Source organism: Terrapene carolina, unplaced genomic scaffold (assembly GCF_002925995.2).
Source record: "Terrapene carolina triunguis isolate 2854851 unplaced genomic scaffold, T_m_triunguis-2.0 Scaffold62, whole genome shotgun sequence".
Classification (NCBI taxonomy): Eukaryota; Metazoa; Chordata; order Testudines; family Emydidae; genus Terrapene; species Terrapene triunguis.
The window spans coordinates 8,152,358-8,223,112 of record NW_020664413.1 but is presented as its reverse complement, the minus strand read 5'-3'; the positions used below and the strand labels follow the sequence as shown (position 1 = coordinate 8,223,112).

Genomic DNA, 70,755 nt, shown 5'->3' with positions numbered 1-70,755 from the left:
CTGCCTGCCTCCTAACACCTGACCCTCGGTTCACCCTCTGGCCTGCCTTGGACTCTGAGCTTGCAGTATCAGAGTCCAAGGCAGGGCAACAAAAATGATTAGGGGTCTGGAGCAGATGACTTATGAGGAGAGGCTGAGGGAACTGGCATTGTTTAGTCTCCCGAAGAGAAGAATGAGGGGGGATTTGATAGCTGCTTTCAACTACCTGAGGGGGGGTTCCAAAGAGGATGGAGCTCGGCTGTTCTCAGTGGTGGCAGATGACAGAACAAGGAGCAATGGTCTCAAGTTGCAGTGGGGGAGGTCTAGGTTGGATATTAGGAAACACTATTTCACTAGGAGGGTGGTGAAGCACTAGAATGCGTTACCTAGGGAGGTGGTGGAGTCTCCTTCCTTGGAGGTTTTTAAGGCCCGGCTTGACAAAGCCCTGGCTAGGATGATTTAGTTGGGAATTGGTCCTGCTTTGAGCAGGGGGTTGGACTAGATGACCTCCTGAGGTCCCTTCCAACCCTGATATTCTATGATTCTATCTGACTTGGCCTGACTCCCAACTCCTGTTCCGACCTCTAGATCTGACTGCCCTCATCCCGGTCATGACAGGACCCCATCCTGAAAGTAATCTTTCCCAAACCCCCTCTTCTGGCCTTCAGACAACCCCCAACCTCTCCAAGCTCATCAGCAGAAGCAAGCTCCCCACAGGCCAGGACACACCAACTCAAAGCGGCACCAGATCCTGCCAGAACAACAGATGCAAAACCTGCAGACATATCTCCATTGCTACAATGATCAATACCCCCCACAACAACCTTTCAAGAGCCATGGGTCCCATACATACCTGTATTAACATGTGGTGTACCTCACCCAGTGCATTAAATGCCCCAATAACAACTATGTGGGTGAAACCAGATAATCCCTAAGCTCTCAAATGGACTCACACAGGAAAATGATAAAAGACAAAAACACCATATCACCCATGGGTGAATCCATTTCATAAAATGGTCACTCCATATCTGACCTCTCAGTCCTCATCCTCAAAGGAAACCCATGTGACACCTTCAAACGATGAGCCTGGGAGCTTAAATTGATAACTCTGCTAGACACCAAAAATCATGGACTCAATAGAGATTCATTACATGAATCTGTAACTCACTAACTCTCCTTTGTCCTATGACTGCAGAGGTATTAATTGCCCACATCATTTTGAATGGTTTCTTGCAACATGTGTTACCTCCATATATTTAACAATCGGTTCCACTTTGTATTCAGCTGTGACACTCTGATTATCTTTCCCAGACCTGAAGAAGAGCACTGTGGATCTTGAAAGCTTGTCTCTTTCACCAACAGAAGTTGGTCCAATAAAAGATATTACTTCCTCCACCTTGTGTCTCTCTCAAAATAAATCTACCTTTTAAAAATTGGTTGCTTTAGTTGTGCTGATTTTGAAGCTTGTTGTTAATATACGAGGCTTCTGTTGCCTGTTTGCATTTCAGAATTAGATTGCTCTGTGTGTTTGTTTCATGCAGATCTTTTTTGATGAAGAGTACATACACATTTTCAAAAACGAATTGAAACATTTGAAAGTACAAAGTGACACAGAGCAGGCACCAGCGACAGTGTTGACAGTACAAACTCAGAAACTTTCACCTCATCAATTTCCTCTAAGAACAAAAAGAAACCCATAGGATAGTGCTGGATTAGCTGCAGTAGCTGAACCTCATCTTCCATAATTAAAAAAACACCAGTGAGGCCCTACTGCTCTTTCATTATCTTAGGAGGAAAATCCATCAGAAATCTGACAATAAGTACAAGAAATATATCCGCAGCTACCTATCCCTACTCCGGTATCAAACTAGCTCTCACAGCTCGGCTCTGGCTAAGCAAATACAGTCAAGGCATCTCTATTTTTTGTTTACCTTTAACATGAAAAATAGAGATGCATGACATTTCCTCCCTGATATCTCTGGTTATCAACTAAGCAACCAAAACATACTTGACAGAAGAAGATTTCAGATGCACAAGAGCAATCCATGTTGACAGTGGAGCGACAGATAGTGCGGTCGGTAAGGGTATGTGTTGTCTCAGTTGCCACGGAACTCACTGTGACATAGCAGCTTGCTAAAATCCAATGTGCAGGTTTTTTTTAAAATGTGCTTTCCCTTTTATGCTAGCTGGTTAGATCTCTAGAAGGGATTGGGGAGCATCTGCAGGATGCACCTGGTGATGCCACAAGACACTCAATTTTCTGCTGAGCTTCTCAGTGATAGAAATTTGAGACAGAAAAGACCCATTAGCTCATTTCATCCTTCCTCTGGGGCTAGGGGAAGATGGCTCCTTGCAGTTTGTGCTCCAGCTCTTCCCTGCTGCCAGAACTTTCCACCACAGGTCAGTTTGGCTTTATGGCATGAGTCACGAGTTATTTTCTTCTTGGCTAATGGAGATGTATCAATCCCAAATGGAGAGCAGAAGATGTGCTCTGGAAGAGATGTTCCTTCCTCCTTCTGCACCCCAGGGGCAAGCGCCACTGAAGTAGGATCTCTCCGTTCAGAATAGCAGAGAGGTCTGTCATCCAAGGACATTCAAAAGCAGCTCTCCACAGGCTCACGGAACAAGCTTCCCCCCATGACGGGTCTATAAATCAAATCTCTTGAGGAGCCAACACCACTGATTCCCTTCCCCACTGGAGTGGAGCTAACCCCCCTGTTCTTCTTTGTCATGATTTGTTGCATCTTTTACTGACACCTCATAATGCGTACTTCCTCCCAGTCTCCACATCCCAGGAGCTCTTGGGCCTGCATTACTACATTACTGAGGCTACCCATAATGTTTTTCACCAGTGTCCAAATGTTTATTCCTGTGCTTGTCTGTTTTATCCTTTTGCCATTTTCTCTAATGCTCCTCTGGGAGGGTCAACTAGGCAGGATGGCTCTTATGTGTTTGGGAAGAAATAATTCATCCTTCAAGCCTTAATCCTCTAGAAATACATCATATGCTTCGGGAGGATTTTGCAGGAAAATGAAGGTTAACAGTGGGTCTCCGAGGTGACACATAACAGAATTTCATTGAAATAAAAGTTGATAAACTGAGTTGGATGATGCATAAAATGAGCCACGGCATCAGAATATGCCTTTAGTCTGATGGCCGGGTCCTATTACTCACGTATGGGCCTGAGGCTGATAATGACCAGGAGCTTTTTAATCCCTGAGGCAGGAAACTAGCGAACGTTGTGCAGACAACATGATCAAAGAGCAAAGATGTACTTAGTGTCACTCTGAGGCTCCTGCAGTCACCCTGACTGATCCAGTTCAGATGGAAGCGCTAAACTCTGTCATCGCTGGGGTGAAGCATTACAGAACTGCAGGCAGCCTAAAGCAAAAAGCTAGGGTGGGGGTGCCGCAGAGAGGCATATGGTACACTCTGGAAGTGCACAAGTCATGCAGTTAAAGTTTGTGCTTCTGTGATCAGGCCACTGAGCACAAGGACTGAGGCCAGGTCTACACTCAGGACTGGCTTCAGGGTTTTTGCCGCCCCAAGGGGGGGGGGGGGGGAAAAAAAAGAAGAAGCCGCGATCGCAATTGTGATCGGCGGCACCCCGGCGGCAGCTCCACCACGCCCAGGGCCGGCTCCAGGGTTTTGGCCGCCCCAAGCAGCCAAACAACAACAAAAAAGCCGCGATCGCGATCTGCGGCGGCAATTCGGTGGGAGGTCCTTCGCTCCGAGCGGAAGTGAGGGACCGTCTGCCGAATTGCCGCCGAATAGCTGGATGTGCCGTCCCTCTCCAAAGTGGCCGCCCCAAGCACCTGCTTGGTAAGCTGGTGCCTGGAGCCGGCCCTGACCACGCCGCTTTCTTCTTCGGCGGGAATTTGGCGGCAGGTGCTTCCCTCTGAGAGGGACCCATTGCCGAATTGCCGCGGAACAGCCCGACGTGCCGCCCCTTCCCCTTGGCCGCCCCAAGCACCTGCTTGCTGGGCTGGTGCCTGGAGCCGGCCCTGTCTACACTCCACACTTACTTCTGTATAACTACGTCACTCGGGGGGGTGAAAAACACACACCTTTGAGAGGCACAGTTATACCGACTGTAATCTCCCTCTCCACCCCCGTGTAGACAGTGAGCTTCCCCCGCCAACGTAGCTACCGCCTCTCAGGGAGGTGGAGTAACGAAGCCAATGGGAGAGCTCTCTCCTGTCGGCTTAGAGTGTCTTCATCAAAGCGCTACAGCGGCAAGGCTGTATCAGTGCAGCTGTGCCAGTGCAGCGTTTGTAGCGTAGACCTGCCCTGAGAGCAGAAGACTCCTGAGTCCGACTCCCAGCTCTGGCGAGAAGAATCGGAAAGAGCTGGGAGGCACCAGTAAGGAATCGGTTGTCTCAGGCGATCAGCCACGTGCTAAGAGAAGCGAAAGCAGAGTAATCAGAGAAACGTTTCCATTCCCCTTTAAATACTTTCCTGTGTAACAGAGAATTTGACAAAAGGGGACATCAAAGAAAGGGCAAGTCAGTGCTTGATTAAACAGGGAGAGAACAGGATGCACTGACAAATGGGCTCACTTAGGGAAGCACCTGCAATATGCTTGTTGGAGAGGTCGTAGTTATGACACTGGACTGGGACTCAGGAGAACTGGGTTGAGCTCCCAGCTCTGGCATCGACTCCCTCGGTCTATTTAGGTTGTAAGTAGCTCTTCAGTGCAGGGACTGTCTACTATTCAGGGCCGGCTCTGGCTTTTTCGCCGCCCCAGGCGAAAAAGCCTCCGGCCGCCCCCCCCCCCCGCGCGGGGGGGGCGGCCGGCGCCCCGGGGGGAGGGCAGCGAGCCCCGGCGGGGGCTCCGCTCTCCCCCCGGCGGCCGGGGGCAGGGCGCCGGGGGGGAGGGCGGCCGGAGCCCTGGGGGGAGGGCGGCGAGCCCTGGCTGGGGCTCGGCTCTCCCCCCCGGCGGCCAGAGCGCAGGGCAGCGAGCCCCGGCAGGGGCTCGCCGCTCTCCCCCCGGCGGCCGGGGGGAGGGCGGCCAGAGAGCTGGGGGGAGGGCGGCGAGCCCTGCTGTGGCCCCGCTCTCCCCGGGGGCCGGAGCGCCGCGCCGCCGCCCCCCTCCAGGTGCCGCCCCAAGCACCAGCTTGGGTGCCTGGTGCCTGGAGCCGGCCCTGCTACTATTCTGTGTGTTTGTACAGTGCCTGGCACAATGGGGCCTCGATCTTAGGTGGACCTTAGGCACGACAGTAATAAATGTAACAATCTTGGTGTTCATGGAATTACAAACCAGTGAATAAGAAAAGAATAAGCACACAGCAATGTGGTCTTCCCAACCCCCGCCTCTAGGGCGCCTCTCCAAATTCCCACAGTCCCTTATGAGGGAACGTCTCCAAAAACACAGTCTTTCATAAACATCTCTACAATAAACATTATTGATAATACTAAGCCAACAGACAGCTTCTGAAGGCACACTGAAAGACACAAAGGTATATTCTTTGGAGCAATCCTGCTTATTTACAGAGAAAGGACAAAGTCCTGTTCTCCCGAACACAACAGAAACAAACACCAGCAGGCCGTTTCCTTATTCACAATAGCCACATCTGTCCCTCCAGTCAGTTCTGTGCCCCAAGGAGCTCTGTTTCTGCTCCCTCTCCAGGCCATGCTCACAACTCCATCTCTCCCTGTCTGCTGGCTTTCTCCCACACACTCAGTTTGCCAAACAATCCCCTTGCCCCTGATCAGCAGTGCCATGCAAACCATTGTCCTGGGCCTTGGCTTCTGTTGTTTCTAGTTATCACTACATAAAGGAGTATAATTGCTCCTTCCATTGAGCCAGAAAGAAGGGCAGTTAGCAATACCCACGGGCTTTAACCATGTCTATGATTGTCTGTAGGGCAAGAATCCATTGCCTGGAGCCATTAACATCTTCCAGCATAACAGTACTTTCTCACAATACCTTGTGAGTCCGTTATCTCTGCTATTTCAAGATGAGGAGGCCTGTCCCCTACATGGCACTTATGTTGTGTTTTTCTCTCTCTTTCCTGGCAGAACAAATGACTATATAACCGTTGATCACAGAACACTCTGATCATCCTATTTCTCTGCTATTACCTGCGGGCTTCCCGAGAGAGAAACGTGGAGGAGGGACACCTGAAGAAAACAAGGAATTGCAGCACTGAGATGAGGAGACAGAGGGAGGATGGGGTGAGTGGACATGCTGGTTACTGGGGAAGCAGAGACACATTGTGAACGGTTTATGTAGTGGTTAGCATTCAGTATTGTATTGCACATTAATACACTTAGTAAACAGGGTGGCTGCAGTGATATTCTACATCCAGTAATGATCAGGTCATAAGTCACCTGAATAACAGGCCCCGATTCTGCCCTCACTTACCGGGATATCTGATAGGAATAATTCCATTCATGTCAGTGGAGCTGCACTAGCTTGTACCAGGATAAGTGACAGGAGAATCAGCCCACAGGTTTTAGAAACCAACTGACAGCAGCCCTACTGCTCCCGCCCACTTCAGTGGGGGTGTAGCAGAGACTTCACAACAGTTCACTGCCTCGGTTTCTCTCTCAGCTGGAAAACCACCAATGGCTCCCAGCATGATGGAGTCACTGAGGTGACTTAGCCCTCCTAGGTGCCCATCAGTCCCTTCACGCACCCTTGGTGGCTGGGATGGCTGTGTCACCTCACGAGTGGCAGCATAGAGGGAACCCAGGCCTACTCTCTACTACAGCCCTGGGACCTTAATCAATTGAACTGACTGCTCTGTACCTTAAACTGCCCTGTCTTTCCTTCCTAGGACACTCCCTATGCGCTAAGCCTGGCTCTTCCCTGGCTGTCCTGCTGCTCTTTAATGGAACCCCTCCCCCACTTTCTTGGAGTCTCTCCCAGTACTGAGCAGGCCCCATAACTCCTAACAGGTCTAGTTCCTCCCTCTCGCCATGGGACTCCTATACTCATTGTCCCAGTTCCTCAAAGGTATTTCGGTGCCTAACTCCCATTGACTTCAATAGAGGTTAAGTGCCTAAATACCTTTGAGGATCATAGAATCATAGAATATCAGGGTTGGAAGGGACCTCAGGAGGTCATCTAGTCCAACCCCCTGCTCAAAGCAGGACCTAATCCCCAACTAAATCATCCCAGCCAGGGCTTTGTCAAGCCTGACCTTAAAAACCTCTAAGGAAGGAGATTCCACCACCTTCCTAGGTAACCCATTCCAGTGCTTCACCACCCTCCTAGTGAAAAAGTTTTTCCTAATATCCAACCTAAACCTCCCACACTGCAACTTGAGACCATTACTCCTTGTTCTATCATCTGGTACCATTGAGAACAGTCTAGATCCATCCTCTTTGGAACCCCCCCTCGGGTAGTTGAAAGAAGCTATCAGATCCCCCCTCATTCTTCTCTTCTGCAGACTAAACAATCCCAGTTCCCTCAGCCTCTCCTCATAAGTCATGTGCTCCAGCCCCCTAATCATTTTTGTTGCCCTCTGCTGGACTCTTTCCAATTTTTCCACATCCTTCTTGTAGTGTGGGGCCCAAAACTGGACACAGTACTCCAGATGAGGCCTCACCAATGCCGAATAGAGGGGAATGACTACGTCCCTCGATCTGCTGGCAATGCTCCTACTTATACAAGCCAAAATGCTGTTAGCCTTCTTGGCAACAAGAGCACACTGTTGACTCATATCCAGCTTCTCGTCCACCGTAACCCCTAGGTCCTTTTCTGCAAAAAGGATCTGTACATTCCCTGTACCAGGGAGGCAGCTAAACCTGGTGCCAGTGAGGCTGAGGCCTAACCCCCTTATAGGGTCAGCCCGCCTGTGACAGGCTGGAAGGGAGCATGGGAAGAGCTCCTCCACTGCCTGCTCCCTTGGAGCGCCTCCTCCCTCACTCCATGGGGAGAAGGGAGTGGGATGGGGCAGGGGAGCAGCCCCTTAGGGCTCCCCCAGTCTCCAGGCAGATATCTGCACAGAACATTGATTCCTGCTTTATACCTGCAGCTCCCCGGGGGAGGGAGCTGCTTTGGCAGAGGAGCTCATGGCAGCCCATAGCCCTAAAGGGATGGGAAGAGGAGGCAGACCCCCACCCCAGGGCTAACGCTTCCTCTCCTCTTGGCTCTGCTCCCTCAAACCTGTGGTCCCTGCGAGGAGCATTAACCAGACACACTGGGAGATTCCTTGCACACTTTCCTGGGTCCTGCCTCCGCTGGCCGTGGAGGTTGCTACAGTCTGGCTCCGGGCAGTATGGTGCAGAGAGAGGGAGGGCGGGCACGTGGGCGAAGCGCTGAGCTGCCACTGGCACCTGTGTGACCACGGGCAAGTCACTGGGGCCCAGGTTTCTCAAGGTGTTTAGGTGTAGCTCTGCACCACGTTGCAGGGACTAGGCGGATTGGATGGCTGAATCCCTCTCACTGAGGCTTAGGCTCCTAAGTCACTTTTGAAAATGGGACTTAGCTGTCTAAATCACATAGGCCTTGCAATGCTGGGCGGTGTAATGCCTGAATACCTTTAAAAATATGGTCCTCTCTATGCCTCAGCTCCCATATGTACAACAGGGATAACAGCACTGCCCTGCCTCGGGGGGCTGAAAGGATAAATCCAGGAATGACTGTGAGGTGCTCAGATGCTACCATGAGGCAGGTCATAGAACCCAGACAGATAGGCCCAGATCCTCAAAGGGATTTAGGTGCCTAACTCCTATTGAAATCAGTGGGAGTTAGGCGCCTGAATCCCTTGGAGGATCTGGCCCATAGAGTTTGATTTCTGATCACTAGGACACACCCATCCCCACAGTGGGTCAATCAGAGCCTTAAGGAACCACACTAGCATGAGCTGCCTCATTTATACATCTCTCTCAGGTACAAAAAATGAAACCAAACAACCTTCTTCGTTCCCCTCTATACCTGTGCATGGACATTCTAAGAGACTGGAGAATCATATTGGCCATTCCCTTAGCCAGTACCTCCCGCTGTGGGCATTGCCTCCACTTGTTCTGGCCAATAAACCATTTGGGGCAGGGAATTTCTGTCTTGTAAAACACCAAACTCATCTATGATTAGGGCTTCTGATTTGTTGTTTTAACCCACAAACACTGATAAAACAGCCTGCGACAGAAGTTGAAATCAGTGTTCATCCAATAAACACTGGAAAACACTGGAAATGTCATCTACACAGAGCAGTAATGTGGTTATGGGTGTGTGATTCTAAAGCACACTAGCATGTTGCTCGTTAATTGGTCCACGCAGACCCTGCTGGTGCGTGCTAAAGGTTCCCTAGTGAGCTTTAATGTAGTACGTTAACGTGCACTAGGGAACATTACAAAGAGATTACTTGTTACAGTATATACAAAGAGAAAGCACACACACACCGCAATCACCGATTTTTGAACATCTACATAGAATTCACAAATTGCTAAAAATAACCCCCCCATAATCATAGAATCATTGAACTGGAGGGACCTCGAGAGGTCATCTAGTCCAGTCCCCTGCACTCATGGCAGGATTAAATATTATCTAGACCATTCCTGACAGGTCTTTGTCTAACCTGCTCTTAAAAATCTCCAATGATGGAGATTCCACAACTTCCCTAGGCAATTTATTCCAGAGCTTAACCACCCGGACAGTTAGGGAGTTTTTCCTAATGTCCAACCTAAACCTCCCTTGCTGCAATTTAAGCCCATTACTTCTTGTCCTATCCTCAGAGGTTAAGAAAAACAATTTTTCTTTCTCTCCTTGCAACAACCTTTTACATACTTGAAAACTGTTATGTCCCCTCTCAGTCTTCTCTTTTCGAGACTAAACAAACCCAATTTTTTCAATCTTCCCTCATAGGTCATGTTTTCTAGATCTTTAATCATTTTTGTTGCTCTTCTCTGGACTCTCTTCAATTTGTCTACATCCTTCCTGAAATGTGGCGCCCAGAACTGGACTCAATACTCCAGTTGAGGCTTAATCAGCGCAGAGTAGAGCGGAAGAATTACTTCTCGTGTCTTGCTTACAACACTCCTGCTAATTCATCCCAGAATGATGTTTGCTTTTTTTGCAACAGTGTTACACTGTTGACTCATATTTAGCTTGTGGTCCACTATGACCCCCAGATCCCTTTCTGTAGTACTCCTTCCTAGGCAGTCATTTCCCATTTTGTATGTGTGCAACTCATTGTTCCATCCTAAACGGAGTACTTTGTATTTGTCCTTATTGAATTTCATCCTATTTACTTCAGACCATTTCTCCAGTTTGTCCAGATCATTTTGAATTTTAATCCTATCCTCCAAAGCACTTGCAACCCCTCCCAGCTTGGTATTGTCCTCAAACTTTATAAGTGTACTCTCTATACCATTATCTAAATCATGTATGAAGATATTGAACAGAACCGGACCCAGAACTGATCTCCGTGGGACCCCGCTCATTGTGCCCTTCCAGCCTGACTGAACCACTGATAACTACTCTCTGGGAATGGTTTTCCAACCAGTTTCGCAGCCACCTTATAGTAGCTCCATCTAGGTTGCATTTCCCTAGTTTGTTTATGAGAAGGTAATGCAGGACAGTATCAAAAGCTTTACTAAAGTCAAGATATACCACATCTACCGCTTCCCCCCATCCACAAGGCTTGTTACCCTGTCAAAGAAAGCTATCAGGTTAGTTTGACACCATTTGTTTTTGACAAATCCATGCTGACTGTCACTTATCACCTTATTATCTTCTAGATGTTTGAAAACTGATTGCTTTATTATTTGCTCCATTATCTTTCTGGGTACAGAAGTTAAGCTGACTTATCTGTAATTTCCTGGGTTGTCCTTATTTCCCTTTTTATAGATGGGCACTATCTATTTGCCATTTTCCGGGGCAATGAAATTAATAATAATGCAATTATTGAACTCCAAAAAACAGAACCCTATCTATGATCTACAGTAACAGCAGGTATTTCTAAGATGTCTGTTGCCATGATATCTAAGCAACACTGTTGCGAGCACCCGCCATTGGATTCAGCAGGAAGGTGAAATAAACCTCTCCAAAACGCTCTAGTTGCAGCAGTCAGTGGACTAGCTAGAGATGGCATAGACCAATTAGACTATACAGTCCACCTCCCAGGGACACAGCTGTCTCCCTTCTGGTGTTTGTGACTTCTGGATGCCCTGGAGGTACAGCTGCTATTGCACTGTCAGTATCAGCACTGAGCCACTTCAGTAACTTGTCTCTCCTTATGTTAACAGGTTTCCCTCTGTGCCTGGGCATACAATGGCGATTCTACCAATGTGAGAGCTCTCTAATGTGAGTACCCAGCAGCAAGCTTCTGCTGTCTGTGGTCTGGACTTTGACTATCATCCAAGTGATCTGCCAGCTCCCCCCTCAGCTCCCCGTAAAGGCCAATGTGTTAGACCATCCATGTACATTTGCTATGACATACATCAGTGTTGATGAGAGACAGCAACACTGCCGGGTGATTTTGAGCTGCCAGAATAATCAGCTGTATGCACAACATGGCCTAAAGGATTTTTCAATTAGCAGCATGCATCCACTAAAGAACTTAGACACTCAGATTCTTGCTGGGGACTTCAACCCTGTAGACTCATGTCGCATAGACAAGACAACCTTCGCCAGTGCCGCAGAAACCCGGCTGTATCGGAGCGTGGAGAATCTACACTGGGCGACAGTTGCAGACTCCAGTCTGTATTCTCACTGCCGGAGCATGGACAATGAGCTCCTTTTCCACTATAAAGGTGCCAGTTACTGGTCCGAAGGCTCTGCAGAGAGAGCCCCAGCACAGAGCACTGCAGACGCTTGTGGGCACCTGGCCCTCCACCCCAAGCAAACGTCACCATCTGCGCGAAATGTTCCCCTTCCTCCTTTTGCCAAAGTGCCTCAGTGGCTTTTCCCTTCCACGGAGGAGAGAGCCCTACACGGGGATGCCAAAAAAGAACTGAAGGAGAAGCTGAGGATTCACAGCGCCAAGGCGGTGGCGGAACCCTGCAAGCCCGTGCGTCCCCAAGCGCCTTTGACTGACCAGGTGGCGAGGGAGTTCTCAGAATGCCGGACATGCCAGCAGTACAAAAACGGGTGCGCTGTACACTGCTGTGCGGTGTTTGTGGAACACGCTCCCCTCAGTCATGGCCCCGTAGCAACGCCGGGGAGACAGAGGCCATGTTTTGCGTGCAGGATAACCAGTCCGGAAGACATCAAGCAGGAAGCTCGGAGGAGGTTGCAGCTGAGAAGACAGAACAGCTCTCCCAGCCTGACTCTCCATCATGCCAGGGAAAGCCAAGAGATCGTCAAATCCAGAACCACTGGATCCCTGAAGGGTTGTGATGGGGAGACTGATGCCAAAGGGCCAGCAGAGCTGAGCAGAAAAGGATGCTGTAAAGGGAGGCTCTACATCCCTACCTTTGAGGAGTTCAAGAGAATGAGAAGCAAGGAGATGCGTTTATCTGTGGGTACCAATGGGCCAACAAAGTGCCTGAGTGAGGGGTCTCTGGCAAGCCAGACTCTGGAAAGGGAAAGCAATAAGAACATCTGCTCAGCTGTGCCACGAGAAGCCCTGGAGGCAAAACTCCCCAGCGATTCCACAGCAACAGCGGACGACTACGATGATGTGTTTCATGAAAGCCATATCGCTGCTGGCTCTGGCCATTATCGAGACATTCCAGCTGCGTGGGGCAGCTTCAGTTTGGTCAGCACAGCTGGGGCTAACCAGTGCCTCCTGAAAGACAGTACCTACCAGCTGTCAAGTGCAGATAAGTCCCTGGTCCCTATTTGCTCTAGCCCGATTCCAAGATCGCCTTTGCAGGCAATAGCAATCCACAGGGAGCGAGAGGAGGTCTGCAGTGATGAGCAGCAGGGATTAGACTCAAGACAACTGAGTGGAGTCCTTCACTTTGCTGGGCAGGCACTGGCTTCTGAAACCCATTCTTCTTGCTGTCCATCGCTGCTGTTAGAAGCCACAGACCTATCCAGCTATGGAGCTAAGCTACAAAAAATGAAGGATGAATTCATAGGCTCAGCACTGGATCTTATTAAGAAAAGGTAACATACTCTATTGGGACACTGGAAGCAGTCCTGGTTTGAGGGGTCTACGTCTTCCTCCCAATATGTACGTGTAACTCCCATTGGCATCGGTACTCTACAGTTATACAGAGCCTTTCAGCTTAGGATCAGAGTTACAAAACCTAACCAATAGAAATGGCTATTTATTAATTGTATTATCCCAGCACCTAGGAACCCTAGTCATGGATCGGACCCCCATGTTTCCACTATTTTTTTAATTCTAATGGAAGAAGGTGTTTGACACAAACATTCCCCTTTAGCGTTTGCAACCCAAACATTGCACCATCCTGTTAGTACCTGAGAACCTGGAGAGGAAATTGACTAGAAACTGGACTTGTCTATTTTGATCCTTCAAGCTGACTGAGGGAAGCGCAGAAAGCACAAAGAATGAATAGTAGATTGGAATTTTAAAAATATAAGGTGCTAACAAAACAAAGAGGAACTTATATTTAAAAAAAACCTGAGTTTTAAAGTGACGGGGATTCTTTTACTGGGATTTCTCCTGGGGAACCAACCTAGCCAAATACTACCAAGTAATAGTAGTAATGAATGGTAAAGGCTGTTGCTTAAACTGGATAGTGTTAGAAACATTTCCCTTTGGCTAGAACCAAGGAGTGCTGTTTAACTCCAATTTACAGCTTTGAGTGGAAATCACCAAAGTCCATATGATTTCCACTCAAATTGGCCTAAGATTTGTTACTAATTCAGCCCAAACTTCGCTCCAGAGGCTTGTGACTCTGTAGGAATCTAGCTGGAGTTTCAGGCTTGTAACAATACCCAAACTCACCACCATGGGCGGTGGGTGAAGCTTCCCCTGGGGGAGGGTAGCTCCCTGCCCCGCCTCTTCTGCCTGCGGCCCCGCCCACACTCCAGCCTCGCTCCGCCCCAGGGCCCACCCCTGCTCCACCCCCAGCCCTGCCCCCCTGCCACCGCTCGCAGCATCCCTCCTCACTCCCCCACCTGATGCAAGACGGGGCGGGAAGAGGCGGGGGCCACCACAGCCCAGGTGTCTGGCAGCGGGGTGGCGGCGGCATACCTGCTACCCATGCTCACCACTTTTATTTCCTCGTCACCTACGATGACACAATAGATACACTTGGGACATGCTCTTGCTCCCATTGAAGAGAGCGAGGCCCAGATGGCATTTAGGCTCCTAACATCCATTGAAATCAAAGTTAGGAGCTTAAATACCTCTGTGAATCTGGACTGTCCTTGGCTCCAACGGGAGCAGGAGTGGGCCTTTAATAAAGTTGTGCTGATGAACACATTGGTGAGAACAGTGCATCTCCTGGCTTTGTTAACTGCCCACAGTTACAGTTCTACCAAGCAATTTTGTTTTGTACCATTAATTCCCTCCCTGGTAACCCACAATTATTTACTTTATCTGATTTGTGACTTTGGGATGATGGAATCCTTTAAGTGCCTCATGAATCATTTAATCCATTTGGCTCACATAAGAGTCCCTGTTGGGAAGAGACACACTGGTCTACCAGCGGAAATCCAACATAGGCTTTTAAACATAAATTGCAGTTTCTGAGCTGTCTCAACGATGTGGGATCACTGTCCAGGACAAGGACACGTAAGGAGCCGGGGACTCTCATATTGTTCAGCTTTGAATTTGGGAGGATGAGAAGGAAATGAGGACATCTGTGTAATGAAATAGGAACTGATTGGACAGGCAAGGGCTTGTGGGGCAAGTGCTACTAAGGGAGATGGTTAAGGAGAAAGACACTCCAAGAGAAAAGGTTTTCTGGATGACATAAGGATGGTAGATGAAAGAGCTGTTGTCAAGGGCAAAGAAAACCAAGGCCAACAAGATTAGGGGAAGTGTGAAAAGATGAAAAGCAGGCAGAAAAGCCCATCCAGCTAGAAGAAGAGAGGAAGGGACATGGATGGCACACACGAGCTCGTACGAACCACACCCGTGTTGGGAAGGTGAATGGAGAAGACTCCGGGATCAAGAAAAGGATGGAAAGGACTGAGAGCTGCTGAGGAGGAGGATACAGCTATGGTGGTTTTGCAGAGGACTGAAGGAAGGCACTGTGCACAGATGCAGTCCTGGCTGTATAGAGCCAGATGGGGTGGGACTAGAGCATCTCTTTCTAGAAGTTTCAGGGAGAAGAGATGGCTCCACAGGTTCAGAGGAAAACAGCACACTCACATGGAACTGCTCACTCCCCTGCATAGTTCCCTGCCGGCCTGAAAACTTGGCGCGAAGGAGAAGCAATGTGTAACAAAAATCAACCCACCAAAACACCTTACACAATAAATAGCCCAAGAGATTTTACCCTGCAGGTGGAGGAGTGCCAGAGACGCCATTAAGTCCACTACTGCTATCAATTTGATGTGAAAGATGCTCAGACGCTATGGTGATGGATGGCAGGATAAAACCCTATGACTGAGAGACAGGCAGACAGTTCTGCTGCAGCTTCGTTGGGCCCTACTATATTTCTTCCCAGCTGAATTCTCTTGTGCTCTGGCCTGCAATGGAGTGTGGGAACTTCAAATCCCAAACCACCCAAGGCCAGGATGGGGAGAACTCCGGGCTCCAAGACTCACAACAGCTCAGCTAGGAAGTGTTGTACTGGAGTCCAGAACAGAGGCAGCCGGGTCCTAAGCTTGGTAATATGGTAGAAAGTGGGTGGTGCTGGGGAAAGGGCTCACAACATGTTGTCCAGTGTGGCACATACCGGATCCACCACAAACTGCACCGTCTTGCCTACAGTTCACCGGCGGGCCATGACTAACAGAGAGCATAGGCTATCTTAGAGAATACAGTGAACACCTGGCAGGAACAGTACTGAGGGAATACAGCTAGCGTATGGCTAGAGGAAGGAAAGTCAGATGGGGTTAGTATAAATGGGAAGATCTAATGGAGAAAGCTGAGCGGGAAGATGAATAACCCAGAAGATGCAAAAGGGAATGAAGTCCTGAGGCCTGGAGAAGAGAAAATAAACTAGGCATAGTGCTTTGTCTATGTGCCGAGCATGACAGCACTGATTTATACCTGTTACCCTAAGTTAAGGGGCTGGCAGAGAGCTTGGTGTCCTGGCAAGAGGGTCTTCAGAAGAGGAAACGACCATTGCACGGGACCCAGGTGAGAGCTAGAACGATGGAGGGAACTCTGGAATAACTGAAAGCACATTCAGTGAAAGGGAACAGGAAGGTCAGTGGAGTTGGTGGAGGGAAGAGTTCCACTATCGAGGAGATGTTGCGGCAGACTGCATGGTCTCTGGCCATGGTTAGGGTAGAGTCTGAATGAGGCAAGTGTGCGAGGAAGCCAGATTTTTAGATTCTGTGGGGAAGACCTGGTGAGAGAGGAAGGGAGGGCCCAGTGGAAGTGGTGGCAGGTGGGGCGAATGGAGAGAAAGATCACCTCAGAAGCATTGGCTAGAGATGGGCAGGGGCAAAACCCTCAACATAATATTCACCTGTATTAGTATTAAAATGAGCACACATAGACACCGATCTTCACCCCTAAGGAGCCCACGGCGTTCCTCTCTTTACAGAGGGAATCACTTCCCCCACCACTGAAATGCAGTCACCTCTGGTGTGAACAGGGCGGTCCTGTAACAGTCCACAGTGACACTGCACAGCAAATTAGAGCAAGAAGTGGAGAGCACTGCATGGAGTTGAGATTCCAGGGGGGCATTTTTAAAGAGGCGACGTGAATTAAGAGCAGGATCAGGTGACCACATCCCACCAGTGGCAGACTGATCCCGAAGCCTACAAGAGCTGTCCCGGTATGGAGCTCACAAAGGAACAGGATTTAGACAAAGACAAGCTACTGTGGATCCTTTTAGTGGATTTGAAGACAAACAGCGGAGCCCGTCTGCACTACTTATGGTGTCAGTTACATTATCCATCAGCTTCCCAGCCACAGCCTTATTTCAAACCATAATTGCTTTTAAGATGAAAAAAAATTAAGGCTGTCTATGCCATGGAAACATCACAGAGGTCAAATGTAAAGAGGCAAGAGGCCAGGCCCTGGGATGCCACTGCACAGCAACGAGGGCTGTACAGGCATGTGAGCGAGAGCAAAAATACCTTCCCCTTTGCACTCCCCTGATCCTGCTGCAAAGCTGGCTCCCCCTGCACAGGTTAGAGCCAAGGGGCCAAAATCTCAGCCCAGGAGGAATCCCAGCAGAGAGAGAGGGAACGGCATGAGAGCTCCTACTTCAGCTCTACGCTGCTGAAGGATCATCCTTGCACTGGGAAGAGCCTCCTTGGGCTGGGTAAACCAGCCAGATGACATCAGTGGTGCAGGACAAAGCGGTCGCAGTGGGGAAATCTGCATTAACTGTGGCATGTTGCACAGCCAGTATATTTTGTGATATAGATCTAACCCAAAACCAATAATCCAGGCTCTCTCAAACTAGGGTCTGCGGACCCCTGGGGGTCCACGAGTCTTGTCTGGGACAACCGGCCCTGTTGATCAACTCCTCCCCCTCCCTCCCGGTGCCTCCTGCATGCTGTGGATCAGCTGTTCAGCAGCATGCAGAAGGCGCTGGGAGGGAGGGGGAGGAGCGGGGATGGGGCGCACTCAGGGAGGGGGCGGACAGAGGCGGGGAAGTGGAGGGGCGGGGGTGGGAAGAGGAGGGGCAGGGTGGGGCTTTGGGGGAAAGGGTGGAGTGGGGGCAGGGCCTGGGGCTGAGCAGGGGGTCCATGAAAATGTTTAAATCAAAATGGGGGTCCTCGGATCGCTAAAGTTTGAGAACCACTGCAATAATCTATTTAGCACGTGAAGCAGGTCTAAAGAAAGCTCCATTCATACAGCCTGGACACTGCTGTAGGAATCCTAGCTGTCACCTTCCTTACCTGTAACTGACCAACCCTAGTGCAGATTTAATTTCTTGACTCTAAAATAGTCTATTTTTTCCACTCTTTCCTTTTCAAAACCACCTGGACACAACTGGCTCCCATTTCCCAGGGAGGGTTGCCTTTGGAAAAGTTTAGGAGTGTCAACAAAATATATAAAAGTCACAAAAACTAACACTGTGAGTGAGCTCCCCAGACATCATTCCCAGAGAAGTGCTTCCACATCTTCACTTTGAGTAATAACTCTCTGCTCTTAGAGAGATAGCACATGTCATGAGAAAAGCTCAAAGCACTAGACAAACATAAACGAATGATCACTTCCTTGCAAATTAGGTCTGTACGGTCTTGTGCCTAAGGCACTGCACGGGAAATCAGCAGACGTGGGTTCTATTCCTGGTTCTGCTGCTGTGTGCCCTTGGCCAAGTCACTTCACCACCTTGGGCCTCAGTTTCCCCTCCCACTCTTTGTATATTTAGATTGAGGCAGGGACAGTCTCTTACTTCACGTTTATGCAGTTCCTAGCACAGTGGGTCCCTGGTCTGTGTAGTGGATTCTAGATGTCACTGTAACATAAACAGCAGTCAAAATTTTGTTATTCCCATTCTACAGAGGAGACAATGGAGGCATAAAGAGTGAAGTGGCATAACAAGACCCACATAGCAGGGCACTAGAAGAGCCAGAAATAGAACCCAGGGGGTCCTGATTCCCAGCCTTCTGCTAGCATTGCACGGTGACACTGGCATTGTCAATCAGACTCTACTTGTGCAAATCCTCTGCTAGTCCCAGCTGGGATCTAGAAGCACAGAAGTGTGTGAAAATGAAAATATTCATTTGAAAAGTTAACCAACTTTTTCAGGCCTAATAACAGATTCAGTCTGAGTTTGGGAGGAAGATTTGGGTCTGTTCTCACTTTATTCAGTTTGGGGTCTGTGCTCATTCACTTTAGCTGAGCCAGTTCACCCACCCCTAGTTATAAAGGGAGTATCTATATACCTCGATATGTGACAGTACTGGGAGCGACAGTTTAACAGCTGTCAGGCATCAGTGGTAGCCTAGGAGTAAAAAGCTATGTAAAGAAGAAGCAGTCATTATAATAGGTATTGGTTAGTCAGAAACTCTGATTATATTCCAGTCCCGTGTCTCTCTGGTCAGTTACACCAAGGTCACCTGTATACAGTCCTGACAGCCCTTCTTAAAGGAATTTGAACCAAGGGAAATGAAACTTTCTCTTAACAGAGTGCCTTGTGATATAAACCCAAAGCAGAAGGCGAGTCAGTATCCTCATGATCATTTCTCTCTTATTCTTCACCCATTGATTGACTAATCTATCAATATTGCACCAAATCCTGTTCCCATCTTCCCTGGAAATAACTTGTTTTATTAGAGACGCGGGCCATTTAAATTGAGTATGCTTTTTAAAAATTAGTTCAAAGCAGTGCCAGACACTACAGTATCCCTCTGGGCCAGTTTTTATGGCTTTATAGCCACTTTTCCCTATTTTAAAAGTCCCTTGTGGCCGAGTGATTCCTACAAAGAGGGGGGAACTGACTACAGTGAAACGGATCATTCCCCAATGTGACAGGCACAGAATGAAAACGGTGGTCTATGGGGATTCTTTAAATGCTATCAAAGGGCCTGATCCAAAGTCCACTGCCATCAGTGCAAGTCTTTCCAATGACTTCAACGGGTTTTGGATCAGGCCCGTATTAAACAAGCTGGAAAAAAAATAAGAGTAAAATATTTTCCTCTAATCTGTTTAATTTATAGCAATTTTAGGGGTTGCTTGTCCCAATAGAAGGTAACATTTTTCAGGTTCAGACTATGATTTCTATGTTGACAGTCCCTTTGAGTAACAGCTACTTAAAAAGATGTTTTCTGGTCTGCATTGGGGATATTTTGTAATTTATAAACAAAAGATGTACCATGAGCATACGAGACTTGAATAGTTACTCTGCATTTGCACTGCTGTAACTGAGATCACCAGGTCTGAGCTGATTTTAGATTCCTTAAACCACACACAAGTGTATTATTGAAACAAGGAATGGACCAAAACCTTCCAGTCTGGATCCTTCTCTGAACGGATGGGTGCTGCTCAGACATGGGGACCCTGCCCAAACCCATCTCTGTCAAGAATTTCAGGTTACCTCCTAACTCCTAGTGATGGCTGCACCTTTGCACATATATGATGTTGATTGGCTTCTGCTCCTTCCCTTGCAGCTGCAGTGCTGAGACTGCCGCGGAGTCCCCATCCATGGGATCATGTGACCCTAGGAAAGCTGATCTCTCGTCTCCAGAGGAGGACAGTGATCAATGTACAGTCATTCCCATGGCAACACGGACCTGGAAGAACAAGACAAATAATGAGACACCTAGTGACACTCAACCTGCAGGAAACGTAAGGAAAAATTCCCATTTCACCCCAGGCAGGTGGCTTTTGCCAGGCGCTAGCCACCATTAGCGTTTAATTAGTTAAAGTGTTTGGAAAGATCAGGGGGATATGAATGAGTCTGATTTTTGACCCCGGAAATGGATGTAGAAAGGAAATCTGTGAATCAATTCAGTTTTGTTAAATGAAGTTTTTCTGTTGCATTATTTTTAATTCAATGGTTTTTTTCCTGGAAAGTTTTAGTGTAATAGGGGCTAGTTCTTCCCTCACCCCTGTACAGGCCACCCCTGGCTTGCTGGGATTAGAGCACCACTTTGGTGTGTGTGTAACCTCCAAAATAACCCCCAAGAACCCCATAAGGACTTCATTCCACCCACCCCTACCCAGACAGCAAATGTGAAAAATCGGGACAGGAGGTTGGGGGTAATATGAACCTATATAAGAAAAAGACCCCAAAATTGGGACTGTCCCTATAAAATCGGGACATCTGGTCACCCTACCTACCCAGCACAGACACTCGCTGATCGTATATTCGCGCTCTTTTCAACAGTTAGGTTTCGTTTTTAAAAAAGTGGCTGAAACTACAACATTGAACTATGACTGGTGATGCTGATCCCTCTGAGACTGGAAGAGACAATGGGCTCAGTCTGACTTCTCTTGATGCTGTTTTACAGTAGTGCCTAGATCAGGACCCCATTGTACAAGCCCAGAGAAAGAGATAGCCCCTGCCCCAGAGAGCAGAAGAGGAACAGAGGTGAAGTGATCTGCCCACGACCCCACAACAGAGCTGGGTTTAGAACCCAGCACTCCTGACTCCCATGCAGTTGCCCTAGCCCCAGAGCACACAGCCTGCCCTCAGGAGTGGGAGTTTTGCCATTGACTTCAGTGGCAGCAGGATCGGACTCTGTCATTGCACCCAGCAGAGCCCCGGCTGGCTCCATCGCTGCTTTCAGTTCTGACAGAGCTTTTAACTACCTCCCGGCCCCCACTCTAACACCACTTGCCTTTGTTGCAGAATTCCAGCCCGAGCTGTCGCAGATCCAGCTCTGACATCGCCCAGGAGACTGCGGACTGTGTCAAGGCCCAGCGGGAGTGCCGTCTGCGGCCTCATTTCAGTGACCCGATGCCAACAGACGCTGTGAAGAGAAAACAGCTGGAGCTGAAGATTGCGGCAGCAGCCCGGCAACACGCGCAGAAGCGACGGCAGGAGAGAGACCCTGGTACCTGCACCGATTCCTGCATGGGCCTGGATGGACTGTCCGTGTCCTTCCTTAGTTTAATTGTAACCGGAGATTCTGCTCCCTCGACAAGGGCAGTTTAGACTTCAGAGTGGCGATGAACCAGATCCTGATCTCAGTTAGACTGGTGGAAATCTAGAGTAACACCACTGACTTCAGAGGAGTTGTTCTGGGCTTACACTGGTGTAAAGGAATTCAGAATCTGGCCCAGGGGCTTGTATCAATGTAGTTTGATTGGTTACACTGGTGTAATCTGGGCTAACCCCAGAGCGGTGGGAGGAGGCCCTAGCAACCATGGGAACTGACAGCCATTTCTGCACCACCCCCACAGGATCCCCTCATGCAGGGGGCATGCTGGGAGTACTCCAAGGGGGAGGGGGACACGGCCAGGCTTTCCTATGCCCTGGCTATTCCCCAAGGGCCAAGAGCGGCTGCAGGCCGCTGGGCTCAGGTTAGGGCAACCCCTGCTCTAATCCCCAGAAGGGACCAGACTGGCTCCTGGCAGCCCCCCGCATGTGGGAGGCACAAAGCTGGCATAAAGTGACTGTGCCCGAGTCCAGCTGTGGCACAGGGATGGATTGGCCCCACTGGCGTAAGCGAGAGGAGATTCAGCCCAAAGTCCCTGAGTTATAACGCCTGGAACTGAAGAGAGGGTGGGGGGCACGGATAAGATGAGCTAATTGGTGTGTAGCCGCACGCCCTCCTGCCTGCCCATTTATGCCAGGGCACAGTAGTGGCTCTGCCTCTGCTCCCCTCCTAGGCTTCTGCTGCTCCCTCCAGCACCTTCCAGGCTGAGGTGACTCAGCCCTCCCCGGCTAGGCCCCTACCAGTTCTGGGCCCCCGAACTCCGCAATAAACACAAAGAAATGAACTCTTCCCTTCCCTCGGGGAGGCCCTGACAGGGGCTGTCCCCAGCCATCCTACCCGCCCACAGCAAGAGCCCCAGGTCTGTGAGCTGGGCTCTCCCTTTTTAGCCCCTCCCACAAAGCCTGACACCTGCTTCCCGTGTCACAAGGTAGGGTGGATGGAGCCCCCAGCAGCCCATTAACCCTTCCCTGCCTCCTGTGGGGTTTACACTCCCCCTCACAAGATGTTTTCTGTCATTCATAACAGATAGAGGGGTTCCTGCACGCAAAGGTTCGTCTGGCAACTGTCTCCCTCTAGGTCTATGGTCTAAATAACCCCATCCCCCACCACTGCCGGGTTTATTTTTTAGCCATACCAGACTATGGCCTTGAAACATCAATCCCTGGGGGCAGAAGGATGTATTATTTGCCTGGCACGAGGCTTCATACTGAGCACTGCAGAATAAATGGTAGGGAGAGAGAACAAGCCATTTCACGTAACAACACAAAGTGCAGCACTGTCTGTGCTCCAGTTCCCAGGTCGAATCCCTGGGGGAGAGAGGATTTTTTTCATCGTAAGGGTCAGATCCCCAGCTGGTGTACATGGGAGTGGCTGCGTCGACTGCTGAGTTGCACCCACTGAGGATCTGGTCTGAGTTCGAGAAGTTGCAGAGTCTGAAGTCAGAGCTGACTTGCACACAAGGCAAGCGAGCGGTGGATCGGGGCTGTGTGTTTTCAGAGTCCACTGACACGGGCACTCACAGGCTGGCTCAAGCCCCCTTAGCAGTGGGACTGGTGGAGGGGCTCCCCCCTGGCTTCTCCATCCAGCAGCAGAAGAAGGGTGGGAGACAACGTGCAGCCCTGTCTTCCCCTAGTCCTTTCCCTTAGGCTCCTAGCTCCCAAGGCTGCCCCAGCTCGGAGGCTGTTGAGTGAGCTCTTCCCAGTCAGCAGTGCACGTCCTGAGCTTCGTTCGTGTCTGTGCTTTGCTCAGGTCCGGTGGTGGCTAAAGCCAACATCCCCCACGGCTGCAGCTTTGACGAGAACACGCGTTCCCTGCGCAGCTCCCTGCAATCCAGGCACCGCTGGAGCAACGTCAGCAGCCTGAGCGCGGACAGCGGCATTGTCGGCGTAACCGACGAGAGGGACGATGCCGAGGCCGGTGGCGCGATCAGAACCAGATCGGCGGAGGTGGAGAGGGCAGACAGCGGCATCGGCCAAGCATTGGCCAGGAAATGGAAAAACAGGGCCTCTGAAACGCTGACTTCCTTGCAGGTCTGGGAGGCGCACCGGCCCTGCACGGACTGCGGTGAGAGAGATTTCCCAGTGGAGACAGACGCACAGAACCAGAACAAGAGAAGAGCCAACCTGTGTGCGAAGTGCCAGAAGCGCAGGACGGAGCGAAAGGAGTCGATCCTGGAGTTCGTCAACACGGAAGCCAGCTATGGCGAGGACCTGCGGATCATCAAGGAGGAGTTCTACCTCCCGATGCAGGCGGCTGGGCTGCTGGTGCAGGAACAGCTGCTGGTGGTGTTCAGCAATATCCAGGAGCTGATTGACCTCAATGAAAATTTTCTGGAGTATCTCCAAGAAGAAATTGACCAGGCCTTTGATCAGGTACGGTCCCTGCACTCAGCTTCGCTTTCTGCCCAGAGCAGCAGTGGCTGGGTCAGTCCCAGGGCCACATCATAGCACCCATTGAGAGGCAGCATTGTCTAGTGGTTAGGGCAGGGGGGCTGCGAATAGGGCTCCTGGGTTCTGTTCCCCAGTTCTCAGCCTCTTACCAGTCAGCACTCTGTCCAAAAGTCTCTCTCCCTTAGCTTTTTCTCAGGGTCATGCTACAAGTGCTTCTCTGGCTGTCTCTGGGGCTTCCTTGATGCCGCCTCTGGCTGCTTCTGTGGTGTTTCTCCTGCTTCTCTCGCTCACGCACACGGCTCCATCAAAGGATACCAAACCTCCTGCTTTTGCATCCAGCCCCCAGTCAAACCCCTCCACTCACATAGCTCAGATTCCTGACCAGCCCTGTACGTGGCCTGTGTTTTGGGTGGTGGCTCCTACTTTTACAATTGTCTGTTCCATCAAGGAGCTGAATTGCTTCTTACATTTATCCTGAATGAAGGGCAGCTGATACACCAACCAGCTTCAGTGAGGTTTCACCTAACCACCCGCATAACATTACCTTGTAAACAAGCAGCAACCTCAAATGGTGAGAACAGTCACATTGGAAGTAGCATGCAATACAGAAATTATATGAGAGAATGGGGCCACCAGGAGTGTAGCCAGATGTGGGAGGATCACCCGAGCATAGGAGGACCCTCCAGAGCTGGCATAACGTGCGTAGGTCCCACAATGTCCAACTCCAATCAAACCACTCACTCCCACTAGGGTATGAAGCCCCAACATGTAGAAAGCTGGCAATAATCCATGAGCATAGAAATCAGCTGGAGCACAGGACCAGTGTTTGGGGGGGTCAGGTACGTGCCGTGTTTTCAATATGTCACGTGCTTTGGCAAGGTGTCTCAAATGAAAACAATTAAACCTTTGCAAAACCACATCGTGTTTGAAAACCAACACATCTTCCTGACCAACTAAAGACTGGCTCCAGCGGGGTTCTGCAGCCAGTGTCACTTTATCAGCCGAATTCAAGATGGGGCAGGGCCGTATAAATGAGTCTGGGATCAGAAAGGAGAAAAGGGGCATGTGAAAATGTGGTTCTGCGCTCAAAGGGGGCTGTAAAACTGACATCATGGGGCACCATCTTTATTGTCTCTCGATCACAGGTGTTCAGTTTACACGTAAAAAGATGTTCCTTGTAAATTGTCAGCTCTGCAAACTAAGGGCTGGTCCACACTAACCCCCCAGTTCGAACTAAGATACGCAACTTCAGCTACGTGAATAACGTAGCTGAAGTTGAAGTACCTTAGTTCGAACTACAAGGTACTTACCGCGGGTCCACACACGGCAGGCAGGCTCCCCCATCGACTCCGCGTACTCCTCTCATGGAGCAGGAGTACCGGCATCGATGGCGAGCACTTCCGGGATCGATTTATCGCGTCTAGACAAGACGTGATAAATCGATCCCAGAAGATCGATTGCTTACCGCCGAACCCGGAGGTAAGTATAGACGTACCCTCAGCCTTGAATCAGGGAGTCAAAGTGGGATTTTTCCTTCTCCTAGACCATCACCAATCAAGATTCTTCAAGCCAGATTATACTCTTATCTATGCATGTGCGACCCCATTAGTAGAGCTGGTGGAAAACAGAATTTCTGTCCTGCGGAAAAATACTCCATTTCAATTCCAATCATTTGACATTTTTTCCACTGAAAATTTCCTGCAAAACATTTTGACTTCTACAAAACACCCTTTTCCAGTGGAAAACTGTCCATGACAAATGTTTTGACCAGCTCTCTCCATTAGCCGCACAGAGAAACTGATCAGAATTTGGTACACAGATGCACCAGAAGGAACAGACTCCAGCTGATTCGCCCTTAGCCATGTTGGCCCTGGCGGGCTAACAGTAAAAAACACTCCAAAAAAATTGCAGAGATGACACCGAAATCCCAGGAGAAGATCTGTTAAGTCAGAAGGTGCCATTTTTACATAGTCATTTTTCAGTAGAGAACCCCACTTGAAACCAGCCAGGCCAGATTCGGATCAGTTACGCAACTGCAAATCTGGAATACCAAAAGATGTGGGGTTAAACCCAGATTTACATCAGTGTATCTGAGAATCAAAGCTGGCCCCATGATGTGCCGAGTTCCCCTTTTAGCCTGGCTGCCGGGGGCTTTCAGCAAACATTGCTTACAGCTGAGGGCATTTTGTAAAAACAATTTGCCGGTCACCTTTAATGTGCAGCATCGTATGACAACCACCTCATCTGACTATGACCCACAGCATTGCACAATGCAATCACGACCACATGGCTGCAGGGGTACTTTCCCAAGATACCCATCCCAATGATACAGAGATTCTGTGCCAGGGCAAAACATAAGCCTAGGCCAGCAGGAGTATACGGGTGAGAAGCTCAGACTTCCCACTTTCTTCGAAGGGAACACAATTCATTAGCTGCAATATAAGTTCAAGCCAGAAGTTTTTGTACTTTGGACGGACACACACCCCACCAGACCATGACACATGCATGTCTTTGATTGCAATGACCTTGACAACATAGCAGTCCTGGCATCAGCGTCCTAGTGTCTTGCACAGGAAGGACAGACGTGTGCCAAGGTCAGAATTGCCCTTCAACAATTTCTCAAGCAGATGAACACTGAAAGCAGCTGTTGTTTGTTTTGCCGGTCCCTCTCCCTCTAACTGCCTCTGTCTTCAACCCTCTTTGCAACCACATTGTATTCCTGCACTAAAAGGCACCGGAGCACTAACTCCAGGCTGCTTGTTATGCAAACCCCTAAGCAAAGCCAGTGGCCTTACCTGGCACCGTATTCTTATTTTATTTTATTACACGCATGGAAAGAAAACAGGAATTTACCATGAAATTTATTTTTACAAAGCATCACAGAGTCCTGTCTAGCCCAAAGGAGAGCCATTAAAGGCACCTTGGCGCACCAGCCAGCCCCGATAGCTCAGAACAGAGACAAGGCAATCCCTAATCTGTAGCTGAGTTACACTTCACCCCCGCCCATTTTTCTCGAACGCTGCCTGGGTCATTTATGAGCCCTGGTGTCAGGCCTCCCTGGCAATTCTTTGTGGCAGACCGGCTGGCAATAACAACTCTGGATCACTCCGCTGGGGAGAACGCTCAGAGCCGAGCTTTTGCGGTCTAGGCCAGTGGTGGTAGTGCAGTGCCACCAGCCCGTGGCAGGAGGAGAGGGTGCTTTGCATGGCTCCACAGTAACCTCTGTTGCATTGATAGCCCTACATGCTGAAGATTCCTGTTTGTCCACAGACCAGTGCAGTCATGCAAGCTTGCCTTCACCATCCCCACACTCCACCTCACCCTAACCTGCAGGGGTGTAATCCACATCGGCCAGCCAATTCCATCATTGGTCTCCACTGGCGCTGACCTGTTTAAGTGATACCCTGGGGAGGAGACCAAGATCAGCTCTTCATTTCCTATAGGTCACCTAGCTGCTTTCAGATGGGGACGGCTTTCACTTGAGCTGCATTCGAGCCAACCACCTAGAGGGGGAAAGTTCCATGACAGAACAGGGAGCAATGGTCTCAAGTTGCAGTGCGGGAGGTCTAGGCTGGATATTAGGAAACACTATTTCACTAGGAGGGTGGTGAAGCACTGGAATGGGTTACCTAGGGAGGTGGTGGAATCTCCATCCTGAGAGGTTTTTAAAGCCCAGCTTGACAAAGCCCTGGCTGGGATGATTTAGTTGGGGATTGGTCCTGCTTTGAGCAGGGGGTTGGACTAGAACCTCCTGGGGTCTCTTCCAACCCTGATAGTCTATGATTCTATGTTCCACTGCCAGCCCCTGGAAGCAGACAGGTCGCCCTAAGACAGGGATGGGGATGGGCTCTAGAAGGAGCCCTGAATGGAGACTCTTCAGCCAGAAAAGGATAACCGTGGCACAGAGCATAAAGGGGGATAGAGTGGGGGGAATCCCGTCACAAGAAGAGAGGATTGGGCAAGTTTCCAAGAAATATGGGGATGAGTTCCCTTGCAGGTAGATTCGGACCTCCAGCGAGTTCATGAACAGGTTTCAGGGGTCATGACTTGCCTGCCCTTCGGAGGGGGGGATCCAAGCTAGATGGGAGGGAGCTCCTGATGGGCCACTGCCCTGGCAAAAAAAAGTCCATTAAGTTGACAAATTCTGGCAAATCCAAAGAACCTAACAAACAGTCCGGCAGCTCTGCAGGCTGCTCTCTATCACCTACGTTGAAGATGCTGTCAGCCGTAATTGGAGGAAAGCAGTTCAGCCTAGGGAGCAGCACCAGAGGAGATCAGAGTGCCATTCTCAGCTCTAAAACAACAAGGAGTCCGGTGGCACCTTAAAGACTAACCGATTTATTTGGGCATAAGCTTTCATGGGTAAAACACCTCACTTCTTCAGATGCATGGAGTGAAAGTTACAGATGCAGGCATTATATACTGACAAGAGAAGGGAGTTACCTCACAAGTGGAGAACCAGTGTTGACAGGGCCAATTCGATCAGGGTGGATGTGGGCCACTCCCAATAATAGATGAGGAGGTGTCAATTCCAGGAGAGGCAAAGCTGTTTTTGTAATGAGCCAGCCACTCCCAGTCCCTATTCAAGCCCAGATTAATGGTGTTAAATTTGCAAATGAATTTTAGTTCTGCTGTTTCTCTCTGAAGTCTGTTTCTGAAGTTTTTTTGTTCAAGAACAGTTACTTTTAAATCTGTTATAGAATGTCCAGGGAGATTGAAATGTTCACCTACTGGCTTTTGTATGTTACCATTCCTGATGTCCGATTTGTCTCCATTTATTATTTTACATAGGGACATGCCACTGACATGCTGTGTGACCTTGGGTGAGTCACTTAGGCCCAGATCAGCAAAGGTAGTTTGGCACCTAACTCCCATTGACATCAATGGGAGTTAGGAGTCTAAATGCCTTTGAGGATCTGGACCTTAGCCTTTGCAGCTCAGTTTCCCTGTCTCTGAAAACGGGGACATTAATACCCATTTGTAAAGCGCATTGAGTCCTTGAATGAAAAGGTGGGAAGGATGGTTTGGATTACATAAGCCCTGGGTGCTCCTTGCTGGCTTGAACAATGCAACTTCGCCCCCTTTCGTTCATAGGGCCAAGCCCTGTGGTCAGGCAGAACTCCCATGAAGGCAATGTAGTCCTGTCATTGAGTTCAGCGAGTGCAGATCAGGCTGGATTTGGGCCCGAGTGCATTGATGTGAAGTTGGGGCGGGGTGTGTGTGTCCTGAGGTTTCTTTTCCTGCTTGGGGTGCTGTGTAGTTGAGAGAAGTGGGGCTAGGTTTTCAAGCTCCCAACATCCAATGGGGTAGGTTCAACCGCCGGTGAGCTGAGCTCCTTTGAAAATCTGGTCCACAGACACTTTTCATGCAGACACTACCAGGCCTGAACACAGTGGGATTGCTTAGCGTAGCAAGTGCTCTGCCCAGCAGGAAGCATTCCCAGGATTGGGCCCGTGGTTTGGGATCTCCGTGACTGACTGCAGTGGCTACCGGGTTGTGTGTTTGCAGGACGACGAGGACCTGATGACTGTGTGCATTGGCGAGATCTTTTTGGAGTTTGTCAATATGCTGCCGGCCTTTCAGACCTACTGTCTTCAGCAGTCCTCTTCAGTGAACATGCTCAATGCCCTGGAGAAGGAGAAAGAGCTACTCAGGTAAGATGGGCTGAGTGTGTCTGTCGTGGGCTATGGGAACCGGAGAGATCCAGAAAAGCACCAGCCCTGGAGCCTAGAAACTGAAGCCATGTATGTGGGAAAGGGGCAGTTCAGGCTTCCCAGGGTGTGTCTATCCTGGCCTGATGAGACCCCCTCTAGGAGTGAGAGGGTAATTCACCCTCCTTAGCCCATTAGGTCTTTGGCCTTTCTGCTGGGGTAGCCCACAGGGATTTTGTGATACCAATGCTTGTCCATTTGGAACTGGACTGAGACCCACCAAACTCATTTCATACGGGTCATCAAACAGTCCACAGATGAGAACTCTCAGTCACTGCTGACCTGTGCCAGATTTTCCACTGCAAGGGTGGACTCCTCAGGAGGAGGCAGTGTGGCCTTGTATGCGGAGCACGGGCGTGGGACTCAGGAGCCCTGGGTTCTATTCCCAGGTCTGCTGCTGGGTGACCTTCAGTAAGTCACTTCACTGCTCTGTGCCTCAGTTTCCCCATCTGTAAAATGGGGATAATGATACTGCCCTCGTTTGCAAAGCGCTTTGCGATCTACTGATGAACAGCACTGTATAAGAGCTAGGTAGTAGTAGTAGAGGGTCCTGTATACCTAATCCTGCCTCGGCAGTGCAGGGTGATGGTCTAGATGATCTCTTGAGGTCCTTTCCAGCCCTGCATTTCTGTAATTATTATCTGATGTAAATCGGTGTCGCTGTATGGAAGCCAGTAAGGCTAGACCAGTTCACTCCAGCTGAGGATCTAGCCCTAAATGCTTTAAAATCCCTTGGTGGAGAACTGTAATAAAATGAACAGGAGTACTTGTGGCACCTTAGAGACTAATAAAATGGTGTGATCCGTCCCATAATGTGGTGCATTCCTTGGGTGCTGGTAACAAGCCTGATCTTAGGAAATGCCGAGCACCTGAAGCCTGTGAAAGCCAATGGGAATCACGGGTGTTCAGCTCCTCTCAGCATCACGCCTTTGTAATGCCCAGTGGGCTAGGGGCAGTCCAGAGCAGTAGCTAGGTGTGCACGGGTGGTCGGAGTAATCTGTATTGGAGGCAGCCTAGGGCAAAGGTTAGAGTTCTTGCAGGGGTCAGTAGCTGGAAGATCCGATGCAAGGGGCCGGATCAATGGGTTGAGGAAGGGCGAGGTGGCAAGGCAGGGTTGGGCGAGGCAGTGGTCTGTTGCTCAGAAAGCTTCCTCTTCCTCTTGGGGCCTTTGTGTAGTCAAAGTACCCAATGAGGGTGCTGCCAGATCATCCAATCAGGGGCCTGGGCGTGCTGCTGTGGGCTTGTAGGCCTTTAGCACTTTGGCCATCAGACTAGGCTGGTGGTTCGCAGTGACACATTGGCTAAGGATGCTGCCTAAGGAGCTGGGTTCAATACCAGCATCCTGAAAGCCCTTCATTTGCATTTTATTTTCATTGTCTGCTAGCAGAATAACCAACCCGGAGTTTATTCCCTTTTTAAATCCCCGCAGAATATTCCTCAACGTTTCCCAGAACGACAACACGGTGCTTCGGCGCATGAATCTAAGATCCTTCCTGATGGCCCCCTTGCAGAGAGTCACCAAGTACCCACTTCTACTCAGCAGGATCATCAAAGCCACCATTGAGTACCACCCAGATCATGGCAGCCTGCGGGAAGCCAAGAGCCGCATCGAGTCCCACCTGGAGCACATCAACATGAAAACCAAGCAGGAGGGGAATTCGTGGACGCTGCGCTCCTTCCGCCAAGACAGCAAGAAGAACAGGGAAGTCATCAACATTGAGATGAGGGAAACCGCCATCAAAACCATGGGCTGGCTGCGGGAGGAGACACGCTTTGTGATGGAAGGGCTCCTGCAGCTCGCCCAGCCGCCCGATGGCCAGTGGGTGAAGAAGGGCAGCAAGACCTTGAAATTTCAGAACATGCAGGTGCTGCTCATGGTCAACATAAAGCGAGTGTCTGAGTCTAGCCTCGAGGCTGCTGAGCCAGGACCCGTGAAAGATGCAGTCCTGGTGTTGATCAGGGACAAAAACAATGGGAAGTTCAGTTTGCTCAGGGAGCCCCTGAGGCTGAGTAACTGCGTCGTCTCCGCAGACCCCGACTGCAGTGATACTTTTGAACTCATGGAGATCAGGCGGGAGGCGTTCGTGTTCCGGGATAGCGACAGGGCACGGACTCACCACTGGTTCCGGCAGATCAGGAGGTACTCGAGGGAGCTGGGCTCTTGGAAGAAGCGGCGGAACGCTCTGCCCAACATCATGATAAGCACATCCCATAACAGGTCTTGAAATCTAGGGAGAGGATCATGTTGGAAAAGACTGGGCTAAGCCAGTGAGACCAGCACAGAACCATCACTAGACTCAATGGGTTGAATTCACCACTGGCGTAACTCCATCAACAACTGTGCAGTTACACCAGGAATGAGTCTGGCCCAATGAGGGGGATAATTTACTGGCAGCGTTGCAACCAGCTGTTGCAGCCTCACTTTGGATTTCAGCAGGAAGGACTTACATCCTATTTGTGACTCACTTACCTATGATGATTAGGGTTCTTCTGAGGAGCAGGTCTCTGGAAAGAAAATGATGAGCTTCAGTTGTTACTATTGCACTGAGGGCTAATGGTGTCAGGCTCGATATTACACGGCTGTGATGAAGAGCTGATCTTGATTGGGAGTGAGGTGTCATTGTTGCACATATTTCATCAGCGTTAAAGCCAAGGTCAAAGCTAGGTGCAGTATTACCAAATGAAGGAGGAAGTTTGGACAGGATAAGTCTCTCGTTTGACTGGTTTCCATCCTCTCTCCCAAGAAATATATTTCATTATCTGATTCCTGATAAGTTCAATGAAATATGTTGTTGGGGGTTAGGGGAGAATCAATCTTTCACCTTTAAACCAAACAAAGTAGATGCAGATTTGCTCAGATTTAATCAGCGTTGTATGCATGTAACAAACCCAAAAAGCAGAAGAAATGTACACAGCATTCTCTCTCTCCCCAAAATACCTGTAGAACACTGTGGAAGAGCAATATCCCCTACATTTAAAATCATCAGGTTTTTAACCGGCTTAAAGACATGCCAGAAGACTGGAAAATAATGATACATCTGAAATATTTCAGAACTGTGGGCCTGTAAATAAGGGTCTGTTACCACTTCTAGTGAACTTTAAAGTCTGTGATTATTTAAAGATGTAATCTAGTGTATTTCAAAAGTTTAAAAAAGAAACAGTTTACATTGTACTGTAGTTTAACAACATAAAATGTTTTAATAATTATGTTTCAATGACTCTAGATGGGTGTTTTGTTTATTTTTGGGTCCACTTGTTTTCTAGGGTTAGAATTTCATTGATTGCAGATAGCATGAAGGTGAACAGGGAAGCACACAACGCTGTTGTTTGTGCTCACTGAACAAAATTTAGAGGCGAGTCCAAGTGGGTTTATGGGAAATGTAGTTGGTGTAACACACAACTTCTTCTGGGCTCAGTAGCCATGTTCCCCTAATCCTTACGAGACAACCTGACATCAGTGTAGACTCTGACACTGGGGAAGGACTATTTTAGATTGATTCTGACTAATAGGGAGGAACTGATTGAGAATATGAAGGTAGAAGGCAGCTTTGGTGAAAATGACCACAAAATGATAGAGTTCATAATTCTAAAGAAAGGAAAGGAAAGAGAGAGCAGCAAAATACAGAAAATGGACATAAAAAAAAGCAGATTTCCTCAAACTCAGAGAATTGATAGGTATGGTCCCACTGGAAGGATCTCTAAAGGAAAAAGGAGTTGAGGACAGCTGGCAATTTCTAAAAGAGACAATATTAAAGGCACAACTGCCAATTATCCCAACATAGAGGAAAGAAAGGAAGAATAGTAAGAAACTAACATGGCTCCATCAGGAACTCTTTAATGACCTGAAAATCAAAAAAGAATCATACAAAAAGTGGAAATCAGGACAAATTGCTAAGGATGAGTATAAAAGAATAGCGCAAGCTGGTAGGGACAAAATGAGAAAGGCTAAGGCACAAAATGAGGTACACCTAGCAAGGGACATAAAAGGCAAAGAGGTTCAATAAACACATTAGAAGTAAGAGAAAGCTGAAGGTAAGCGTCGGTCCATTAGTTAATGGGGAAGAAGACCAAATAAAGGACACATGACAGACCCAGACCAGTGGGGTACAGGAGTCTGGTAGAGGGCAAATATACTGGTCACTGGATGAGTAGTTTTCTGTTCCCTGAGTGACCAGAGCAGGGGCTGCACTAGAGTAATCAGGAACCTGCTAGAACCAGTTAAGGCAGGCAGGCTAATTAGGACACCTGGAGCCAATTAGGAAGAAGCTGCTAGAATCAATTAAGGCCGGCTAATCAGGGCACCTGGGTTTTAAAAGGAGCTCACTTCAGTTTGTGGTGCGAGTGTGAGGAGCTGGGAGCAAGAGGTGCAAGGAGCTGAGAGTGAGAGGGTGTGCTGCTGGAGGACTGAGGAGCATAAGTGTTATCAGACACCAGGAGGAAGGTCCTGTGGTGAGAATAAGGAAGGTGTTTGGAGGAGGCCATGGGGAAGTAGCCCAGGGAGTTGTAGCTGTCATGCGGCTGTTACAGGAGGCACTATAGACAGCTGCAGTCCACAGGGCCCTGGGCTGGAACCCGAAGTAGAGGGCGGGCCCGGGTTCCCCCCAAACCTCCCAATTGACCTGGACTGTGGGTTCTTCCAGAGGGGAAGGCCTCTGGGCTGTTCCCCAACCCGCATGGTGAATCTCTGAGGCAAGAAAATCCGCCAATAAGCGCAGGACCCACCAAGACAGAGGAGGAACTTTGTCACAGATGACACATAGAAAGAAGGCTGAAATGTTTATTGGTTTTTTTGCTTCAGTTGTCAATAAAAATGTTAATTGTAACCAGATGATTAACACAATTAAAATAAACAACAAGGAAGAAAGATCTCCAGGTAGAATAGGGAAAAGAACAGGCTAAAGAATATTTAGATAAGATAGATGTATTCAAGTTGGCAGGGCCTGCTGAAATTCACCCGAGTATTAAGGAACTGAAGCAATCTCTGAACCATTAGCGATTATCTTTGAGAACTCATGGATGACAGATGAAACCTCATAGGACTAGAGAAGAGCAAACATAGCACCTATTTTTTAAAAGGGGGGAAAGGAGGACACGGTGAATTATAGACCAGTCAGCCTAACTTCAATGCCTGGAAAGATACTGGACAAATTATTAAACAATCAGTTTGTTCAAACCTGGAGAATAATAGGGTGATAAATAACAGCCAACATGGATTTGTCAAGAACAAAACTTACCAGACCAATCTAATGTCCTTCTTTGATGGGGTTACTGGCCTACTGGGGAGGGGGAAACGACGTACGTCTGGACTTTTGTAAGGCTTTTGACACTGTCCCACGTGACATTCTCAAAAGCAAACTGGGGACACGTGGTCTAGATGAAATTACAATCAGGTAGGTGTACAACTGTTTGAAAAACTGTATTCAGAGAATCATCATCAATGGTTCACTGTCAAACTGGGAGGATGTATCTAGTAGGACCCTGCAGCAGTCTGTCCTGGTACTATTCAATATTTTCATTAGCAACTTGAATAATGGAGTGGAGTGTATGTTATAAAGTGTGTGGATGACATCTAGCTGGGAGGGATTGCAAGCACTTTGAGCACATCCAACAAGATATTACTGTTAATTCATCCAAGAAGGTCCATGCCCAAGAAAATACACTTGTGTATTTATCCTTTGATCAATTATGTAAATACATATGCAGATTAAGGTACCCCTCAAGGTCCCGAGAAGTTGCTAGTGCAGCCTTCAGTCTTACAAAGTCTGGTTACTGCTGAGCTAAATGATTCTGCAGAACCAGTGATTATCCAGCTCTGAGGATTTCTACAGCAGCTGCTGAGATGTTACTTTGCACCCTGAAAACTGATCCGGAGAGCAACAGCTGAAATATTTGTCTACAGGACAGTATCTTTTGTTGACCCACACACATTTCTCTGAGTTGCCTGTGCCCTCCAAGAATTGCTTTCACGGTTCATTTTGTTTGGGGGGCGAGGGGAATTTCCTGAGACCTCCTCACACATGCCAAACACATGCCCCAGGATAGGTGGACACATCTTCCACTTTCAGTGCTTCTTATTCTCTTGTGGACCCAATGTAGCTCTGCTGGTGCTCACAATAGAGCAGAAACATTTTCTCCATTCTTTCCTCACCCCAACTATTAAGCTTTAAAGTTTCTTGTTTTAGTGCTGCTATTAATTTCACATTAAGAAAGATACAATTGCATTGGACAGTCCTATACAGAAGAAATGATCTAGAGAACATAGCTCCTAGTAGCATTAACACTTTATAATTGACCAGACAGCTCTGTCTAACCCCGAGTTTCCATATATTCTGCAGTCAGGTTGGCTTGATTTTGAGGTGATAGAAGACAGAATGTTTCCAGATGACAGGATAGTGATTTCCAGTAATTCATTAAAAACCCAAGGCTATGCTCTGGGACCCTCTGCTCTTTTGCCACTATGGGACAAAGCTTTAGATGCTGATAGCATTGAAGGTGGCTTCAGCTCCGACGACGATTGTGCACATACCTCTCAATTTAAGCGCTAGAGGCTTGCTCTGGGTTCTGTCCTTGCAGGTGACAAGGTATCTGTACATGAGTGCCTGTGGCCCTTGGAAATGCCAGTGCCCCCTTCTTCACCAAGACTAGTCAATGCAATAGCTTGAGTCAGGGCTGCAATGTGAAGGAAAAGGCCCTGTCTGTCTAACAGAATTTGCTAGCGTCCTATTCTCAAACACCATCCTTAACTCCTTTCCTTCTCATTTTGCAGAAAGGATGATTTGCATCTCGCTCCTTCAGCTGGAAAGCAGCAGGGAGTAGACTGAACCGGTGCTGCTGATGCAAATTATAGTATTGTGACGATGGATATTGGGCAGAATGCCCCTTGCTCCTCTTCAATGGTAGCCTGATCCTTTCCATTATTTAAAGTTCAGTTAGGCAATAATTTGTATGTTCCCAAAGGCACCGGCAAAATGTTTGGTGAATCGCTCAGTGCTTTTCTTTCATGTGTTTCTTGATGGGGGTGTTTTTTAACAAATAAATTGGCAGCCTGAGCCCACCATGTGCTGGTTAAAGATTTTTCTGAAGTGCCAAGAACTCTCAATAGAGCCACAACGACATCAGTCTGAAACTGTCAGACCCCATACACAGGAGAAAGCAACAGGATGCTGGCAGGTTCATCTTCTCTCCAGACTCTTCCTTCATTTCATTGCCTCCAGTGGCAGTTCTCTTAAGAAAAGACATGAGTTTAGTGATCCGAATAGCGCCCGACTGTCCAATACTTGATTTCACTATAAACAAATCTAACAGCTTTGACTTCCACTGTTGGAAAAAGCTCTACACCCTGTAAGACTTTAAGAGTTTTTTCTGATCTGATCATTTTGCTCCACAGCAAACTGGAAATCAAACCCAACAGGGACGGCGTCCCTAGCCTTTGTTTGGCAGAAGCTGGGAATGGGTGATGGGATGGATCACTTGATGATCACCTGCTCTGTTCATTCCCTCTGAAGCACCTGGCATTGGCCACTGTCGGAAGACTGGATACTGGACCATTGGCTGACCCAGCATGGCCGTTCTTATGTTCTTAATAGTGGCTGTTTGAATAACTGGGTGTCTTTAAATTGAGACGTCTCAGTTCTCCGAGACTGAGAGAACGAACCATTTCAGAAGAGGCTTTCACCTTAACTAGACAAAGCCTGCCAGCTAGTGCAAGTCCTGTTGATCTTACTCTGTGCAACTGCTTCGATATCAACATTTGTCAGATTCCAGATATTTCTAGATTTCATGGGAAAAGTCCATTCTGCCCAGTTCTTAGTAAAACAGGCACATTCCCTCTAGACAAGACAAATGGAGGCTCCCGTTAAGAAGCCCAATAACAGATCATGGGTATATTATTATTTACTGAGCAGAAACAATGCACTGTAGACTCATATGGATATTATTTTTTGAGCAGAAACAATGTGCTCGGTACTGTACAACCATATAAGGACTGAATCACTATACTAAAAAGCTTATAGTCATGGAGCTACATGTCTTTGTCTAGGACAGTCTGCAACAACCAACAGCTCAATTGTGGAGCCTGTCTAACTTGACAGGGTCTCGTTATGTTTTAAACATTATTTGCCTTTAATGGATCCTCTGTATACTCAGCTGCTCATCTGCTTTTAATTTACAGCTGTTGAAAGGGAATCTCCGTATGGACTAATTTCCAGGGTATTGAATGTTTCAATTCTATGTAGCGAGTACACAAAGCAAGGAAGATGAAAGACTCATCACAATTAACAAGGCAGTAGATTTTCCATTCTTGCTAGACACTTTATAAAGCCAAATCTGGACCATCCATCTGCAGGGACGTATGAACTAATTCAGCATCATGTGCAGTGTGACTTACTCAACAGCCTTGGAGATTACAGATATGGGGAAAATATAGCACAAGTATTTCAGAAACCTGGACAAAAAGCTATTATAAGCATTAGGGAGCAGGATGAATACAAGTCAATCGTGCAGATAACGTGTGTTCCAAGCTTCTCAAGCCCTTTAAACAACTTCTCAGAGGTGTGACAATCTGCATAGCAACATTCAGGATATTGTCTGTTCTTTCAGAAATGGACCATTCTTAGCAGTGTCATTTGCTCTTTTAAAAGGGAGGATGCTGCTATTTTATTCAGTCAGAAATCTTGCTTCAGGAAATAACACAGCAACAAGTCTCCTAGCAAACCCCCAGTGCAAGAGTTTTAATTGTCCTTAATAAGCAGAGAGAACCAAATGAGAGGCAAGGGAACCTGCAATTACAGACACTGTCCTCAATTAATTAGTGCCTGGTCCTGAACACAAGCTAGGGGAGATATTAGACAGCACAATAGGCTCATTGCTTCAAAAAACCACACACCTGCCCACAGCCATAAATCCAGCCCAACAAGCTGCTCTGGTCTCCAGACAACTCTTCTTTTAGCTCTCTATTAAGCCCCAGTATCTAGCTGCAGGCAGCACCTTAATGAAAGGAAATGGAATACGTTGGTGCCTTAAGAGTCAAAGTCTGGGCGAATGTCCTGGGGATCTGATGCAGTTACTTTCCATCCCTGCTAACGTACCTAGCCCATAGTCACTCTCCCAGCTGAAAGGGCCTGTGTGTTACCCTTCTGTGCAGAACCATCTTTTAGCAGCATGGGCAAGGCAAGTTATTTGTCCACACAGGGAACTCAGGGCAAGTCTATCAGAAGTGAGATCAGTGGGGGGAAAAGTTACAATTGTCTAACTTTCCAGCAGCTTCACTTGAAATCTACTAGCTGCAACAGATGGAGTTGAAACTAACCAAGACAGCCCTTCTGGCTTCCATAGCCACTGCACCCCCCCGTGCTCCTGTTCACCCTATTTCCTGAAAGCTTTTAACAACAGCTGGAAGCCTTGGCTCTTAGGCCAGCACTTTCACTCTCCCCGAGGACTGAGTCACTGCTTGTTTTTCTACTGCACACAATCAACTTGAACGGCCCTTTATACTGAGGCAAGGGAGAGGCGGAGGAGCGACCTTAGGAAGAGGAGGGCAAAACACAAAGCATGGAAAGGTTACCCTGGAGACCTCTCTCTGGAATATGAACTCTGGCATATGCTTCAGAAAATACCTTTGGTGGCTGTTGAGTCAGCCTCTATTCTGACTCACTGCCCCTTTCAGCTGACAGTGTGTAGTGGGGAGGGTATTCAAGACCAAATAAGAATTATTACTTTCATTACAGATTTGTTTGAAGGTTCATCATGAATCAGATCATCAAAAACACACTTGACCTTGCTATATTTTTGCAGGCTTCAGGGAAGAACTGCCTCTCACCATGCTCCTGGGCTAAGTGGCTTCCGCATACCAACATGATCTTTGGAGCAGAGACCATCAGTTACAGGCCACTCCCTCCCCCAAACTGAGTCTTTCAGGGGAATTTTATTTCCCCTGTTCCTAAGCCAGTGGCAGCTGGCAAGACAACACATGCAGCTCTGGGGCAGAAACATACCCTTTTCTTTGGCACCAAATGCTAGGGAAGAGAAGCCCAAGGTTTTTTTGCATGCAGCTACAACTCCAGAGGTTTCCTTGTTACTGCTCTAAAGCTTATGGGGCTTTTCTGCCCCCGGGATCTTTCAAGAAGCTGCTGCAGCAGGAACATTTTCCTCTGTGCTCCCTGCTGCAGGCTGCTGAGTAAACTGTGCTGCTTCCTACACCCTATCCACTCACCAAGACAAGCATTTAGAATGAAGAATGCAGCCCATACTTGGTGGCCTAGAATGATCTTGCTAGGGGAGAGAGAGGCTACCCAGTGTTCCCCTTCCTGCTCCCCAGACACCTGGAGACCCAGGGGAGGGTTATTAGTTATCTAGCCCCAGGAGCACCACATTGGAAAGATCCCTCCTGAAGACAGAGAATGTTGGTGGGATGGGTGTGGTCAAGAGAGGGAGTTGAACTTCTGCTGCTTGCGGCAGCTTTGAGAGGAAGCATGGTCCAGTGGTTAGGGTGCTACTGGCAAAGTAAGGAGACCTGGTTTCAATTCCCCACTCCCCCAGGCTTATTGTGTGATCTTAGGCAAGTGACAATCTCTGTACCTCAGTTTCCCAGCTATAAAATGGCAGTAATATCAGTTCCCTATCTCATATGAGGATAAATACATTAAAGATTGTGAGGCACTCAGGTACCACAATAACAGAGGCCACATAAGTACCGAAGACAGAACCTCAGTGTTCAAGTCCCCACACAACAGAATCCCAAACACACATTCTGGGTAGGTTCTATATGTTCACAGTTTAATCTTCACTCCTCCTTGATCCCAGGTGGCCGATCCAGTTTCCCAGCTAATGCACTGGAATCGTATGTTAATCAACCAATTTTAAAGTGGCAGGGTGAATTTGTATTAAAAACTCCTCAGGCTGGACTGCAGGATGAAAAGCGGTGACATTAACAAACATCAGGCAAGAGACAGAATTACCAGATGGACACGAAGTCAAAGAACAGCTTTTATTGGTCAAGATAACAAAGAAACTTGTTTCTCCCAATGATTTTTTTAAAACAAGCTTTAACAGCTAACTACAAAAACTTTTACAAACTAAAAGATTCACAGGAATTTCAACAACTGCTTGTAATTTTGCTTGTTTATATTCAACAAGTGGTATTTGTATCCTTTGAAAACAGTTCTTATCCTAGACAAATTATATTTAAAGAAGAAAAACTAGGACATTACACAAAATGGTAAAAAAAGTTTGTAAAATTCAAATACATGCCTTTAGGAAAGGGGTATAAACACGCTGTGTGATGTGTGAATCTGCATGTTGACATAATGAAAAAAACAGGTTTTTGGGGTATAAAAATCTCATATGCAAACTAGACGAAGTTAATTTTTCCCTTTTCTTAAGATACAAACATTTTATTACATGAACTAACTACCTGGGATCTTAAAAAAAAAAAACAGAACTTTTGGCCTATTCAGGAACAAAGTACTCAGAACCCAAAAGATGCCTGCATTTTATCAGGTGTTCCTTAGCATGCATGTGCTAGAAAGTCTGATAGTTGGAAAGGTAATTATGTAGAGTGCTCAAAATAAAATGATTCACTTTAAAATTCAACATTGTTTACCCACAGTAACGAACAATACCAACAAGCGAAAGCAGACATTTCTGAGAAACAGCCGGCTGTCCTTCTGGTAACAAAAATCTCGTCATTTAAAAAATAATACTGAGATGCCTGGGCATGATATGCCAAAGTTATATGGAAAAGACTGATTCCCAGTGATATGTCTACATGAGCTGCTTAGCCTAATTTTGCAGTTTAGTGTTTTTGATATGCTGTAACCAGTAAACTGCTATACAAGTCTCTGCTAGTCAAGTTACTAAAGTGGGTGGAAATTACAAAAAAAAATTGTCAATGAAGATCAGTGTTTTTTTAAAAAAGGAACTAATAGCTACACACTGTCTCTCAAAATGCCATGTCATATTTGCGTTAAGCTGCATCCCACGCACACACCTTTGAGGATGTGTGGGCACAGAAAGCTGAAGCACGTCACTGCCAGAACAATACAGCGGTGGAGCTGAAGTGACTCCACGGAACTAAGCGGGAATTTCAGCTGCAGGAAGCTCTTGACAGCTATTGCTATGGTACACAGAACAGTGATGTGTGTTTATGACAGAATAACTTCACTGGAAACAGAAAGCCTGCTGCCCTTCCCTAGACATGATTTTACAAAACGTTTTGCGTTCTAACACCCGTACTACACATTTGGTAAGAAAATAGAGAGCATTTTTCAGCTTGTGGTTCTTCTAAACTACGGCAGGAGGGCTTTGCTAACACACCTCCCTCACTGGCAACCATCTGAGGTAATCCGTGATGCTGCTAGAACAGCAGCTTCTATTTCTCTCCCCCAGCATCACTCGCTGCTTCCTTATTGAGTCCTCGGATTGACAAGTCATAAACCACTTCCTCAATTTTCTTGACGTCGTACTTCAAGCCATCATAGCGCTTCCTCAAGGAGTCATTTTTCAGATTGAGGAGACGGAAGCCAGAATCCAGCTCGTTAATGAAGGTGGAGATGCGAAGAGGACGAGAATAGTCACCTGCGGTGACACTGTTCACTGCCAGCCTAGACTGCGGGGGAAACAAGTCAGATGGTATGGAAGAAGGTTGACTACACATGCAACTGCCAAGTCAGATCTCTCAAATCCTTCTGAAGACAGAGGTCACCTACCTTAATCTGTCTCTACAGCCAAACATGCTTTTCCTGTCAGTTTACTGAATGAAGAAGCATCAATGTATGGTAATCAGACTAATTATACTCATCATATAGAATGGTTTCTTGTGTAACGAGAATCCTCGCTTTCAATCAAGGCACTGATTTGAATCTGGACAGGATTAAGTTGAAGTAGGCACTTAGTTCTTCCCTTTCTGAGGTTCATTCCTAGTTGCTACCTTAGCATTTCATAGTAGCTGGAAAGTCCAGTTAGCTAAGAGTTCAACACCAGGGCATTATGCAATGTAACTTCTACCCTCCCCAAATGCAGGGTCTGGAAAACAAGCTACTGGCCATTCATTTTTGGTTGGTTTCACACTAGCTATCCATTTGTGTCAATATCTTTTACTTACCAACTCACTGGCAAGAGTCAGAATCCCAGAGAGGTAGTCTTCAATGTCCAGGTGAAAACCTCTCTCTCGATCAGCCTCAACTAAGGTGAAAAACAGAGTTGCAATCTGAATCAATATCATACCTGAATACAAGCAACAAGTTAGAAATGTCTTTATTTCAAGTCAGCTACAGAAGACATTTCAAACATAAGAAATCCGATGGCAATATAGAAGTCAGTTGTTTCCCCACATATAACGTAATTACTGCTCTTTTCCAGCCTTTTGACTTGGCTCCCATGTTGGTTTAATATCGGACATGTCCCCTACCTATGAGACAATACCCTACACTTGATCCAACAGGATCACAGAAGTACGAGAGTTTTCTGTTGTAAAACTTTTAGGCTCCTGAATTTTTTTTTTTTTTAAACATCCTCTGCTCTGTGCAGAGTTATAGCTCCAAAACATTAACTATGCTAACTTCTTATTTAACATTTAAAACAAAAGTAGTGGGAGGGAAAAAACAGACAAACAAAGACAACATCCTAGGCAAATTTAATTTCACATGGTTTTGTCAAGTATCCTTAGGAGTAAACAATTTCCTAAACTGCCACATTAAGCAAGAGAGTCTTTATTTTTCCCAGATTAAAACTTTTCGTAGTCTGGTTTGCATCTTTATGAAGATAAATTTCTGCTGGTATTTAATCTGTTCATTCCATAGGAAATTAAATCTAACTCTGCTGACCAATCTGGCATTTTGCACCTTGCCATGTCTCTGCAAACCACTAAATTTAAGAACTTCACAACTTTATCCAGTTTAATTAATATGAACTTACTTCCAAGTATTTCTGTAACCGCTTCTCGAGTCACTAATGTTTCTGTCTCCAAGTAGACAACAAATGCTGCCAGAAACACCAAGCGCTGTAGCACAAACCTCCAGTGTTCGTGAAATCTATATTAAAACACACAATGAGGTGAAAAAATTCATTCAAGACATTTTTACAACTTACATTAGAAAGGACTGAAAATTAAAGACTGAAAGTATTAAATATCTAGTCTACCTTATCCTATGTGTGCTGCATGTTTACTTTCAGCAGTGCTCTTCAGTTGGACACACTGCCAAGATTGACAGAACTGAAGTTTCACAGTTACCGATCCAAAAGTTATATTTTGATACAAACAATGGCTTCCTTGACAATGAAAAGAATTCCACCCCACAAATATGGGTTTAGTGTGTCAGTCTGAGCTTGTGGGTTTGGCAACCTGAACAACTCAAGGTGCTCAGTGCGAGATGATCAACAGAGATGTACAAGATGCAAGATAACCTGTTGGAGGGTTCACCTCCTCTCTCTAATCCTTTGTAATGGCTAACCTCATGTGAGCTGGCAATGGATTTAACTGACAAGATTCCTACTCTGAGAAGAGTACTTCAGAGAAGTCCCCTACTGGCAGGGAAAGCAAACAAGAGCCAAAGAGGACTGCCTCATTTGGGAATAATTCCCAATATCAGATGTATGTTTCATGACAGATTTGGAGCTTAGTTTTCAGAAATGCAACAGTACTAACAACTAATTGAAGTGAATGGAGGTGTGAGTGCTCAACGCCTCTGAAAATCAGGCCCTTAATTAGAGCTACTCAAAGCAAAGCCCAATTATTTCTGTCAGAAAGTCTTCAAAAAAATAGAAAATGAAAATTTTCAACTTTCAAAAAATGATTCTAGTAAGGAAAAAACATTTTTTTTTTTGAAAGCTGAACAATTTTACCAAAAAGTTTGGTCAAATAGCCATTTTTGATTCATGAAAAAAGTGTCAACCAATGCTACCCTTAATTTGTAGGGTAGAAAAAAAATGTTGGGGCCTATCACACCTTCACAGAATCCTTTTAACTTAAAGTGTGTAAAACCCATTTAGAATATCAAAACTGTCATCAGTATGGTTATTTGCAATCTTACAGACCTGTAGTACTGATCAGCTGGAAACTTGGTCTTCAGAGATGCTAGCTGTGTTTTGACTGCACCAAAGTGTTCCCGGGCCTTCTGACACTTCTTTGGTACTGAAAAAAAGAAACAGTGCAACATTTAGGAAGTGTCTAAACTAATTTTTGCAAAAGAATCCTGTGAATGTACATAACGCTACTTAAAGTTCTCCAATCAGCACACTCATGTTTACACATCAGTGCAGCAAACAGGCTAAGCGACTTGAACAAGGTCACACCAGGAGTCAGTGGCAGAGCAATGAAGAGAACTCAGGAGGTCTGGCTCTCAGACCTGAACTCCAACCACTAGTCCACAGTTCCAAGTTACATGAAAATAGTCACTCCATATTTATTTAGGAATCACTGGTCATCATTAAGTCTCAGTCACATCACAGACCCAGATCAGCAATAGCATGCAAATTAATTGACTATTCAACGATGAGAGATCTACTTTTCTTTCTGTTCCAAATCCAATAACTCACTACTAGATAAAAAGAAATATTATTACAATGCATAATAGCTGGGGTTGGATCTATGTTTTCCAGTAGCCCCTTCTGTTTTATATACATCTGAATGAATTATGTTTCAAACCATCGTTACCTATAAGATTACCACTCACAATCAGCAGGATTTTAAGCCCCTATTTAGAAAAGTAAGGTTTCAGGCTCATTTATCCACTAACCACTGCCACCTATAGATATCAAATACACCTTAACAGAAAACCATACAGCAATGTTTTGTTTTGCTACAACCAATGTAACAGTCTTATTTCAGCTTTTCTTATACATAATAATAAAAAAATATAATAACAAAAAAAAAAAAAAAAAAAAAAAAAAAAAGAGGTCCTCAAAAAGTTTGGGTTTTTTTACATGCTGAAAAACAGCAAAAGTGATGACAGACTATAGTGGCTATGAGGCAGGGAGAGATGAAAGTGTAACAATCTCCCCTTTAGGGGAAATGCACATTACACGAATACCTTTTTCACCACAGTCCCATAATTAAGAGCTTGTACTGGATTTTACATGACCGTGCAATCAATCTGAAGAGAGCATGCAGTGCCCACAGAGAAGGAAAAGAATTAACAGCAGGACAAAGGAAGAAGAGAAAGTGGGGTGATTGACAGAGCATGCAATAATGAAGAGCACATAAAGCAGAAGACAGACATGATCAACAATAAACCTCTGTATCAAGGAATGAAGACGCTGGTTCAGATTTTCAAATCCTTGGGACCAGAGCCACACAACTCCCTTTGAAGTTAATGGTTAAAATCTCTTCTTTACCTTTGAAAAACCTCAATCTCTATGCTTTTAAATTGTTCAAATCCAAGTCTTTTGTATGCCACCCTTTCTACGGCTGCCCAAAGTTCAGAAGTCCAGTACTCTATGTGCAGGCACGTTGAATTCTGGGAGGTTTTAAGTCATGACAGAGACCTGAAAATGCTGTGGCTTCTTACAGCACCTGTGAGAGGCAGGGATGTATTATGCCCACTTTCCAATGAGGAACGAGGCACAGACAGCTTCAAGGCCACAAACGAGCTGTGTGGCAGAGCTGAGAGGTGAATCCAGTTCTCCAAAGTCCCAGTCCAATGCCTGAGCCACAAGGCCAAGCTCACCCTGGTATGAATAGCTATGTATGGCAGTACCCGCACTTGGAGTGCAAGGGAAGTTCTTTAGCCATAGCAGTCCCACAGCACATGCAGTACCGTGCCTGCCAGAGTCCAAGAGCATCAGTGCCTTTTACCCCAGCTCTATAAATTCTGGTCAGAGACCAATGGAGGGAGAACAGCATTTCTTGCTGGATGAGATCTCATATTGTTTGTGAGGAGTACACACTTATGGGGAATGTGTCAGCCTTTAGGTTGATATCCACCACAGCAGACCCTCAAGGGCTCTGGAATACACACAGTTCACCAAGTTATGATCAATGCACAAGTCAATTTCCCTTAAAAACCAATAGCGTTGCAGCAGTTCAGGCACCAGTTATGGGAGGCCTATAGGGGCAATTCTATGGCCCATAAGTAGGTGAGTCACAGAATTGACTCTTACTGACTTCGGGGACTCCTGAGGTTTGGAACCCTGACATTTGGGGAGGAAACATCCAAACAAGGTTTCCTATTTTACACATACCATTAACTAAACAAAAAATAAATTACAAGAAAGTGGGTTAATATCAAATCAGTTACGAGGCTGAATAAAACACATCAAATAAACCAATAATTCCTTATAAAGTCTACATAATAAAAAATTGGGGAAGACAGCAGTCTTGTTTAACTATCAGTCCCTCAAATAAAAGGTCTGTATCAATCTCTGTGCTAATCAATATATTTAGGTTCCAGCCAAACAGCGGATACAAGGAGGGTCAAATCACTGCCAGGTTGAAGCTAATGTTGAGTCTACAGCTCTGATATCAATTAAGGTAATCTGCACAAATAATTGGTGGTTAGATGATAGCCAATTTCTTCTTACCCACCAAAACAGGGGTTACAAGGAAGCATTCCAATACAATTCAAGATGACACAGCTTGTTGCATTTAATGTTCAAACAGCATCTTGGGGGAAGATATGATCTTTCATGATTCATAGATTATAAACCCAGAATGAACCATTTTGATCATCAAGTCTGACCTCCTGTATAACACAGGCCATAGGACTTTCCTCAATTAATTCCTGTTCAAGCTAGAGCAGATCTTTTACAAAAAGACATCCAATCTTGATTTAAAAATTTACGGTGATGGAGAATCCAACACATCCCTTGTCAAGTTGTTAACCACCCTTGCTGTTAAAGCTTTGCGTCTTATTTCTAGTCTGAGTTTGTCCATCTTCAGTGTCCAGCTATTGGCTCTTGTTATATGTTTGGCTACTAGATTGAAGAGCCCTCTAACACCAAATTTTTGTTCCCCATGTAAGTACTCATAGATTATGGGGTCACCAGATCACAAGCTTCTTAGATAAGATAAACAGATTGAGCTCCACTATAAGGAGACTTGTTTTCCAATCCTTTAATCATTCTCATAGCTTTTCTCTGAACCCTCTCAAATTTATCAATATCCTTCTTGAATGCAGACACCAGAACTGGACACAGTAGTCTAGCAGCAGAAGCAGTAGTGCCAAATATAGGATAAACCTCTCTACTCTTACTAGACATTCCCATTTATGCATCCAAAGACCACATTAGCCCTTTGGTCACAGCATTACACTGGGAGCTCACGTTCATCTGATGATCCACCATGACCGCGAAGTTGTCACTGCTTTCCAGGATGGAATCCCATATCTGTAGGAATGCCCTATGTTCTTTGTTCCTAGATGAATGCCCTTACATTTGGCCATACTGAAATGCATGTTTGCTACTGCCCAATTCATCAAGCAATCCAGGTCACTCTATCAGTGACCTGTCCACTCTTTTACCACTCCCCCAATGTCTGGGTCAACAACAAACTTTCAGTAATGATTTTATGTTTTCTTCCAGGTCATTGACAAAAAATGTAAATAGTCTACTGACAAGAACCGACCCCATTAGAAACACACTGGCTCAGTGATGACTGTCTGTTTGAGACCTATCATTTAGCCAGTATTTATTCCATTTAATGTGTGCCATATTGATTTTGTATCATTCCAGTCTCCATCAAAATGTCGTGCAATACCAAGTTAACTGCTTTACAGAAGTCTATGTATATTGCATCAACACTATTACTTTTATCAGCCAAGCTTGTAATCACATCAAAAGAAATATCAAGGTAGTTTGATAGGTTCTGTTTTCCAGAAATCCATGTTGATTGGCATTAATATTAACCTTCTTTAATTCTTTATTAAAGAAGTCCCATATCAGCTGTTCCATTATTTTGACCAGGATTGATGTCAGACTGACAGAGCAGTAATTATCTGTTCAACTCCTAACCCAAGGAGTCTAGGTCATGTAACTTCATTAGCTAGAAAACTTGGTCCTTCAGCAACTATAAACTGGGAGGAATAAAGGGAAAAGAGAATCAAATGGTGAAGTAAGTCTCCTAGACTAAGGCCAGGTCTATACCTAAAAACTTAGGTTGACCTAGCTAAATTGCTCAGGCCTGTGAAAAATTTTACACCCTGAGCACTGTAGTTAGGTCAACTTAACCCCCAGCATGGCTGTGTCTAGACCAGGGGTAGGCAACCCATGGCACGCATGCCAAAGGCAGCACGCGAACTGATTTTCAGTGGCACTCACACTGCCCGGGTCCTGGCAACCGGTCCGGGGGGTTCTGCATTTTAATTTAATTTTAAATGAAGCTTCTGAAACATTTTAAAAACCTTATTTACTTTACATACAACAATAGTTTAGTTATATATTAGACTTATAGAAAGAGACCTTCTAAAAACATTAAAATGTATGCCTAGCACGCAAAACCTTAAATTAGAGTGAATAAATGAAGACTCGGCACACCACTTCTGAAAGGTTGACGACCCCTGGTCTAGACCAACAGAAGGATTCTGCGATAGATCTAGCTAATGCTTCTCAGAGAAATGGATTACTTACATTGATAGAAAACCCCTTTCTGTTGCTGTAGGGAGAGCCTACACTATGGTGGCACAGCTGCAGCCCCACGGCTGTGCTGCTGTAGGGGCTGTAGCGTAGGCTTACCTTAAGAGGAAATAGGGTACAGAACAAAGCAGGGAAAGTCTACACAGGTTGAGCAGGAAGGAGAATGAGGGTAGAGCATGGAGAGTCACTAGCCCTCTGACATATGACAAATCAAAGTATTTGTTTCTAGCCATCCTGCCTCACGTTATTAAGTCCTGCACCAAATCCAAAACTTTTGGTTCAGTTAGAGCAGATTTTTAAGGATGCCTCTACACCTCAAGCTGGAAAGTATGGCTATTAGCCAGGATGGGCAGGAATGGTGTCCCTAGCCTCTGTTTGCCAGAAGCTGGGAATGGGCGACAGAGAATGGATCACTTGATGATTACTTGTTCTGTTCATTCCCTCGGGAGCACCTGGCACTGGCCACTGTCAGAAGACAGAATACTGGGCTAGATGGACCTTTGGTCTGACCCAGTATGGCCATTCCTATGTTCTTATGGTATAAGAAGGCAGAATGGGCCTGCAAGGCCTAGAGGGGAGTGCTTGTGTTGCCTATGGCCAATGGACTTGGGGAGCTGACCCACAGTAGGCACATGCTTCCACATGCTAAGGGCAGGTGGAAGCGAAGTGCCCCATAACCCCTGGGAAGTGTCACAGTAGGTCTCAGATTCCATTCTCAGCAACAGTGGTGGGGGGATTCAGTTTTCGTCAGGTGTTTTCCCCCCAGCAGCTTTTGCTTTGTTTCAGATGTGGAGGGTCTTGCTGAAAAGAAATTGCTCGACTAACAATAGGCAGGTTGACAGTATAGTCAAGGAAAGTTGGTGTGTTTAACAAAAGATTATATATAAGTGTTTGATAGCATCCCTTCTTTCCCTGACCCTTTGTATCCTTAGAATGTAAGGATTTGGGGCAGATGCTGTCTTCCGGCTGTGACATCATTACCAGTCACAAGTGACTTACTGTCCTGAAATCCAGCGCCTTGGTGAACCCCCTGCAGCAGCGTTAAGATCTCCCGCGCCGTCTGTTCCAGGGTCTGAACCACTTTCCTGATCTCCTGCAAGTCGACGGCAACACGTCAGGGCATGGGATGGAGGAAGAAACTCCCGCCCAGAAACCCCCAGGCCCGCCCCCCTCGGAGCCCTGGCGACACCCTGATCCCTATAGCCGCGTGCGACGGTAGCCCGCCCCGCCGCGCGCACACCCCGTCCCTCCCCCCCCCCAGCCCCCGCCCCGCCCCGCCCCGCCGGCCCGGCCCTGACCTCTCGGATGTCCTGGTCGGCGGTGAGGACCCCCTGCAGGGTGATGAACATCTCGCTGACCGACATGGCGCGCCGCCAGGCCGGGCACGCAGGGAGCCGCCACCCAGGGGCTGGGCCGCTCCCAGCGCTGCCTCCGACCCGCCTCTCCCGCTCCCAGCCGGGGCCGCAACCGCTGCTCAGGGACCTTCCAACACGCAGGGCGCAGGCGCCACATGCGCGCGCGCGGCACAGGCTCAGGGGTCCTTCCACAGCCGCGGCGCAGAGCTGCTGCCCTTCCTAGTGCCGGGCCCGCTACCATCGCCCTGCTACTGCCACGCAGCGGGCCTCTACATTCCGCGTCGGGACCCCTTCTTCTGAGCGAGGGTTTCCACACTCCGAGCACCAGGGTGCCCTAGTCACTGCCTGGCTGCCGGCCGCCGTCTGGGTCCTTCTACGCTCCTGGCGCAGAGCTGACACTCACCCCTCGAGGCAAACGAAAGTTGGCTGCAGAGCGAGTTCAGCCTGCAGGGGGCCGCGTGAGCCATTTCGGACAGGCAGTGGGGTAGGCCCCCCGGGCCAGCGTGCGCAGGCGCAGTGCGCGCCTCTCTGCCCGCTGCCTTTCTTACCCTGTGGGGGGTGTCCTTGACTGCTCCCCCCTCCCCCGCGCTCTGGAGCGGGCAAAGCTCGGCCGTGGGGAGAAGGGGGGTGACCCCCCCCCCAGCATCCTCAAAGAAGCGGGGGATGTTTGTGTTACTGGCCGGCTTCCCATCCCGTCACAAGCAGCTGGAGAGCTGCCCAGCAGGGTGACCCGATAGCGGGTGGGGGGTTGGGGGCACCTAGATAAGAAAAAGCCCCAAATAGCGGGACTGTCCCTATAACATTGGGACATCTGGTCACCCTACTGCCCAGAGAGGGGGAGGAGGGGCAGGGAAGGGAACCTCGCGGGGCTCCTCCATCTTGGCCTGATCTCCCCACAGCAGAAGCATTTCAGTTCACCCCCCCCCCCAGAGGCGTAGTGAGCGCCCTCTGTACCCTCCGACCGGAGGGGGCCCCGCAAGGAAGGGGCCCCTAAAAGTGGCAAAATAAATACCGCATTCCAGTTTCTGCATTGTAAGGGGCCCCGCCCGGAAATATGTTCGGAGGGGGCCACGTTCTTTGTTGCTACGGCCCTGCACCCCCCCCATGCAGAACCCACGTTGTCTTTAATCAGCCCCCAGCGTTTCATTCTGAAACCCCCTTCCCCAGCACTTGTGCAACCCCCCATTTTTGGAAGCTTGTGGGATGTCTTCACCATCTCCCCTATGGCGGGAGGCGGGAGCAATAGCTCTTCACCCACTCCTCCAGGTTTGGGGAGGACAGTAGTTCAGGGGGTCTCTCTTCACCCCCACTCCAAAGCTGCAGGGGACAGCAGCTCACAGAGACTATTCATGCTTGGTGAGGACAGCCATTCATGTCTTAACTCCCCTCACTTGGTTTGGGGGCTGGGACAAATAAGCCAATGGGGGTGGCTTACAAGTCTCTCACCCCCTCTATCAGGTTGATCCTCTTGGGATCCAGGAAGTGGAAGCCCGCCCTCTGCTAAAGGACCTCCCCCCAGCCTAAGGGGAGGATCTACAGGACCTGGAAGCCAAGTGATTCCAGGGGACAACTAATGAAATAACAGGGACAGAAGTGCAATCAAAGGGTCAAACGAAGGGAACCTGACGGGGACACCGAGAGAGAACCCCGGACAGTGCCCACTGCTCCTCGAAGGCGTCAAGGGAGCCAGTGGACGCTGCCCAGAGGAACTCTGCTCGGATGCGTGAGCGGATGGAGGATCGGAAATAGGCCCCACAGTCACAGGAGACCCCGTCGGCCAACCTCCTCTCTCTGGTTTTATAAATGGCCATTTTAGCCAGGGCCAGGAGGAGGTTGACTAGGAGGTCCCGTGACTTTGTGGGGCCACGGATAGGGAGTGCGTAGATAGGAAGGTGAGGAGAAAAGTGCAACCAAAAACGTAACAGGATATCTAAGAGGAACTGGAATAGGGGCTGCAACCTGGCGCACTCCAGATAAACGTGCGCCAGGGTCTCCCTCACGCCACAGAAGGGTCAGGTGTCTGGGACAGGGGTGAACCGCGCCAAGTACACTTCTGTGCTCACGGCCCTGTGAAGGAGCCGCCAACTGATATCCCCGGCAGGCCTCGGGTGGAATATAGGCTGGCACACAGGGGCTCCTCACCCTCCAGAGGTGGCAGGAGGTCCCGCCACTTTGTGTCAGGGCGGGATGCAAGGGTGAGGAAGTGAAGGGTGTGGAGCAGGAGCATGTATAGATGTTTCCTCAGCGCGGTCTGGAAACGAACCGGCTGCAAGGCTCACAGTGAAGGGGTGAAGGGGAGGCCGTTTGGGTCCACGGGGCAGGAGCCTGACGAAAAGGTCCAGAGGGCTTGGGGTGAAGGGTGGGTGGGGCGTGCTCCTCTATCAGGTTGATTGGAGGCAGCAGCCTCACTGGATCTCTCTTCACCCCCCAACGAGGCAGGGCAGGGGCAGAAAGAGCATGGGGTCTCAATTTCTTTCCACTTTGGGGTGAAGGGTTGGGAGGGCAGCTGTTTATGAGTTCTTTCTCCAACCCACTCAGAATTAAGGGAACATATAGGACCTACTCACATATATTCTATCAAAACTCAAACAACTGAAATCTCTATTTTACTGAACAAATTATTAATTATTATTTATATTACCATAGTGCCTAGGAGCTCTAGTCGTGGACCAGGACCACATTGTACCTGGTGTTGTACAAACGGAACAAAAAGACAGTCTATGCCCAAGGAGCTTACAACTTCAAGACAAGACAAGAGATGGATACAGACAGAAGGGGAAATACAAGTAAATTGGATGATACTAGTCAGCGTGATTAGCACAGCAGCAGCCTGACTGTTGTCAGCATTTTTGTAGGCATCAGACAAAAGTTTTGCTAAGGAAACTCTGTAGGGGCCTCCTTCTGTCCCCATAGAAGTCTATATGGCCCAGATCCTCAGACATATTTTACTCCTGGGGGAATTCTGCAGAGCTGGTGGCTGCCACTAGGGGCCGCTGGACTCTACAGAGCCCAGCTCACCGGCTTTCATCCAGGGGATGGAGGCGCTCCATGCTTTGGCTGCCTGGCTTGATCCTCATCCATCCAGGGATGGTGTTACCCAGAGTTGTTTCAATCCAAAGCTCTTGGTAACTTACTCTGTGTGAGGTGGTGTCAGGAAATAAATCAATGGAGACATGGCCATCCGACCAATAGATGGCTGGCACAAACAGTACAATACAACAGTGGTTCCCAAACTTTAACAACCTGTGAACCCCTTTCACGAAAATGTCAAGTCTCGCGAACCCCCTCCTAAAAATGAATATTTCCAGGGATTTTCTCCTTTACCTGAGTATAAATTATAAAAGCAGTGATCTTGGAAATACACAATTTGTTTTTATGACATGCTTATTACATACTATTTATTATCTATCATTACAGTATTTTTATTACATTATGAAAACGGCAACACTCTTCCAAGATCTCACTTTTCTAGCTTGTATCGCTTTGAATAAGCCTGTTATAAGACAAGGCTCCTATGTTTCATCAAGAAGTATCAGATGAAACAGCATGAAGGTATTTAAGAAGCCAACTCAAAGACTTCCTCCTACAGAAGCATTCAGGTCTTGAGCAGTCCAGGCAAACAACGCACGTTACAACAAAGCTTAAACTTGTTCTTCATAATAATTTTAAAAACACTAGCTGCCTATTTCATTTTAAAAACAGCAAAAAATATCCACCTCCCTTTCTTTTCCTTATAAGGAGTCTTGAAGTTTAAATCTCCTCAGTGTGATAGATAGGCTTGCTTTGATCTGCTTAGCTCTTGGAAGTTCAGGGGCTCCGGGCTGCTGGCCCCGTGCTGCCTGAGGTACCTAGGGACAGTTCTGTCTGCCATTAGGGAATTTTTTCCCGAGAACCCCCTGTAACATTTTGTGAACCCCCAGGGGTTCACGAACCCCAGTTTGGGAACCCCTGCAATACAAGAGTGCTCTCACTTAAAGCTATACTTTATTTAGTTTCAAGCACTTACACACATCCACAACAGGTTAGTAAAACACACCCCAACCCTCAATAATTACTGAAGTTTGGTGTGGCTCTTGAGTGGTACAGTGGGAGCCATTGGATTGGCCTGTCTTTCAGCTATTGTTGAGGGCCCTAGTCCATGAAGTGATCCCAAAGAGACCAAACCTCTCTCCCCTTATTTATCTTGTTAGTAGACAACAGAAACAACAATCAAAAACCTTGTTAGGAAAGCAGTTTCAAAAGCTAAGCAAGAGGTTTCCTCAGATTACTAATTAGGCAGACAATCATGCGTCTGACGAAGTGGGTATTCACCCACGAAAGCTTATGCTCCAATACGTCTGTTAGTGTATAAGATGCCACAGGACTCTTTGTTAATTAGGCAGATGTATTCCTGCAGGGTCTGCATGCCTTGAGGCCCTGACAGACACATCCCAGAAGGCAAATATAGACAAGCTTCTTGTTTTTCTCCTAAAACACAGACCCCAGCATGTTCAACAGAGACTTCATGAGAGTGGGGTGGAGAGTCAGACAAAGGTTGAGCAAGAGGCTGAGTCCTCCTGGCTTAGTCATGCTAAGGCTGCACAGGCCTCCAAAAAGGCCCAGAAGTTTGGCTGCTGTTAGCAACAAGTATGATAATCAATATTACACTATCAGTAGCGGTCCCTGGCCTTTAACTGGTCCTCCAAAATCTCCCCATACAATGAGAGAGGGCCCGGGAGACCTGGCTCTGGCAAAGGGTGAGGAAGGGCAGGACCGTAAAGAAGCTAGGGGGAGTAAAGGCTCTGGGGGAAGGGGGTGCCCCACAGCTGGGCTCTGGGGGATGCAGGTATCTGGGCTCTGGGGTGGCCCCCCCACACACAGTCCCCTCCTGCATCCCCCAACTGGAACCAGGTTGTCACAGGGGTTTAATTCTCTACTCCTGGGGCAATTTTTTGTTGTCGTCTCTATTGTGACATTCTTGTTGACAGATATTTTGAAATAAATTACCAACATAATTTAAACTGGAGTGATTATACTGTGTTCTGTTGACAAATAAAATACGCAGAACTTTAAACTGTGTGCAGGATTGTTTGGTGCAGAATTCCCCCGGGGAGTAAATATTAGGCACCTAACTGCCGTCGAGGATCTGGGTCTATGGGCGTTTCACTCTCTTGCCATGCTCTGGGGCCTCCTTTGCGGACACTGACTAGTTCCCTGGTGCCCTGCATCTCCCCAGGGGCAGCCCTGCCTCGCTCATGCCCAGCTCCATCCAGTGCCCCTGGGCTCCTGCATTTCTGCTCGGGCCGCGTGTCCCCGAGAACAAGGACCCGCTGGGATGTGGAGGCTGGAGGGAGAAAGCGGCAGGGCCCTGGCTCGCTACCCGGCCCCAGCCAGCGCCCACGTGGCCGCGCCCGGCAGGCAGGGTGCGGGCCGGGCTGGCTCCGCTCTGGCCGCCAGGGGCCGCTGCAGCCCTACTTCTCCGCTCGGGCCCTGGAGCCCGGGCGGGCGGAAGTTGGCTGGAGAGCACTTCCGGTGAGGGCCCCGGAAGCGGAAGTGGCTGGGCTCGCTCCCGGAGTCGGCGGCGTGGTCAGTGCGAGAGAGCGGTATGGCGGCGGCGGCGGTTGGGGCCCCGGCCTCGCTCCTCTCCCTGGACCCGCAGCTGCAGCGCGAGTTCCAGGACAAGGTGCTGCGCGTCCGCTCCGGCAGGGGGACCAAGGTGAGAGCCCGCGCCCTGCTCCCCGCCAGCGGGTCTCCGCCCCCTGGGGCCAGCCGCGAGCAGCGGGGTCCGCGCCGGAGCTGCCTGCGGGGAGGAGGCGCCTGCCTCCAGCCGGCTGCAGACGGGGCAGCAGAGCGCCCCTCACGCGAGCGGCCGGGCCGGGGGTTCCGTCCCCTTCTCCCGGGGCTGTGGAGTCGCCTCTGGACAGTGTAGGGGGGCACTGGAGAGTGGGCGCGGGGACTCCGTTACGGAGAGACAGGGCCGCCCAGAGGATTCAGGGGGCCCAGGGCAAAGCAATTTCAGGGGCCTCTTCCATAAAAAAAAGTTGCAATATCATAGAATACTATATTCTCATGGGGGCCCCTGCAGGGCCTGGGGCAAATTGCCCCACTTGCCCCCCCCCCCCCCCCGCGCAGCCCTGCAGAGACATTTCAGACGCTGAACAGCCAGAGGCTGACTAAAAAAATTGAATCTCCCTCCTCTGCCTCCTTCCCCCACACTCCCCCCTTCTCCCGGTCTCCCTCCCACCCCTCCCCACTTGTAGAGTCGAGGAACAAGGTCGAAAGTCGCGCAGTGAAGATACTTGGCAGTAGGGTTTTGCGTTCAAATCTCAGTGGTTGTATTCGTGCTGTGATTGTGAAAATTGTACCTAGTGGGAGACTGGCTATGGAAAGAAAACAGGAAATCAGTCAGGGATGCAGCCTGCTTTGGAAGATGAGACTAGGAATTACTGTACTGGGACCAGATCGGTGGCCTCTTGTCTCCTTTTGTTGAAGGTGGTGATTGGGCATAAATGTTCCTGTGTTTTTAATGTTACCTGTACTTTTCCTATTCACAGCACGAGAAGCTGACTCCTGGTGTAATTTATTTAGGGCATATCCCTAGGGGCCTTTATGAGCCACAAATCCAGGAATACTTCAGCCAGTTTGGAACAGTCACCAGACTTCGGCTTTCAAGAAGTAAAAAGGTAAAAATCATAATCGCTTTGAATTGTTTAGCTTCCTAATTGCAGTTATTACTGAATTTTCCCTACTTCCCCCAGATCCTCACATTCATTTAATAAACTTTCCCCATTAGAAGTGAGCACTGGCCAGGGGCTATCAGCATACTGGTGTCCTCATTGTTATTTTTTATTACCGTTTCCCTGAACTTCATTCAAGGACTAATTGTTCTACATGAAGATGTAGGATATAGCAGCTTTTCTCCATTATCTTTCTCCATTGGTGTGGATAATATCATCTTCAAAATCACTGAAGCTCTGACCCTTGGATTAATCTTTGACACCCTCTCACTCCTTCCTACATTGCCAGGGTGTTACCAAGTCTAACTTCCACAACATTTCAAAAATCCAATTCTTCTCTATCCCAATGGCTAAAGCACTTTTCTGTGTCCTTATCTCCAGTCTTGATTGCTGCAACCTTCTCTCCAGCCTCCCTGACTTCCCTTCAGTACATCCAAAATGCAGCTGCTAAAATCTGTTCTCACCTGTCTTTGTGCCCTTCTCTCTGCCCTTCTAGCCACCAAAAAATGCATATGACCAACCAAATATTGTGTAATCTTGTTGCAGCCCTCTTCCCTTTCTCCTTGTAAGATCCTTGGGGCAGGGTTTTGTAAAGTGCAGAGCACACTTTGTGTGCTGCACAAACAAAATCAGTTAACGTAGCTACCAGTGCTAGGACTTGGACGGTAGATTATTTAACATTATGAAATCCTCACATCCTAGACGTCGTCCTCCTCTTGATTTCCATTTTGAGAATGTTACTGATGTGCAATCGCACCAGCCAATGTATAAAAGCAATATGGAGGAACACAGACTTTAAAAATGGGCTGTCATTTATACCAGGATCTGAGAGAGCCTGAAATATCCCTGCTCTTGTGTTCTAATAGTCCATTCTGGAAATGATGATAGCCTCTCAGAACACACAGAAATGTTTGCTCTTCGGAAATGGGACGAGGATCCTGAATTCCTGAACTTCTAAAGCCATTGATTGGTTTCACATAAACTTCACCGCCTCAGAAGTAGACTTTTACTTGGATGTTTATAATAAATGTCTTGTTCCAGAGGCTGATTGAACTTTAGTCATTGGCCTTTAAAACCTTTAATTTAAGTTACTGGTTTGAATCCAGCTCAGCTGGTTACTGAAGATAACCATATTTTGAAGTCTCATCATTGACTTATAAGTAACAAGTTATTGGTTCTATCCGTTTTGTAGTGTAGAGGTATCACTTTAAGTGGAAACCCTATTGGCAGGGTCAGAAGAGGGAAAAGACTTGCCATTACCTCTTTACCATAAAGGTGGTCATTCCAGAAAAGGATAGAGATAAATAGGCAGGTGTTGTGAGGAAGTTGCCCCTGGTTCTGTGATTAAACAGGGCTCCAGTTCCAGTGCTGTGAATCTAGCCCCTTTCATCAGAACTAAACACACTTAAGTGAGAAATGTTAGAGTAGTCTTTATCCAGCATAGAATTCTGAATTAATATAACAGGAGGGACAGTGCTTTTAAACTTCCTGACTACTTTGTAATACAAATGGCTGGCTTTAGATCGGGGTGGCCGACCTGAGCCACCCCCCATCAGCTCCCCACTCCCAGCGCCTCCCACCCACTGGCATGCCGACCAGCGCCTCCCCCTCCCTCCCTGCACCTCCCAATCAGCTGTTTTGTGGCATACAGAAGGCTCTGGGGAGGAGGGAGAGCAGGGCAGGCTCAGGGGAGGGAGGGGAAGGGGTGGAGTGGGGGCCAGGGCATGTGGCAGAGCCAGGGGTTGAGCAGCGAGCACTCCTCGGCACATTGGAAAGTTGAAGCCTGTAGCTCCAGCCCCGGAGTCAGTGCCTGTAAAAGGAGCCACATGTTAACTTCTGTCTGAAGAGCCGCATGTGGCTCTGGAGCCACAGGTTGGCCATCCCTTCTATCGAAAGGGGAAATGCCCCTTCATCTCATGGCATAACTTTTACTTAGCTTTTTAGTTTTGTTATATTTGTTACTAAGTAATGTTTATTTCCCTATATACATAACGCAGAGCTATTGGTTTCACATAGAATCTGTAAAAGCTTATCTTTATCTTGTATATCATCATAGGCTAATTCTGCCCTAAGACACGTGCAGTGTTTACTGAGTTTACTGGGAGTTGTCTTTGTTGATCCGAGAACAGAATATAACCCTTGGAGTGTGAAAAAACAGTCTAGTGTAGTTCTCAGGCATAGTGTGTAAACGTAACCTAGATTTCTGATACTGTTGTCATTGTCTGGCAGACTGGAGACAGCAAAGGCTATGGATTTGTAGAGTTTGAATCAGATGAAGTTGCTAAGATTGTTGCCGATACCATGAACAACTACCTGTTCTGTGAAAGACTCCTAAAGTGTGAGTATCTGAGACACTGGTGAGCGTGGGAAATGTGAGCATGTGAGTGTATTGTTTTCTGGGAAGTCAGGGAAATGTTGCGTTTTCATGTTAAAGTTCCAGCACACAAGGAGCTCTTCCAAGTGAATATCACAGATTCTTTTTTCCTTTCTCCACGAGTGTCTCTCCCCCTCCCCCCATGCATTCCTTGCAGTCTTATGACTGCTAAGACTGTCTAGGATTTTCAAAGGGGTCCACACCTACATTTGAAATTTTTTAGGGGTCCACAAATGAAAAGAGGTTGAAAATCACTGCCCTATTCTGTTCCTTTCCTCTGAAGCATCTGACACTGGTAACTGCCGGAAGATGAGCTAGATGCACCATTGGTCTGACCCAGTATGGCCATTCTTACGTTCTTAACTGTTGATTTAGTGTGATATGCTTTATGGCACAGGTGAATTTATGCCGCCTGAAAAGGTCCATGAAAACCTCTTCAGAGGCAGTGAGAAGACATTTAGGAAGCCATCGCACCCGGCAGTCAAGCGATATAACAAGAAACGAACACCCCAAGAAAAAACAAGGATGACAGAGAGACTACTAAAAAATGAGAAACGGTTACGAAAGAGGCTGGCTGAGAAGGGAATAGATTATGACTTCCCTGGATTTGTAAGTGGTTTGTGGTAGCTTGGTCAAGTATTAAATTCAAAGTTCGTGTCTAAGATTGTGCTAAATAGGAGAAAGTGTTGCATCCATTATACGTGATTGATCTAAGAATGTTACATTTAATCTGGAGGTTGGTGCAGAGACTAAATCAGAGTGAGGACAGCGTGAGCGCTCGTAGAAATCATGCAGTGACTTGATTGGTGGATTGTGCGCTCTACCAGACTTGGGCTATGTCTACACTACGGACCTTACAGTGGTGTAAGGTCCTGTAGCCACTCTTTGCACACCAGCACTTTTGTCGGTGAAACTTGTCGGTTAGGAGTGTGAAACCCCCCACCACCCCTACCCCCCAGACTGAGAAGAGCTTTACTGACAAAAGTGGTAGTGTAGACCAGGGGCGGGCAAACTTTTTGGCCTGAGGGCCGCATTGGGTTTTGTAAATTGTATGGAGGGCTGGTTAGGGGAGGGGGGTCATGGCCCAGCCCCCACCTCCTATCTGCCCCCCCTCCCTCCGGACTCCTGCCCCATCCAACCCCCCACCCCCCGTTCCCTGACGGCCCCTATGAGACCCCTGCCCCATCCACCCACCTCCGCTTCCTGTCCCCTGACTGCTCCCAGACCCCCGCCGCCCTATCCAACCCCATCTCTCATTTCTGATGGCCCCCCCCCCCGGAACCCCTGCCCCATCCAACCACCCCTTCTCCCTGTCCCCTGACTGCCCCCGGAACCCTTGCCCCTAACTGCCCCCTGCTGCCTCATCCAACCCCCCCTCCTTCCTGACTGCCTCCCTGGAACACCTGCCCCCATTCAACCCCATTTCCCCGACCACCAACCACACCCCCGCGCCCTGACCACCACCCGAATTCCCCTGCCCTCTATCCAACCCCCCCTGCTCCCTGCCCCCTTACCGCGCTGCCTGGAGCACCAGTGGTTGGCGGCGCTGGAGCCAGGCCACGCTGCCGCCGCCATGCAACACAGAGCACCGGGTCAGGCCGGGCTCTGCAGCTGCGTTGCCCCAGGAGCTCACAGCCCCAGCGCATTGCACCGGCAGCAGAGCAAGCTGAGGCTGCGGGGGAGGAGGGACAGCAGGGGAGGGGCCGGGGGCTAGCCTCCCGGGCCAGGAGCTCGGGGGCCGGGCTGGATGTGGCCCGCAGGCTGTAGTTTGCCTACCCCGGTGTAGACGAAGCCTTGTTCTCGCTTTCTTTTAGAGAAGTGTCTTTAACGTTATATTTGTTTAATAGGTCAGTGACTGATTTGAAACGTGATCTTTGATTCGTGTCACTGTTTGCTATTTTCCACTACTTATCTATCCAAGATACTTGTAAGGCCCCCTATTAGCATCGGACCCGAGCACCTCACAGTCTTTTAATGTTTGTCTTCGTGCCACCCCTCTGAAGTGTTATTTATCCCTATTTTATAGATCTGAGGTTAAGATAGAATAAGTGACTTGCTCAAAGACTCCCAGGAAGCCTGTGGCAGGGCAGAGAAGCCAAATATTCCAAGTCCCAGGCTAGTGCCCTAACCATTGGACCATCCTTCCTCTATTTAGATACTATGTGTTTACAAAGCAATGGGATGAAATACTTAGATATTGCAGGGTCCAATTGTGTATTGTCAGTAGATATACAAGATCCTGTAAGGGTTCTCTTATTTCTGTGATTGTGTGGTGGATGTATACGCCAAATCACATTCATTGACTTCTCTGGCATGATAGACCAATGTACTGGTTCAGACGTAATTGGTGCAGTAAAGGTTTTATAACTGTGAAGGAAAAGTCTGTCGGCTACATTAGGAGAATCTCAATAACTTTGCATTAGAAGGCAATTCTGTGTAATTAATTGCTTTATCTGTTTCTTTTCATAGGCTGCACAGATGCCTCAAAAGAAAAAAAATGTTTCAAATTCAAACTCGAACCTGAACATATCTGTGAACAGCCAGGTAAGACTCAACTGATCTCAGTGGGTTTCATGCAGTCTAAAGGCACCAGAACATGTTCTTCAGACACAGAACTGGTTACTGTAGTTCCCCTGTTACTTTCTTGAGTCTGTGTTCTGGGCCTTGTTGTACTGGTGACAGACAGACTGACTTTGTAGCAATAAAAGTTGCAGTGTGGGTTAGAGTGCACGCTTCTGAATGGACGGCAGCATATGCTGTCTGGAATAGTAGATGTCTTAAGTGTTGTCTACACTAGAAAATTTTACCAGTCAAAGTTTTGCTGGCTTACTGTTACTGATAAGATATGTTGATTGAATGCACCAAATGTGGCTGCTTGTGCATCATGTCCACCCACCATGGGTTGTGTCATCAAAATGCATGTTGCACTATGGGTAGGCATCCCAGTGTCCTCCATACCAGCTTCCGGCTTGCTACCCTTTAGGAGGTTTATACTCTGTATTGTGGGGTGGTTGCTGTATATTGTGGGATACCCTCGTTCCTCTCAAAGGACTGGGAATTTGATCTTGAATTCCACAACTTCCGGTTCCATCCCATTATCTACTGCTCTTTTACATGCCATTTTCAACTTGTCTCTGCAAATATGGATGAAGCTCAGGTCTCTTCTCCAGCCAGGCACTGTTCAAGAGAAAGTTGCGTTGTGAGATTGTTGCTGGAGGACGACTCATCCTCATACAGCTATGTGTGCGTCCACACTAGCACTGTGCCAACAGATGGTTTATTTCACGTGAGGAAATGGCAATAATTATGCCAGCAAACATGGAGGGTTTATCAGCAAGACTCAGAATTGTGTGAATGGAAGCCTGGACCAACAGAGAGAAAGTTTTACCAGTAAAACTTCCTAGTGTAGACCAGACCGCAGACTGCTAATCAGCTATAAATAAGCTAAAAGATGTTGGGAGCTGCCATCAGCCATGTAAAACAAATAGTGCTATGATCAGAAAGGTCAGATTCCGATGCTTGAGATTACACACGTTACAGTCCAAAAGTCTAAACACTAAGGCCTGGTCTACACTACGACTTTAATTCGGATTTAGCAGCGTTAATCCGAATTAACCCTTCACCCGTCCACACTACAGAGCCAGTTAATTCGAATTAAAGGGCACTTAAAATCGATTTCTGTACTCCACCTCGACGAGCGGAGTAGCGCCAAAATCGATTTTGTTAATTCGAATTAGGGTTAGTGTGGCCGCACACCACCGAATTAATGTGGTTAAATTAATGGGGTAGTGTGGCCGCACACCACCGAATTAATGTGGTTAAAAACCGAATTAATGTGCTTAGTGTGGCCGCGCACAATCGAATTTATACAACCTGTTTCCCAAATTCGAATTATCTAAATTCGGATTAATCCCGTAGTGCAGACATACCCTAAGGTTTCACCTACTGCTTAGACCTGTCAGAATGAGAGTTTTGAACACTGCACCTCGGCCTTCTCCATTTTAATGTACACCTGGAAAGATCTGGCTGTGTGTGTGTGTGAGGGGTTGAATGCTCTCATTTGGATCCTCAGGAAAGAAGTGTCACAGCATGTAACCGTACTGTGCAGTAATTCTGGATAATTGGGGTGGGGTTGGCTTGTCTCTTGTGAAAAGGGCAGAGGCAGATATCTGAGGGACTTGTAAAATAAGAAAACTGAATGCACAGGGAAATGGATTGTGTTTTAAAAAATATTGCCATTGGGATGTGAAAAACGTTAGTTTCTACATGACTGGATTTATAAGGGAGCATTATCCCTGGTTCTTAAATATCTTTACATTCTTCGTGACACTTTCTGTTCATCTTTGTTTTCCCTTCATTTCATCTTCCTTAACCCTCTGAATCAAGGAATAATTATCTTAATGCCAAAAAACTAGAGCAACTCATGACATTTGTTCAAGGGAATAAAAATTAATCTAATTCATATTTCCCCTGTACCATTGCGAAAACACATACATCTATTTTAATATGCAAAATCGACTTAATCTATTTAGAAAGCTTTCCAGTTTAGAAATCATTCTCACTTGATATCTCTTGGCAGTGGTTCCATGTGTGCAGGGAATTGGGGGGGAGGAGAGGGGAGACACGGTCTTGATGTCATATAGGACATGTCTGTTAGGGAAGCTGTCCCTCTAATGGTAACTACCTTATTTGGTTTATCTAGGACCCCACCCCAGTCTCTACGCCCACAGCACTTGAGCGTCGGAAATCGCAACCAGCAGAAGGTGATGAAGATGAAATAACCATCAAACTGCCTCCAACAAGTGTAAAGAGCACTGCTCAAAAGACCAAACAGACAATGAAGCTGCAGAAAAAAATTCACCCAAAGAAACGGAAATAAACAAAGATGAAGCCTCTGTAGCCAAGTTTTTCTTAATTCCAAAGGTTGTTTGCAAGCTGGAACTTCCAGCGGTTCTTACTGACTTGTGTTCATTCTTGGTTTGAGTAGAACAGTGGTTCTCAACCTTTCCCATATCGGGGCTCCGTCCATCTAGTCCGGAGGCATTCCCACTTAGCAGCAAGGGAAGGGTAGCTGCAGCCCCCCCATTTGAGAGCCCCTGCTATAGAAGATTCTCAGAACTCTCTCAAATCCATGTCTGTGTTGATCAGTGTAGATAAAATGGAAGTTTGTGTCCTAACATGCCCACTGTCGCTTTGAATTAGCTCTGTAACATACTACTCTTCTCTCATTAGAATGGCTATTCCCTTTGCAAGGAAATCAAAGGATAGCCTTGCGAGCCCACTGATGGGGCAGTATGCTTAACAGTCCAAATTAGCGTAGGGATATCAATTTTTATAAACATTTTAGAAGTACATTGTGACTTTCAGTAGCATCAGTGGGATGAATGCTCGTTTTACACTAATGGTGTATTCATCTAATTCATGAAGACTAATTTAGATGGTGTTTCAGGCTGCTCCACAATGGAACCCAGATCTCCTGACCCTCAGACTTGGGCTTTTACCACATAATATGACCCTTTATCACAGTCACGTTTTGAAAAGGAGCTTCAAACTCCAACCACTTAACATGCTTTCAAAACTTGCATTAGCCTATAGGCTGCTCTATAATCATGCCAAACAAGTGAAAGTAATTTACTAATTGCATCTGGATTTGTCTCTTCCGCAAGTTTGCTGCTCTGTTTGCAGACCTTAAAGGAACCTTGAAAGCGAAGGAAAACACATTAAAATCCATGATTCTATCTTCCACTTCCCATAAGTCTTACAACACAAAAAAGTAGGACTGACTTTTTTCAAGTGACTTCTGGCTAGGTTGTGTATGGTGCTGGAGTCATATTGAAATGGCCTGCTTTAAAACGGTTGCATCCTAGATATGAGTTCTCAGCAAGAATGGGCAAACTTCTGCTGTTTCATGGGTGATCTGAAAGTGTCTATTTTTGAGACAACGTGGTTAAAACACAAAACTGAGTGGAGATTTGGGGTTATATGTCTAGCTCTGCTTGTCTGTGGCTTTACATAACTCACTTCATTGCTCTGTGCCTTAATTTTCCCATCTGTAAAATGAGACTAGGTGCTTGTGGGGTGAAGAGAATCAAGCTCATATTTTTCCATCTGCTGATCTTTACAATGTTGTATTTATTACTGATCCATAAACTGAGCATCAGTACCCTACACTTGAATGGGGAGGCTGATTCCTGAATGAATGGCTTGTCTCCTACTCTGAGGTCAGAGAAGCTGAGGCTGGCTTTCATTCTGCAAAAAGAATGAAAACATGTTCTCTCACATCTGTCACAGATGACTTAGAGCACTTCACATTGACATACTGGCACTACAGTGAAGAGGGTAGCTACAGACCTGAGCTAAAGTCCTATCCATCATACTGGGATCAGCATAAAACCTTGGCAGAATGTTTTTGAGGCAGGTTGTTTTAGTTGTTCCAAAGTCTGGTCTGGAATCGGGTGGAGACATTGTTAGGAGAGTAGAGATCTCTAGTCTTGTTTCACCCATGAGGTCTGTTAATTTGAATACTCAACACAAAAGCAGAGTCTTGTCTTTTTAAACGGTGGTTTAGTACTAAGTTTCTCAGGAGAAAGACTACAGCATGTGCATGGAACTGTCACTCCCCCAGACCTTTTAGAAAGTGATCCTTTGACAATGCAATTAGTATTTGCATTTTGTTTAATACAAGTCTGAGTCACACAAAAAATCAATTTGGGTTACACAAGTCTTGATCTTTTATTGCTTGAGAAGAGACACTCCCATTGCTGCAGCACTGTTGGCCATTGGTCAGGCTTGGCAAGAGATTTCAGATGAAAACCTGGCTCAGACTAATGGACAACACACCTGAGCAGCCAATTCAATCTCTGGCTATTGTGGGACTTGCCTGGCAGGAGAGGGGAAGTTTGATCAATTTCCTGGCTAGATCTATCCTCACTTGGCCATCTTACGATTTAAATCATGAGAGTCAGATGTGCGTAATTGCTAGCCTCTGTTGGGTGACTAAGGTCAGATAATTTGCCTTTGTCTCTTAGTGATCAAGGCAGCATCTTGGCTGGGTGTGACTTCCCATCAGATGTTTTTGGTTTCTTGGGCACAATGAGACTCTGGGGAAATCTGCTTACGAGCCTGGCGCAATCACTAGTTTTGTGTACCTTCTTTAATAGGAGTGTCTTGGCATGCACACAAAATGAAATACACCTTTCCAAGAGATTAAACCCTCTTATTAGTGCAAATGGGTTTGTTTTGCTTTGCATGGTAAAGTGTTTGATGTAGCTATATATTTTAATTATCTATACAGTTAAGGGTTTGAACAGTCTTGAGGTTAAAATTGTTTGGAAGGCAGAATCTCACTTTACATGTTGCCTATCTGCAAGGTAATAATCCACTAGTAATTAAAGAATTTTAAACAGGAATTTTTAAGATCAGTAGTAATCTGTCCTAAATACAGTAGCTGGCGTGTTAAGGGCCTACAATCTGCCACAGCTGTTTTGTACAAAGGGAACAGATCTAATTCAGGGGTTCTCAAACTGGGGGTTGTGACCCCTCAGGGTATCATGGGGGTTATGAGCTGTCAGCCTCCACCCCAAACCTGCTTCGCCTCTAGCATTTATAATAGTGTTAAATATAAAAAAGTGTTTTTAATTTATAAGGGGGTCACACTCAGAGGATTGCTGTGTGAAAGGGGTCACTAGTACAAAAGTTTGAGAACCACTGTCCTAATTTATTCATTCTGTCCAGGTCACCTTTAAAATGCTTATTCTTAACCTTAAATACTTAATGTAACAAACGACTTACCAGATCAATGTAGCTTGAACATTATCTCAAAATACAAAGGTTTCAAAAACTGCATGTAAATTAATCTGAGTAACAGCCTACTATATTCTGAGCAATATTTAGATTCAGGAAGGCATACTCACCAAGCTGGTGTTGGTTTTTTTTATATGCTTTAAAGAACCTTCTAACACTGGATGGCAGTATATTTCACTGATGTGGAAACAACTTTTTCCCCCACTGCATTGATGAACAGAATGGGGGAATCTCTAATGAGTGGTCTCCCAAGATCAAATAAAAGAAACTCTACCAGAAGTTCCTAGTATCTAGGCTGCACTAGATCTGATTGGTACGGCTGGTAAACTGGCTTGGTACTTAGGGCTCTCTGCAGGAACGGGCAAGCAGTGTACCGGGGGTGGCTGGACTTTGCGAAAGTCATGATGGCCTTATTGGAAATCATACCTTGCTCTTTATCAAAAGGACTTTGATGCTGGTAGAAATAACACTGATTGAGGACACAAGGAGCTAAATTTGTTTCTCCAATATGCTGCCAGCAACCTCCTCTTTCTCACTCTCACTGTGCAACCTCCTCAGTAAGAGCCATTCCCCTCCAGAAACAAGTTCTAAGTCCTCACCCTCTCAAAGCCTGGCAGTGCTCTGCCCCCTACCGATCTGATCTCATACCCCCTTTCCCCCCTCTGCGTGCCCTGTGCTCTGCCAGTTCAGTTCCCCTATGGGCCAGATATGCATATGCTGAAATCAGTAAGAGGTTTTGCCATCTCCTTCCACGTGTGACTCAATGGCTTTTTATCCTGTCTAATCCCATGTGTCATGCACTGGAATTCAGCTAGTCAACCTCATCCTTCAAATCCCTCCCCAAGAGCCACTCCTTTAAGCCACCACTTCCATTGCTAAACTCCACTTTCATTTTGGACATCCATTCTGCATTTACAACAAATCTCACCAAAGGAACTCCTGAGACCTGTGCATACAGTAACAATAGATCGATCCGCTCAGTTACTGCTGTAGCCTGCATCTCTACTCCCTTTATCATCCTCCCTTGCTGTTTTGAATCTAATTTACAGCATAAGATCCACAGAGCAGGGATACAGAATCCTCTGTGCAAGGTGCTGTGCCAGCTTACGCTGCTGGGTAAATAGCACTCTAATAATCAGCTTGCACTATCAGTGCTTTGGCAATAAGCTCACTGGAGCAGGCTGACTTGTGATGCTGTTTTTAGGCTGCCTGTGTTATTAATACACAGCTCTCCCAGGCTGTGCACACAAGCAGAAATCTGGACACCTGATACTTACCAAACATAGTTTCCGTAGCAAATGGACGGACGTGCTGTGTCACGAGTTATGTTTCCCTCCTTGCAGGGATTTCACACTGGGAACACTACAGCACATTTGCTCATTTGACTCGGTCAAATGCAAAACTCTTCACTTGGTCAGAAAACGGATGGGATTTTTGGGGAGGCTGTGGAGTATTTATAGGGATTGGTGACAGGCAAGTTATGTATGCTGTTGTCCTGGCTCTGAGTGACTCAGATTGGGATAGTGCAGTCTGCCCACATATACACAACACCTTCTGGCACCGGAGCTCAAAGTGAATCTGCTCGTTGTGCCTGTGAAGTAATCTCTCCCTTCCAGGTGGGGAAGCTGGCCCCAGGAGTGCACAGCAACCCATAGAACACGCAGCACTGGGAACAAATGGTGTGGGGGCTTGGCTGAAAAAATAATCAAGTGACACAAGTAATCAAGCCCTGAGGCCGAGATCCTCCCAATATCCCAAGTACAGCTCCAGCTCCCTAAACAATGGGCATGGTCTCAGTCAGTGTCATACCCAAGCTGGGAAATGAGGGTGCTGTAGGTCAAAGGGGGCACTTTCCCCTTAACTTCTGCCGGGTTCCAGCAGACGTGTGGGGATGGAGAATGGGATACACCCCCAAACTAATTGGACCACTCCCTTTTTGAGATGCTGGTGTAGCCCTGGGCTCCATGGCTGCCCCCTAGTGCTCAGCGAGTGCTCGTGTCTGCATATTGCATGGCTGGGGGGGAGGGGAGGGGGGTGCTGCAGAAGAGGTATGGGATAAGGGCTTTCCTCCACAAGTCAAACCAGAGTTTAGCTTCTGGTTGTTCTGGCCAGTGATGTGTAGTAAAGCCTCCTCCTCTTTCTTTTACAAATGTGCAGTAAAATGCTGCATGCTGTGGACTCCAACACGGAGTCAAAGCCTTGCTCAAACAGCTGGGAAACAAAGTCTGAGGGAACTCTAAGAAAGTGGTGGGAAACACCACTAAGGAACAGCTGCCAGTTCCACCCCATCCTGTTGTTAGACCAAAGTGACAGCAGCTGCGTGGAAGGATGGAGCTAGCCCGCGTAAGCTGGCTGAAGGAAGCTGTGATAGGTGTGTGATGTCCAACCGCCTCTGAGCTTTCCATTACCGCTCATCCATGTGCAATGAGTTTTTTTAAATATGGTGATGATTTTACATTTGCAGTTTGCTAGTGCCTGGAGACCAAGCAGGTCAGGGCTCTGTGGTGCTAGGTTCTGAACAAATCTGGTAAATGACAATCCCTGCTCCAAAGAGGTTATGTGCTAGGAGACAAGGAATCACAGGTGGATGAGACACACAAGTGGATTGGGATGGGGAGTGAGGGGAGATGGAATAACAACAGGTAATAGGATGTTAGTTATTATTTGTATTGTGGTAGCACCTAGGAGCCCCAGTCATGGAACAGGACCCCACTGTGCAAGGTATTGTACTAACAGAACAAAGAGTTGACAGTCAAAGCAATGTGTGCGATGCTTAGCCAACCAGTAGCTGTAATCACAGCTAAGCATGTGCCTAATCATTAAAGTCAAAGTTCAGAGGCATGACTTCAGTGAGGAATAATCTACACTCTCTTTGCTAAGCAATTGCGGGGGAAAAGCACAGAGCACACTGCTGGGGGAATTCTGTGTGTCCCACGCTTACCTTGCACCCATGAGTTCGGTCTCACTTTTCTGGCCGAGCTCAGCTGCTGCCAGGATAAGCCATGCAAAAGGTTAACAATCAGAAGCGAGTTAAGTGTCAAAGCAAAGCATTTTCCCTCCTCAGGGTAATGCTGAGCCACTCTGGATTGAGATTAAAAATGTGGAAGGGCAGCAAGAGATGTCAGTCATGTCGCTCACCCTGAAGCTGGGATGAGTTCTCCGGCTACCTGCTGAGTACTGTGGAACTGAAGCCCTGCTTGGAACCACACAGTGCTTTCATTGGCCAATAAGTGCACAGATCTCCCACTGTGCCAGCAAAGGATGAACTACAGAAATGCTACAAAAAGATCAAATCAGAAAGTGTGAAACTC

The 70,755-nt window shown here is 47.4% G+C and overlaps 3 protein-coding genes across 3 annotated transcripts; 2 read left to right on the top strand and 1 right to left on the bottom strand.

Moving 5' to 3' along the window:
* Window positions 1-11,471: 11,471 nt before the first annotated feature.
* LOC112104963 lies at window positions 11,472-31,906 on the top strand. The gene is made up of 6 exons (XM_024197578.3): window positions 11,472-12,982; window positions 20,039-20,216; window positions 21,223-21,427; window positions 23,282-23,904; window positions 29,431-29,576; window positions 31,063-31,906. The coding sequence occupies exons 1-6, from the start codon at window positions 11,472-11,474 to the stop codon at window positions 31,856-31,858; spliced, it is 3,459 nt and encodes a 1,152-aa protein (XP_024053346.1). The 3' UTR covers window positions 31,859-31,906.
* An 8,678-nt stretch (window positions 31,907-40,584) lies between these two features.
* TSN (translin) lies at window positions 40,585-50,711 on the bottom strand. Its single transcript, XM_024197592.3, has 6 exons — window positions 50,495-50,711; window positions 50,196-50,289; window positions 44,664-44,760; window positions 43,545-43,660; window positions 42,733-42,812; window positions 40,585-42,237 (listed from the first exon to the last, which is right to left on the bottom strand). The coding sequence occupies exons 1-6, from the start codon at window positions 50,558-50,560 to the stop codon at window positions 42,001-42,003; spliced, it is 690 nt and encodes a 229-aa protein (XP_024053360.1). The 5' UTR covers window positions 50,561-50,711; the 3' UTR covers window positions 40,585-42,000.
* A 5,394-nt stretch (window positions 50,712-56,105) lies between these two features.
* NIFK (nucleolar protein interacting with the FHA domain of MKI67) lies at window positions 56,106-64,536 on the top strand. Its single transcript, XM_024197591.3, has 6 exons — window positions 56,106-56,246; window positions 57,085-57,213; window positions 59,497-59,605; window positions 60,039-60,250; window positions 62,111-62,185; window positions 64,344-64,536. The coding sequence occupies exons 1-6, from the start codon at window positions 56,136-56,138 to the stop codon at window positions 64,518-64,520; spliced, it is 813 nt and encodes a 270-aa protein (XP_024053359.2). The 5' UTR covers window positions 56,106-56,135; the 3' UTR covers window positions 64,521-64,536.
* The last annotated feature ends 6,219 nt before the right edge of the window (window positions 64,537-70,755 follow it).

Coding starts and splice junctions, on each gene's coding strand:
- LOC112104963 (XM_024197578.3), top strand. CDS start 11,472: ATGCATCCACTAAAGAACTTAGACACTCAGATTCTTGCTGGGGACTTC. Junction 23,905..29,430: donor TTGACCAGGCCTTTGATCAG/GTACGGTCCCTG, acceptor GTGTGTTTGCAG/GACGACGAGGACCTGATGAC. Junction 29,577..31,062: donor AAGGAGAAAGAGCTACTCAG/GTAAGATGGGCT, acceptor AAATCCCCGCAG/AATATTCCTCAACGTTTCCC.
- TSN (XM_024197592.3), bottom strand. CDS start 50,560: ATGTCGGTCAGCGAGATGTTCATCACCCTGCAGGGGGTCCTCACCGCC. Junction 42,813..43,544: donor GGTTACAGAAATACTTGGAA/GTAAGTTCATAT, acceptor TTTTCACCTTAG/TTGAGGCTGATCGAGAGAGA. Junction 42,238..42,732: donor TGACTCTTGCCAGTGAGTTG/GTAAGTAAAAGA, acceptor TTTCCCCCGCAG/TCTAGGCTGGCAGTGAACAG.
- NIFK (XM_024197591.3), top strand. CDS start 56,136: ATGGCGGCGGCGGCGGTTGGGGCCCCGGCCTCGCTCCTCTCCCTGGAC. Junction 56,247..57,084: donor GCTCCGGCAGGGGGACCAAG/GTGAGAGCCCGC, acceptor TCCTATTCACAG/CACGAGAAGCTGACTCCTGG. Junction 57,214..59,496: donor GGCTTTCAAGAAGTAAAAAG/GTAAAAATCATA, acceptor ATTGTCTGGCAG/ACTGGAGACAGCAAAGGCTA.